At 36.8% G+C, this 70,063-nt stretch overlaps 6 protein-coding genes, 2 long non-coding RNA genes and 1 pseudogene across 13 annotated transcripts in view; 5 read left to right on the forward strand and 4 right to left on the reverse strand.

The window, feature by feature from the left end:
• Positions 1 to 5,601: 5,601 nt before the first annotated feature.
• LOC122081870 lies at positions 5,602 to 22,888 on the reverse strand (annotated as a pseudogene).
• On the forward strand, positions 12,485 to 13,302 carry LOC122081871. The gene is made up of 3 exons (XR_006141244.1): positions 12,485 to 12,592; positions 12,712 to 12,859; positions 13,011 to 13,302. It is a non-coding gene; the product is annotated as an uncharacterized LOC122081871 (long non-coding RNA).
• On the forward strand, positions 16,139 to 20,227 carry LOC122081869 (KAT8 regulatory NSL complex subunit 3). Its single transcript, XM_042649227.1, has 6 exons — positions 16,139 to 16,492; positions 16,772 to 16,833; positions 17,156 to 17,291; positions 17,426 to 17,498; positions 18,733 to 18,798; positions 19,388 to 20,227. Exons 1-6 carry the CDS (start codon positions 16,350 to 16,352, stop codon positions 19,598 to 19,600), a joined length of 693 nt encoding a protein of 230 aa, XP_042505161.1. The 5' UTR covers positions 16,139 to 16,349; the 3' UTR covers positions 19,601 to 20,227.
• Positions 22,889 to 24,105: 1,217 nt separating the features above from the next.
• LOC122081276 lies at positions 24,106 to 25,360 on the reverse strand. Its single transcript, XR_006141053.1, has 2 exons — positions 24,984 to 25,360; positions 24,106 to 24,287 (listed from the first exon to the last, which is right to left on the reverse strand). It is a non-coding gene; the product is annotated as an uncharacterized LOC122081276 (long non-coding RNA).
• Positions 25,361 to 25,658: 298 nt separating this feature from the next.
• Positions 25,659 to 32,567, forward strand: LOC122080987 (chitinase domain-containing protein 1). Its single transcript, XM_042647892.1, has 8 exons — positions 25,659 to 25,981; positions 26,127 to 26,200; positions 27,746 to 27,826; positions 27,907 to 27,991; positions 28,939 to 29,036; positions 30,087 to 30,169; positions 31,492 to 31,848; positions 32,157 to 32,567. Exons 1-8 carry the CDS (start codon positions 25,712 to 25,714, stop codon positions 32,408 to 32,410), a joined length of 1,302 nt encoding a protein of 433 aa, XP_042503826.1. The 5' UTR covers positions 25,659 to 25,711; the 3' UTR covers positions 32,411 to 32,567.
• A 1,489-nt stretch (positions 32,568 to 34,056) lies between these two features.
• LOC122081433 (histone H3-like centromeric protein HTR12) lies at positions 34,057 to 39,354 on the forward strand. 6 transcript variants are annotated; one of them, XM_042648578.1, is made up of 8 exons: positions 34,057 to 34,209; positions 34,338 to 34,375; positions 34,493 to 34,538; positions 34,613 to 34,740; positions 35,814 to 35,888; positions 36,229 to 36,304; positions 37,215 to 37,271; positions 37,765 to 38,024. In XM_042648578.1, exons 1-7 carry the CDS (start codon positions 34,086 to 34,088, stop codon positions 37,241 to 37,243), a joined length of 516 nt encoding a protein of 171 aa, XP_042504512.1. In that variant the 5' UTR covers positions 34,057 to 34,085; the 3' UTR covers positions 37,244 to 37,271; positions 37,765 to 38,024. The 6 variants fall into 6 exon arrangements, with proteins under 6 accessions (XP_042504512.1, XP_042504510.1, XP_042504511.1 ...); XM_042648576.1 differs by lacking the exon at positions 37,215 to 37,271 and adding an exon at positions 38,870 to 39,354 and having other exon boundaries at positions 34,058 to 34,209; positions 37,765 to 37,859; XM_042648577.1 differs by lacking the exon at positions 37,215 to 37,271 and adding an exon at positions 38,061 to 38,195 and having other exon boundaries at positions 34,058 to 34,209; positions 37,765 to 37,859.
• A 928-nt stretch (positions 39,355 to 40,282) lies between these two features.
• LOC122082796 (bidirectional sugar transporter SWEET3-like) lies at positions 40,283 to 43,266 on the reverse strand. The gene is made up of 7 exons (XM_042650571.1): positions 43,128 to 43,266; positions 42,992 to 43,028; positions 42,657 to 42,879; positions 41,957 to 42,118; positions 40,791 to 40,910; positions 40,457 to 40,655; positions 40,283 to 40,348 (listed from the first exon to the last, which is right to left on the reverse strand). The coding sequence occupies exons 1-6, from the start codon at positions 43,162 to 43,164 to the stop codon at positions 40,491 to 40,493; spliced, it is 744 nt and encodes a 247-aa protein (XP_042506505.1). The 5' UTR covers positions 43,165 to 43,266; the 3' UTR covers positions 40,283 to 40,348; positions 40,457 to 40,490.
• Positions 43,267 to 58,643: 15,377 nt separating this feature from the next.
• LOC122082792 (transcription factor TRY-like) lies at positions 58,644 to 60,189 on the forward strand. The gene is made up of 3 exons (XM_042650566.1): positions 58,644 to 58,992; positions 59,091 to 59,178; positions 59,861 to 60,189. The coding sequence occupies exons 1-3, from the start codon at positions 58,788 to 58,790 to the stop codon at positions 59,973 to 59,975; spliced, it is 408 nt and encodes a 135-aa protein (XP_042506500.1). The 5' UTR covers positions 58,644 to 58,787; the 3' UTR covers positions 59,976 to 60,189.
• A 6,497-nt stretch (positions 60,190 to 66,686) lies between these two features.
• Positions 66,687 to 70,063, reverse strand: part of LOC122081068 (probable WRKY transcription factor 53) — a 4,089-nt gene continuing 712 nt past the window's right edge. The window contains exons 1-3 of the mRNA XM_042648028.1: positions 69,685 to 70,063; positions 69,417 to 69,545; positions 66,687 to 68,104 (exon numbers count right to left, since the gene is read on the reverse strand). The exon at positions 69,685 to 70,063 is cut by the window's right edge and continues 712 nt beyond it. Of these exons, the coding sequence (XP_042503962.1) occupies positions 67,459 to 68,104; positions 69,417 to 69,545; positions 69,685 to 69,989 (1,080 nt within the window). The 5' untranslated portion in view covers positions 69,990 to 70,063 and the 3' untranslated portion in view covers positions 66,687 to 67,458. The remainder of the gene's footprint in view (positions 68,105 to 69,416; positions 69,546 to 69,684) is intronic.

Below are 70,063 nucleotides of genomic sequence, written 5' to 3' on the forward strand. Positions count from 1 at the left end.
CTCTGTTCTGATCTTATTTTGCTTCGGCGATAGCTGTTCCTGCTCCGGCGTTGCTGCTTCTGTGCTCCAGCGAAGATAGGTATGTTCGACTCTTCTTCTCTTCTTCTAAACTTCTTCTTCCTTGTCTCTGGTTTTGAGTCTATGAACTCTTCTTCTCTTCTTCTAACCTTCTTCTTCTTTGCCTCTGGCTTCTTCTCTTCTTCTCTTCTTCTCCTCTTCTAACCTTCTTCTTCCTTGACCCTACAGAGTCTAGTTTGTTCGACTCTTCAGAGTCTTCACCTCTTTTTTTTCCCCCCTTTTTCTACTACTAATCAGTAACCAGTCTCTTCTCTTCTTCTAATCTTCTTCTTCCTCTTCCTTATTTCACTCACACAGAACAGAAATCTTTCTCTGTTCTAATTTCCTTGGTTTTTATTTTTTATTTTTTTGGTAATGTTGTATACTTGTATTGTCTTTTTCATTGATGCAAATTTTCTAGCAGTCATGATTGTCAGATTGTGGTCTTCAATTACCAGATTTTCCATGATTAAGAACCATGTTCTGTATTGTGGATTGTATTAATCTTAAGCAAGGTAAGTCTATGTGCTAGAGGAAAAAGCCATTGTAATCTATGATATATGTTGGTTCATATAAATTTCTAGTTCTATTCTGTTGCAACATATTTTAACAATGTTTCCTGTGAATCTATGATATATGTTGGTTCATATGAATGTTTTTACAAATTTGTAATAATGTCTTGTTGGCTTGTGTGCATCTTTTTTCCCTCACTTGTCAATTCAATGTGGTCTTGTGCAATTATTGATGTAGGATGGATGGAATCATTTTCTGTTATTTCTCAGCAATGTCTTTATCTTTTGATTTGGATGGATTAAAATACTTGTCTATTGTCTACATTCTAATGACTACTATATTTTTTCTTAGAAAATTGGGGAAATAAAAAAGTAATATACTAAATAACTTTAGAAAATAGGAAAAATAAAAAATGACACATGGGCGATTTGACCGCCATGGCAACGCCATAATGGGCGATTCATCGCCAAATCGATTAGCCACCCCTCTACCGCCTTGGATCGATTTGACGCCGTGACAACTGTGCACGCCGTGTAAACTATGCCTGCGGCAGACTAATCCTTATTCTAACACTCCCCCTCAAGTTGGTGAATAGATGTCACATATGCCCAACTTGACTAAACTAGGATGGAATAGCTTTTTAACTAGTCCTTTAGTAAACACATCAGCTAGTTGATCACCAGACTTCACAAAAGAAACACAAATCATACTAGCATCCAACTTCTCTTTGATGAAGTGTATCAATCTCTATGTGTTTGGTTCGGTCATGCAGTACTGAATTATGAGTAATACTGATAGTAGTCTTGTTATCATAGTAAAACATCAAAGGAAGAGGAACAGGTACACCAATATCATCCAAAAGTATACGCAACCATAGTAACTCACAAATCCCCTGTGCCATGGCACGAAATTCTGTTTCAGCACTAGATCTAGCCACCACATTCTGCTTCTTGCTACGCTAAGTGACAAGATTTTCTCCTACAAAGGCACAATAACTAGAGATAGACTTTTTATCAGGTGAGCCAGAACAATCGGCATCTGTATAAGCTTCAACTCGGAGGTGATTATGAGGAGATAAGAGGATGCCTTTTCCTGGAGCTGACTTTAAGTATCGTAAGATACGCATAACAACTTCCATATGAGAGGAATAGGGATTCATGCATAAACTGGCTGACCAAACTTACAGCCACAGTAATGCTAGGTCGTGTATGTGAGATATATCAGTTTTCTTACCAGCCATTGGTAGTGGCCTTTGTCAACTGGTTCACCCTCCTTTTCCTTGAGTCGGCTACTGGCTTTCATGATTTTAAGTATCGGTATGTATCGTACCATATCGGTCGATACGTATTTGTATTGGCCCTTACTGATACGATACATGAAATTTTTAAACCCTTTTGTATCGATATGTATCCTACGATACATACCGATACACCATTGATGCACACTGATACGATACGATATGCACCGATACGTACCGATACGTACCGATACCCTATGAAAAAAATAAAATTAAGTGAAATGTACGTTTCGGTATGGATCGATACGTATTAGTACATATCAGTATGTATCGACCGATACATACCAATATGGTACGTTACGGTCATAATGGTCAAGTTGGGTTATTTTTTAGAAAAACACGATTTTTTTAGGGGTTTTTGTTGCAAAGTTGCTGTCAGTTATATTTCTCTCTAACTAAAGTGGAAATCAAGGTTGAGAACAAGGATTTTACATTTAGGACAGCTACAAACCTTGAATTCTTAGTGTAATACCCTCAATTTAGTGTTTGTGCATAATACATGTCATTAATAGCTTTTTTTAAACAAATTTTTTTATGCAAAAGTGATGCAGATTAATTACCAAAATAGACTTGTTTTATTAGGAATAAGCTTAGGGTTGGGTTCCATGCATATTGGGCCTTTGATCCTATGTGTTTTGAGTGTAATAGACCACTTTTATGGGTCTAAAAGGGAGGGTCTAAGATTGAATACGGGATTCAGTGATTTGTTTCCTTTTTCTTTAGTTTCCTTTTTAGATGGGGTTATTTAGTTTCTAATTTCAGTACCTAAATTAGTTTCTAATTTCAAGTCATTGTTAGTTTCTAATTTCTGTCTAGACTAGTTTCTATTTTCATTAGATTCTAATTTCAGTTTTTAGTAACTATTGTATTAGGAGAATATTTAGTTTCCTTTTTGAGGAACCTTCTATTTTGTAATTCCCTTCCCCATTAACATTATAAATAAAGAAGAGGAGGCTCCTAAAAGCCTAGAATGATTTTGATAAAAAATAATGGTTGTTGCTATTGTCTTCTTCATGAAGAGTTGTCTTGTGTTTGATCAAGGCTGATGGAATTGGTGTTTGATCCAATTGACTCTTTGCGGTGTGAAGCCCAAGAGGTTCTTTTCAAGTGTTTTTTTTTCTTCTTCTTATTGTTATTATTCTTCTTCAGCCATCTCAGGTAAGTAATCTGAATTTTTCTGCAGAAATTTCTGGGTTAAACTCTCTGTTTCCTATTCTGTCGACCTAGTCTATTTGGAGTTCTGGCCACCCGATGGCTTTGAGTTTCTGGTCGAGTGTTACCCTTGTTGTATGGAAGACTCGATCCAATTTTTAGAGTAATCTGACCAGGGGATTGTCTGATATATTAAATCTTTCAAATCTGGTCGATCTCTGTTCTAACTCACTTCTGTCCAGAATTCTGGTTCGATTGTTCCAGCTGTTGATGTATTAAAATTGGTAGCTGTTGTTCATGGTTCAGCCTCTGTTATTGGACTACTAAGCCTCTGTTTTTCCTGGTCTCTATTCAGCTACAGAAATTCTGAAACACTGAGATCGATGGACTGCTGATTTATTATTGTTTTTTGCTGATTTATTATTGCTGGTATATTGGGTTCTTGGTTGTTCTTTGGTTTACAAGATCCTGTTGTTTGGGTCTAGTTTGGCTTGTCAAACCTAGTCCTACATCAAGTGGTATCAGAGCATGGCTGGGAACAACACCCCCACCCTAGTTTCTCTTATAGAGATGCTACAGACTATGAGGACTGAGATGAAGGCTGAACAGCAAACCTTACGGACTGAATTGAAGGCTGAGTTGAAGGCTGAATTGGATGCCAGGTTGTTGAATGAAGAGACCCCACCCCAACAGCCTACTGGCAGTTCACGTACAACACCCGAAGTGGACACTCCAATGAATGTTGTTACTCAGTTGACTAATAGGAGAGCAAACCCTAATCTGAGAGCACCACAGAGGGTTCCGGTGGCACAACCTACTTTTGAAGAGCATGTAAGAGGATACTTTGAGACTGAGCGTCCCGTGCAACAGAGGTATTCTGGAGATTCACAGAAGGTCAAGCTCGATCTGAAGGAGTTTGATGGGAGATATGACCCCCAATTGTTCTATGATTGGGTAGTGGCACTAGACGACTATTTTGACTATTATGAGTTACCTGAGGAACGGAAGATGAAACTAGCTCGTGCTAAGCTAGTTGGGGCTGCTCGTGAGTGGTGGAGGACCTATGAGCTAGAGTTGGAAGACCGTGGTAGAGAACCTACTAGTTGGGAAGAGATGAAGCTTGAGTTATCAGATAAATACTTGCCACGCAACTTCAGAGCTCGCATACAAGACCAGCTAGACTCTCTTCGTCAAGGGTCTATGACTGTTGCCGAGTACATGAACAAGTTTGACGCACTTTGTTCTCGTACAGGCATAAGGGAGAATGAAAGGCAACTGTTATCTCGGTTTCGACTGGGATTGCGAGTGGAAATCAACAGGGGTATCGGAGTTGTTGAAGTGCACTCAGTGAGGGATTGTTTTGACAAGGCCCTACGAGCAGAGGAGCTTCTAGCACAACCAGTTAGAAGGTTTGGTTTCCAAGTTGGGGAGGTAAAGAACAATTTTTCAGCCACTAAACCTAACACTTCAACACCCCCAAGAGCCACAACTCCTCTATGTGAAGTGAAGATACCTCTATTCAAACCAAAAGAACTTGAAGTCAAGGTTCACATTGAAGAGATGGTTCTTGAAGCTTCAAAGACAGAAGGTCAAAAGATAAAAGATTCAACTGAAGAGTTCTACATTGAAGAGAGCATAATAGGCAAGACTAAAGATGTGGAAGATGAGGTAGTGATTGAAAGAACTCCACAACAAGTCTTTGAGACTCATGATGAGAAGGAAGAAATTGTTCCTCCAATCCTTGATGAGAAGGTTACCAACATTGACGACTCTATGCACACGACATTCACAGTTGGTATTGATTCAGAGGTTGAGCATATAGAGTTTGTTATGCCATCATGGTTCTTTGAAGAGAAAGCTCCACACCTTGAAGACTACCTTCCAAAAGTCTACAAGCAACCAGAATTTTGTTTGGGAATGGTTAAAGCTGCTACGCACATGTTGTTTCCTCCTTATCATTGCAAAATTCGAGGACGAATTTTTTCAAGATGGGGAGAGTTGATGCAGATTAATTACCAAAATAGGCTTGTTTTATTAGGAATAAGCTTAGGGTTGGGTTCCATACATATTGGGCCTTTGATCCTATGTGTTTTGAGGGTAATAGACCACTTTTATGGGTCTAAAAGGGAGGCTCTAAGATTGAATACGGGATTCAGTGATTTGTTTCCTTTTTCTTTAGTTTCCTTTTTAGATGGGGTTATTTAGTTTCTAATTTCAATACCTAAATTAGTTTCTAATTTCAAGTCATTGTTAGTTTCTAATTTCTGTCTAGACTAGTTTCTATTTTCATTAGATTCTAATTTCAGTTTTAGTAACTATTGTATTAGGAGAATATTTAGTTTCCTTTTTGAGGAACCTTCTATTTTGTAATTCCCTTCCCCATTAACATTATAAATAAAGAAGAGGAGGCTCCTAAAAGCCTAGAATGATTTTGATAAAAAATAATGGTTGTTGCTATTGTCTTCTTTATGAAGAGTTGTCTTGTGTTTGATCAAGGCTGAAGGAATTGGTGTTTGATCCAATTGACTCTTTGCGGCGTGAAGTCCAAGAGGTCTCTTCAAGTATTCTTTCTTTCTTTTCAAGTGTTTTTTTCTTCTTCTTATTGTTACTATTCTTCTTCAGCCATCTCAGGTAAGTAATCTGAATTTTTCTGCAGAAATTTCTGGGTTAAACTCTCTGTTTCCTATTCTGTCAACCTAGTCTATTTTGGAGTTCTGGCCACCCGATTGCTTTGAGATTTTGGTCGATTGTTAGGACCATTAAGAAGGGGACTCGATCCAATTTTGAGACAGATCAGACCTCTGGTTCAGTTGCTGTGTAGTGATCTGCAGTCCTGACCGATAATGGATTCTGCCCATAAATTCTTGTCTGATTTCTGATTCCTGTCGAGGTTGGTTGTTGCTTATATTTTCTCAAGGGATTAGACCTTCTAATCAGTATTTAGACTTGCTACTTGTTCCGTAAACATCTACTACTGAAGTTTCTGAAGTATTAGAATCGATGGTCAGGTTTCAGATCCTGCTGTCCAGAATTGAGTCTTGATTTGAGTTGTCTATTCTGGTGTGTTTTGGCTTTGATCATATTTTATTCATACTCTATTTCTGTTACTGGATATCCTATTTGTTAGTGCAAACTCTACTCTCAAAATTCCAGATTCTGAGTTTGATAATTCTGGGTTCTAAGGACTGTTGACTGATTATTCTGCATTGTTGTTGCTGTTTACTATTAGGTGGTTTTGGTTGTTCTTAGTTTAAAAGTTCCTGCAGTCTTGGGTCTAGTTTGACTTGTCAAACCTAGTCCTACATCAGCTTGTTAGTCAGGAGAGATCCTGAAAGAAGTAGAATATCATATAGGAGAATTATGTCTTTAATGTTTGAAGGTTACCTGGGTACTGAACCAAGGCCTGACATCCTGCATTCTTCTCAAACATGGCAATCTTTTGAACAGGTCCACATGCAGAAAACACCTGTCGAGAACGAATAAGTGTTCTATTTTGCACACGTTAATATGGAATATAGAACTACAAGTAGTAATTGCGAATACCATGTATAAAATATCGACGTTCACTGCACACTGCATCTTTTCAATAGTTGCAAGAAGAACATTACTCTCAGGTTCTTGTTTTTTCCCATTGAGGCCCACAATAAACTGCATTTTCGAAGCATATATGGACAGCCATTAAGGAGCATGCTGACAGGACAGGGATAGCGGCACATTTGATTCAACAAAATGAAAGGAAAATCAAATGTTTTACAAATTCAGAATAATAGTCAACGGCTTACAAAAGAAAGTTGGTGTATCCAACACAGAAGAAAGTTCCTAAATAGAAATGCTTGAATGATTGTGACCAGCCAATCGTAGACTATGATGGTTCCCGTCATGTGATTGGACTTATTTACTTGGTGGGAGATCTCTTTACGTGGGAAGCAGTAGAAGTTACATTCTGGATCCCCCGAATGTACACAACTACTATACAGCATGTGGATCATCCAATAATCTCAAGGGGAACCATAGATACCTTATAAAATGAATATGAATCCATGAATCTCCTTTTACCACCGACTTACCTGACCACTGCTATCTATGGCAGATGGAGCAACTGGAAGGAACGGATTAGTGTAGTCCCTGAGCAAAATAAAGAATATAATTTTGAATTTCATACTAAAGAAGTTTAAGGAGAGGTAGAACATTGCAATAGAAACTAATAAACTTTTCAAACAAGAACTGAAATAACTACTCAAGCATAAAAATAAAATGAAAGAACCTCTCGAAAAATAAATGCATCATTAGAAACAAATAAAGAAAGAGATATGGCAAAAATTAATACGGTACGGTGCCTGTAAGCTCTAAATCATCAAGGTATTAAGAAGACTTCACAGTGTCCATGACTAAAAGAATGACTTCAGACTAACCTACTGCGGTGACTCTGAAATTTCACATTCAAATCCGTATGCGCAGAAAAATTTATCCGGAAGGTACATGGGCCTACATGGTCAGGAAGCAAGTAACTGCAGTCACAGGCAAACAAAGGTAAATCGGTCAACAATCCATTGTGCAGGATGATTAAAAATATATATATATATATATTGGGTTTATAAAGTACATAGCTGAACACACCAGGTATGGAGGGTCAGGGAGCCTGGACCAAACATTTGCTGATCTAAACTATAGGGGATCCTCTACACTAAAACTGATCCACTGGGAATCATGTGATGCAGTTCTAAAAAACAAGAAGACCAGAAGCAAATCAGGCCATCAAACCTTCGTCATGACTCTCCAATATTTTGCATTCATTAGAGTGAACGAAAGAAGTATGTGCAGAGGAAAACAATCGCAGTTAACAAACACAAAAATACACACACACAGTTTGTTCAGATCATCTGTTAAGATCAACTCTAGTGTAACCAGAAAACAGGCCAATAGAGCTGGTATATGCAAATGGATTTTTCATTTGAGTTGAAACTAAGTTAAAAGTTGTCTTCAATTGCCAATCCCACCATTGCAAACATCAAAGTACAATGATCATGTCAAGCAAAAGCACTCCATGTGGCTGTTATCTTTGCGGGATTCAATTACATTAAACATAAATCACCTGGGGATGCTTCTCCCATCCAGTGCATTTTTTGCAGCAGAGGACGTTTCAGAATTGGAAAATTGAATTAGTGCCTGAAGATATGACATTACAGTAAAAATGTTGCGATGAGAGGGGTGGAGAAAATCAAATATAAGTAGATTAGGATTAAAATTAATAAAAAACCTGGAATCCAGCTGTCTTTTCAAAGGTAGCAATCTTATGTACAAATCCGAAAGCCGAAAAAACCTGCATCATCAAATTTTTTTTAGCTCTCTAAAAGGTTTTCAGAAACATGGTTTTGAAGCAAATATCTTGTAAGACCGAAAAAGAAATATTTACCCATAACCTTCTCCATAAGAAGGATAATTAGGAAAAGGTACAGATGGGGGAGTGGGAAGAAGACACAAATAACCAGAATCTCCAAGTCAGTGTATCTTAAATATGCAAATATTTAAATCCATGTATTTCTGTCATGAAGAATAGGATTAGAGAAGAAATAATCCGAAAAATAGTTAATAGGTAGTTGCAATAATATACTACTAATAGCACTACTAATGAACATCAATTCCAGTTGAGAACTGCCAACTGCTCTCCTATTTAGAAGGCCTTGTTCATGGTGATTAGCTCATAAGCCCCCATCAATCCATTACTACTCAGAAACTGTTACAGGCTTACAGGAGAACCTTGTGTCATCTTGTCTACAAGGTTAATGATATTAGGCTACAGTAATGAAATTGATCTGGATAGTTGTTACTTTTGGAGACACTATGAGAGGTAACTGGTCCATGAAATGTTAATGGTAAATTTCACGAAAAAGAAATGTATTCTAACTCAACACTATTAAATATATCCTTTTCCTGATTAACCAATGGGATTATTGAGAATAATAGAGAACATGAGTAATTGCCCAAAAAAGAAAGATATAAAACATAAGTACAAAGAGCAAGTGGATATAAAACGGGCAACAACAAGTACAGGATCATACAACTAAAAAGAAAAAACAGGGCTGACCAAAAGATAACAATAACATTTGAAAAATCACTATAGAAGTTATTGTCCTGCATATATAGACTCCCTCAATGCCCTGCTTCTAATCCACTCATTGGGCATAAAATTGCTACATCGACCAACAGCTTCATTAGAAATTCTTGGATCAACAGAGGTAACAAAATTTTGCCCCTAAAATCCTACTATGAAAATCCTCCAAGTGCTTCAAAATACCACCAGAAAAGTGAACCTTCAAAGGTCTCTCAACCATATTATCATCATGAGACCTCATTTAAGTCACTCACAAATGAATATTCTAAGTCTATAGAAATTTACAGATTTTATTGGAATTGGTTGTTTGAAAAGATCATTAAAAAATCCAAAAAGAAAAAGAGTTCCTTCAATTGTGATCAGGCCAGGATCCCAATTTTAACTGAGAGAAACCCGTCTAGAAATTAGACGTGTAAGCATCCCACTCCTTGTAAGACCATTTCCATAGAGTTGATCATTCTAGGAATTCATTGAAACAAGCTCAACCTATTAACATCAAAATATAACCATCCAGGGCAAAATCTATAAATATTTATACAACAGATAAATTTGTGTTGTAAATAATAAGTATTCAAGGTAGAAATGTGATCATTAGGAGATACAAGTTTCATGTCTCCATTTCAAACTTAATAATAGGAATCGGGAACAAGAAAAACATAGGAGAAAAGAAAGGAAAGCATCTGTAATTTCTCGGATGGTAAGGAGAGGAAGATGAGGAGGAAGAAAGGAGTAGGGATGAAAGAGGCAGTGATAAGCAAGGAAGAGAGTAGACAAACACACATGCGCTCTTTCTCCCGATGCAGTATGCTGCCACTGAAGATGTTGCCATGACATGGACCTGCTGATCCATTCAGATTCATGTCAAACAAAACCCTTCATGAAACACTATAATATCAAGCTAACCACATTAACTCAAATTTGCAGAGCTCCATAAAGGAATCAGGTTCTCAGGGAATAGTTTACCTCTTTCATCTATAAATGGAATAAATATATAATAATATGCTTACCAGGTGTAAAACATCAATGCTGACATCATGTGCCTCAACACCCTCGATGGTAACCAACAATACATTCCCAGCAACATCCCCACCAGTTCTGTTATTTACTATTTCTTGCCTGTTGGAATATTGTAGGTAGACAGTCTTTCCTCGTACCTGAGCTGGGTCTGAGGAAGTGGCATAGTATGAGATCATTGTGATTGCTTGATTCAAATCGGCCTAAACATAATCAAGAAACAATAGGAAGATGGTCAGTCAGTCAATCATTACAACATAATATGACCAGGTGACTACAATGTAGAAATCAATTTTCACTCACGAATTCAATAAAAGCCTGATTCCTATTTGGCCCAACATTGCACTTTGTGTTAACTACTTCGCCAAATGGCTTCCCCAGTTCGATCAATTCCTCCTCTGTGCATTCCCATGGCAAGTTTCTCAAATGAAGTACCTTAGAAGGTGGCTGCGAATAACGAAACTGTGGCTGACCGGATACAGACATTATTCCACCCAATAATCCAGAGCCAGGAAGTAGGAACAAACGACAAAAGAAGGCCTGGTGCCAAATATGTTCCCGATAGATCCACGCTACAATTATGCCCTTCAACCTAAACTAAAAATCTATAAATTAAATGCTAAGAAAGAAAAACAAAAAATCATAAAAGAGCAACCATACTTCTTTTCTCTTTCTTTTTGGTAGACCATCAGAAAAAGAATCATGATAAGCTGCTAAACAGAATAAAGTTTCCATTACAAAAGTTTCGATTCAAGAGTTTACGCAGGCTGGCTGTGGAAACCACATCCAACTCAAAATTATACATTCGAAAGCAATGAATCACCTCTTTTAATTAACTAAAATTCCCAAGTTAACCATATTCGCAATTTAATCTTCTCAAACAACATCCATTTGCACCCAAAACACAACAATAACTAAGAAATACTAGAATTAGGTAATTGATGCAGAAGAGTTCTCTATGCTCAAGTGTTTAAGCAAACATAATGGAGTTCATCTGACAGATATTTAACGAAACAGTATCTCGTAAATCATAATTTAATTTCTGCAAGTAATTCAAATCAGAGAATACAAGTATACGTCAACAGGATCATGCAATATCGCGTTCAAAACTGAATTCCTAAAGAGAATCAGAAGCAAAAACATATACAAAACATAGCATAATTAAGGTTCTGAAGATCACAAACGGCTATTGATAATCGAAGAAAACAGTTCATGGAACGTATACTCACTTAGGGCGCAAAGATCATTAACAAGAAAACCAGACTCGTCGGTGCTTTCACTTCTTTGGCTATGGATTCCAGGAATTAATTTCGATTTCGCTCCCACGTTCATTGACGGCAAAAGAGGTTAGCGTATGTTAGCGTAGAGCGGAAAACGGCGGCGAAAAATTAAACAATTTAGACTATTTCTCGGTTTCTGTATGTCATCCTTAACAATAGGGGCCGAAAGGTCATACCGTCATATTAATCTATACTAATCTTATCTCTGACGGAGGGTGTCGATTTGGTAGCCATGGAGATTTGGTGCCAAAACTGACAAAAGTTGTATCAATCTCGGTTCGGTGTGCCGGTGTGGTATCGGTTTTTAAGACAAAATTTTTTTGTTATATTGAATCTTATAGAGATACACATTGAATAAGAAATTATATTTATATCGAATAAAAATCGTGCTAATCCGATATCAATCGATATTGAAATATAGGAAATTTCTCAGTACAATATGGTTTCGGTATCTACTCTTGGTATGTTATACCATGTCTATCAATTGACACATTTATTTTGTCATTACAAATTATAAGATGAAGAATTTTTCCAATGTTGATTTGGTATGATTTTGATTTTAATTTCGGATTGATTTCACTATAATAGTCAATAAAATGGTATCAACCATAGGAGAGGGGTATAGCAATGGGTTGCAATAAAACGGTATGACTCATATGATAGGAGGACAAGAGGATAGGAAAATCATTTCATACGAGGAAAGAGAGACAAATATAGACAATAGTTGATACGACAATCTTAACTAAATGGGGGTGGCATCTATATATTAAATAATCGGCATGCCTCTTGCCCTCTGATTCGACTCCTCTCTTGAGCACTCATCGCCCAGGTCTTGCCCATAGTTACTTGGGCGAGTTGCGAGCATAATGAAAAAACTGATTTCAAAATGCATTCTTAACCTAAAATCGATTAAAAAAGCAACATATCAATTACAACCTCAGTGAATTAGAGCTGATGACATTGTCAAGGACTAAAAGGAAGAAACTACAACACTGTAGCAGTCTTGACATCATTTGCATATAAATAGCAAAAATATTACTTTATTAGAGTTCCCCCTATTATTAATCCACATTCCACAGAAGAAGAAGAGATGAGAAGCTGCAGAAGCGAGCTATATTTTGTGTTCATGAACTTTGATCCAGAATATGATCGTCTTCGATCCGATAGGTGATGTCTCCTTATATATTCTAGATTTTCCTTTCCATTGAGTGTTTCTTTCTTTCTATATCTCTGTTTACAGAAATTTTTAACGATAAAAGGTCTAATCCTCTTCTTCTATTAAACAGAACAGAGCAAGGGGCTTATGAGCTTGATATGTACCTAAGCAACAAGCATGATGAGCTGCTGGCGATCAGGCTTGGGCCAGGAACATATAAGAAGCGATTTTCTTTAGTCATTGTGGATGGGTTTGCAGTAGAGATCACTGATGACTAGGTAATGTTCATTGTTCGCTATAGTAATTTTATCTACTTCTTCTTCTTCTTCTTATTTGTTTTTGTTTTTGTTTCTGTTTCTGTTTCTGTTTCTGTTTCTTCTTCTTTTTTTTTTTTTTTTTTTTTTTTTTTTTTTTTTTTTTTTTAAATAGGCAAACACGCTTAGATCTGCAAAGGGAGTGAGGGTTGTAGAGAAGAACCAGGTGCTTTCATAGTGTAAGAGCTAGAGAAGGTCCTCTGTTTTAGTAAGTGCATTGGTGAAATTAATGTGATAATATGGTTTCTTTTAAGCCTACGCCATGTCTTATGACTCTGCTTTACATGGACGGTAGCATGTGTTTAGAATTCTCTCCCTCTCTTATGCCATGGGTGTGTTTATGTACAGACAAGCTCAATGGGCCTGTGATCATTGTTTTTAGAATACAACATAAGGGGGTTGGTCCATTGGTGACTTGTAATGGGTAAAGCTCCTCAAGAAGCGTCTTGTATGGGTTTCAATCCCCTTGGCATTACCCCTATTTATTCTTTGGGATCCCACCCTCTTTGAAGTGAAAATGAATAATGGGGGCTGTAGGAATTATTCTCAATCCAAATGATGTTCGGTGGAATTTTGGTAAATATTAATCTAAGAATCAAAATATTTTGGTTTCAACCAAAGAGCATGCAGAGTAGAATTTGGATCAGCTCCTCGAATGGCTCTTTATATACCCTTCATGTATGGTTTTCACAGTTTTGAGACAACGCATGTTTTTTTTTTCTTCCACAAATGTCCCTCTAGACAAAATTAATGTCAGCATGGAGGGGTATTAATGGAAGCAAATGGGCATGTCCTCGCTTTATGCCTAGGGATTTGATCATAGACGGGTCATGTTCACATACGAGAATATACGAGAACGACCCTAATCCATGGATTTAGACTTAATTTTCTCTCTTCATTAAATATATTCTAAATCCACGGATTAGAAACGTAGAGATTTGATCTAAAGCATATAAATTAAGGGGTCTTCAATGTTTTGGTTTTTTCATCGGAATAGATCATATTTTTATACTATTTCAGGCATTTTAATGGTTTTTTTCAACCATTTTGATGGTATATTTCAGCCCAATCATGATCCAAATTTCAATAAATCCGAAATCTTGAACCTTGGCCCTGAGTAGATGGAATTCACGTGGGGCCATTATCTAACTTATTAATTGACAACCGTTGATCCAGTCCTTCCAAGATTCCTCTCGGTAAGTATCAGAGTTGGGTAAATAATTTTGTGATAGCCGTAGTGTTATCACTAGATTATCCTATAAAAGGATTCCATGTTGGCCACAGACCAAAGTTGAATGGTCAAAGGGCGGCAGGTAAGCTGGGGCCTCAAGAAATTTTGCATAGACCCGGATCATATGGGCCTTCCAACTGCCAAGTGGATGCTAGGACCTTGGAAGCATTCATCAAAGCTGAAAGATACTTGAAATGGTTGTAAGTTATTCACAATAGCTTCATATAAAGACTGACATAGTTCGTATAAGCATTGTCTTCACATGCAACTTGCTTTGTGACCCTGTTGAGTTGTGTTTTGTTGTGTTTGTTTTCCTCCATGCTGACTGTTGTTATATTTTATAAATTAAAAAAAAAAAATGTTGTTCTATATGTTGGCCAAACCTTAATCACTTCAATTTAATAATTCTTATGAAAAAAGTTTTCCTTTATCGCCTGGTGAAAGAAGTGACCCCACATCGTAATCTCCCCCTCCCCCTATTATACGCATCAGTTGGTCGATTCATTTCTTATTAAAAAAATTATACTATTCTTCATAAATTGCTTACGTAAATACTATTTAGTTTTTTTTTTTTCACTAATGGTGATGTGACGATATGATTGTAAATTTTTGTTATCATTAATTCTCACCTCTTATTGTTCATAACCTTAAATATCCTTTAATAGTCAAAGTGGAGTTTTATATGGAATAGACGAAGAGATTTTATTGTCACCATGGATGAAAACAAATTGGGTCACGATGGATAAAGTTTTCCTTCCATAATGGTGAAAGGAAACACCCGTGAATCTAACATCTTCCTTCCTTTCATGTACGAAGTCGAAAATGCCCTTGACTATTCTCACATACCCATCCACACAACAACTAAGGCCATCGATGATGCAATTCCTCCTTTATCGTTGCTTGATAAAAACCTCTTCCAAGGAAGAATATTAAAGTAGTGACATAAATTCCCTATTTACTGAAATAAGCTTGAGTTACAACTTTCTATCATGTAAGTATCCGAAACACAATTACAAAAGTACTTCATATACTTAAGGAGCTCTCTCCACTTAATACCTCAAAAGTTTCGGATTAGTCAATCCACAACATATTGTCAAATAACACATACATTTGTTATTCTCTCTACGTTATCTGTCTATGTATAAAGCCAAATATGCTAAATTTCTATATGAGAGGAGTATTGAGATGTTGAGTGTTATAATCTCCCATCAATTTTTTTATGTTCAAATCCTCAATGCTTACATATTCTTGAGGAACTATCTCCGCTCAATGTTCATTAAAATTTTGAGTTGGACCTTTCAACGAAAAGTTTTGCAATAACAAAATAAGAGATTGAAAGTTCCACAAAACAAAGCGGTCTAAGCTTTGTGCTAGCTAGCTTCAAGGAGGAATGGTGCTTCATATATAACATGTGATTTCAAAATCAAGCATATCTTGTGATCTATAGCCTTCAATGATCGGAGAAAACTGCCGGGGCTGGATTCATCATTTTTGACGAAACCTTTTCCTTCATATTAGCTGTTGCTTCGCCCATTTCCTGGTCGTTGTCGGAGATTATAAAAGGTCTTGTTGGTTTGGTTTTGTTTTGAGGTTTTATGAAAATGGTCAAGTCTCAAAGACTATAACCTATTAAAATCAATAAGAGTAGAAAAAAAATTGAATAAAAATTCGATCCAAATTAGGTTGAAACGAAAACCAACTTTTGGGTTAATGGTTTCGTCCATTATTATTATTATTTATTTTTTTGGGGCCTCACAAGTTGTTTTCACTCTAAAGAGGGTGGGAACCCCAAGGAAGTCAGAGTGTTATCAAGAGATTCAAACCTCGGTAAGATACTTTATAAGACGCTTCAATCATTATGAGTCAACAATGGACCAATCCAATGGGTATGGTTTTATCGATTTGACCTACTATCACCTTTAGCAAAAACAAAAAATCCCTATCAACGGCTTGAAACTGGTTCAACCCGACCAAAACCGGGCTGAATTTCTTTTTCACAATCACATGCGATGTCAATTTCAGTCCGGTTTCGGCACGGTGGTTTCACGCGCTCTGTTACGTGGCGAGACGACGAGACGAGTTGTACGTGCAAAACCAGTGCTCCCTATTCCCCAGTCCGTTTCAGCCGTCTCTCGCAAAATTGGCGCGAAATCTCTCTTCCCCTCTCTCTGTCGGTTCTCTAGGGTTTCGATAAAGCAGAAGTATCTTTCAGGAGTTTTGGTCATGGTTTCTCCTCCTCATTTGAAGCGTCGTCGTAAGGAACAGAATGAAGCTGAATCAGCCGGCGCTTCTATTCAGAAGATCTCACCTCTCGTTGTTCTTGCTCATGGCGCTGGAGCTCCTTCCACTTCAGATTGGATGCTGAGGTCTTCTCTCTCTTCAGTGGTTTCGGATGGTTTTTTCCTTTTCATTCCACTAATTGGTTTCTCTTTCTTATATTAATTTGGTTATTTAGTTACTTTTCTAGCTACGGATTTGCATTCTGTGTGCAGGAATCGGAGAAATTTGAACTTTTGTACTTAGCATCCTAACAATTTCAAACGCTTTTTCTTTGCGGTTTCATTTATAAGTGAAAATCTACTTAAGTGTGTTGCAGTTATGCATTTGATGATATATGTCAACCTAAAAGTCTGGAATTTATGTAGATGGAAGGAAATGCTTGGCAAGTCATTGGACGCTGTTGAAGTAGTTACATTTGATTATCCTTGTAAGTTTACGCCCCAATAGATGTTGCTTGGTTTCTTCCTTTAGATAGTCTAAAGCTATCGTGATTAGATCTCTAAACTCTGTATAATATTTCCTTTGAGTTTTCTGACAATTTTAGCCTAACATAACAACCATATATGATTATCTTGAGTTTCATTATCCAAGGAATTCAAGTATAGAATTCAACTAATAATTTGTTGTCATTACCTTCCCAGTAAGGGTTTCTGTGATCTTGTTCTTTCGTATTAGCTTAAAGCTTACAAGGTATTTGCTAAGTTGCTATGAGAATTTTTGCCTTACTGGGGTAAGCTGTGCTGTTCCAGACATCTCTGGAGGGAAACGGAGAGCACCTCCCAAGGCGGAGAAGTTGGTCGAGTTCCACTCTGAAGTTATCAAAACGGCAGTTGCAAAATTTCCCGGGCACCCATTGATTTTGGCAGGGAAGTCCATGGGTTCAAGGTATTAATATCACACAGGATGCCCTGCTCAAGAACATGCCTGTCAAAATATTTTCTCAAAATATGCTGGCTATTTTGTGTCATTTGGTTTGGGTTGTTGTTGCTTAAGTTCTATATCCCCTTACTATGATGCAGAGTGAGCTGTCTGGTGGCAGGTCAGGAAGACATTGATGCTTCTGCAATAGTTTGCTTAGGCTACCCACTAAAGGTTTGTTGCGATTAACTATGTTACCTCATATTCCAGGTTATGCATCCTTGATAAGTCGATTGTTTCCTTAGAAAGTTTGCATGCTTCGGTTAGAAGTATGTTCCTTCTGAATTCTTCAATAAAATCTTAGAACTCAATCTAATGAGCTTTCACCATTAGCAATATACATTTTCTATAGGGATTGTCTGAATGACACCTCTATAGGTATGTTTAGAACTTGACGTCTTCATTTTATTGTCCCCTCTCTTATTTTGGGGAATAAGACAAAAGGCAAAAAAGTGAGATTACAAATCTATTGGTACCTTAGGGGGTGTCAATTTGAAAATCCATTTTCTATATGCAGTGAAAATGTTATTTGAATTCAAAAATATCTCAAAAGAAAATAATATACAGGTAGCAGGTGTGAGACCTGTGATACAATTGGAGGATGATGTTCAGTTTTATTTGAGTTTTCTGCATTTTTTTTTTTCTTGAATGTTACTAATTTAGTGTTTCAATGCTGTAGAACTAGAAATATTGATGTTAGGGAACTATATTATTACATAATACATCTGCAAATATATAAACAATTCATTTTATTGTGGCTAAATTATGATATTACCTCTGCACTTTATAAGCATTTCATTATAATGCGGTTATCATTATTTACATGTTTGTTTATATTTTCACCATGAATAGATCTATGAAATATGAATGTAATTGGAGTTACATGTGATAACAAATATTTGAACGCTGGAAAGGAATCAATTGAGAATGGCCATGAATATCAGTGTTATATCAACATGTGGAGTTTCTACCGAGTTGGCAAGGGACTTTCCCCTGAGGAAGTGTATGGTTTTGAGTTCGACTCCTCTTACCTCCTTGGGGCCACTCACACGGGGTGTTTAGTGCTCTTCACTGCTTTTAGTGAAAGTTGAATGGTTCTCATTCAACCCTGGAATACCCAGTCCATGCGATTATGGGGTCGGTATGGGCCAGCAGGACTAGTCAGGCTGAAGGCTTGGATACTCGATAAAGGAAAAAAAAAAAAAAAACCTTAAACCTTAGGCAAATAAATGAATGTAATCACAATCTATGAGTTACTACTTTACTATGTGGTCTGGCAGAAGACACTTTGAGTCAGTAAGAAGAATGAAGAAATTAGCCAGTATACATTTTCATTAACCAATATGCAATTGAGGTGCTGCTTAATCTTTTTGGTTTGCTGCGTTTCTTATCTCACTGTTTTGCCCAGGGTATGAATGGTGCAGTTCGAGATGAGACACTACTTCAGCTTAAAACTCCTGTGATTTTTGTACAGGTAAGAACATTTATTTCCATAATTTTTCTGGCATTCTGCCATCCTGGGTATGTTAGTATTATTTAGCTGCTTTAGTGGATCACCAATCGGATTTTGAGATGATTGCACTTGCAGAATTGCTGATGGGTTCTACACATATTCTGTTTGATACATTAGACCTAGGATGCCTCCTATGTGATCCTCCAATGACAATGAAATGCATCCCCTATTCTGGTTTGTTCTAATGAACTGTTTAGAAAGACAAATTTGGTCAAGATAAAAAAAATAAAAAAGGAATGATCTTCTTTCTGTTAGTTACACCTTTTGAATTTCAGATTCAGAGAATTAGGAAAATGCCATGTCAGAGCACTGTAAAGTTAAGTTCCCCTTGACGGTTCACAAAATTTTGCCATGTGGCAGTGTGATGTGGTAAGGTGCCCATTGGATAGACAATAGACGGTGCTGGATAAGCTCAAACACAACAAGGGAGCCAATTTTTTTTTTTTTTTTCCTTTTAAAATAGAAACAAGTATCATTTACATATTTGGCTGTTTATTTAGCTATGGTTTTCCTGTTCTACTGTTCTTAAATGTTTTCTCATCCTCCAAAGGGTAGCAAAGATGGGCTGTGTCCACTGGACAAACTCGCTGCCGTTCGTGAGAAGATGAAATTTGCCAATGAATTGCATGTGATTGATGGAGGGGATCATTCCTTCAAGATCGCTAAAAAACACCTACAGTTGAACGGATTGACCCAAGATGAAGCTGAGGATCAAGCTATTAAGGCAGTAGCAGAGTTTGTTCACAGAACTTTGGGCGCCTGAGGTGGATGAGAATGATACTTTTTGGGAAATATGGCGTCCTGCGTTGTGCCTAATCTGTCCAAACCAGATGTGTGCTTAGCGTATTTGGCTCTGTTTCTTGTTCAGTTTCTTAGTGTGTATTGTAATGTTAAAGTTAAGTTTCCTTGATTCGGGGTTTTATATAAGAAACGTAAATCTTTATCTGTAATCTCTTGAAACTACTCCCTAATCGTGGACCAGGGTTTAAATATACTAAACCGAATGGTCCTTGTCGACTCCAATTTACGTAGAAGGATCAGATCAGAATGGCCAAGCAATCCGACTGATCGATCCTGATTCTTGAAACCTTGTTTTGGACCCTAGTTACCGTACAAATTTGGATCAAAATTGACCACGCCCGATTCTTGAAATACCATGTGGACCGTAACATTTCAACTCAGTGGGTTGCAGATTCATGGATCAAGGTGTCGGCATGTATGGGCTGATATGTATCAGTATCGCTCGGACAAGAGAGGAGATTGAATCACCTAAGAGTGGACTAGTATATTTGTAATGAGGATCTTCTCAAGAACAATATGAAAGATGAGGACAAACGACTATAACTATATTATACATCAATAATAAAGTAGCAGATCATTTTATCGTGGATATAGATAATTTTATTGAATGATATAATTCTTATCTCATCTCATTGTAAACTTAAATAATCTTATTGAATATTTTAAATCTTTGTGTTTGCGTTATGTGATTCTTTATTTACGATTTAAATTATTTTCTACATCGTTTTAGGCTCTTTTTTATATTGCCTATGTCATTGCCAAATTTGTCGACATTTACTCAATATCAACCTACACAAATGGAATTCTCCAATGTCGGCACAAGGTTATTAGATTACATCAATATCATGCTGGTATATAAGCTATTAATCAGTGGCATCAACGATACATGGCCTTTTATATGAGTTTAAACTCACTACACTGTACAATTACTTAATTGTATATGTAAACATCCAACATTTATCTCACTTTTTACCATTACAATTGCATAGAAGAATATATTTGAAAACAAAAAAGACAAATGTTAAATCCTCATCTACAACCATGTGATTGTAGATTCAACAGTTTCAAATTCATTTTACACCTACATGCTCCACGTTGACGATGTTTCCTTATACCCTTTCATTAACCCATGTGCTGACGTATGCGGCCGTACCTTCACGAGCAGGTAAGGTTTGGAAAAAAATCGTCTGCAATTCCGATCTCGTACAATTCCGTGCAATACCACCTTCAGGCGGTGACACGTGTATTGATACCAATACAATGATCCAGATCTGATACAACTAATAAAACATTAAATCAATGAAGAGGCTTTCTTTTGCCTTATTTCTAAATTCCATTTGATCTTGGATGAATATCGCCCAACACCAAACTTATACATACGTTCGGATCCCCACTGAGATTCCTTGCACGTACGCTTCAGGTGCCAAGTTATCACCATTAATTAGGTGAGAAATGGTATTTATGGAGGTTTTTTTTTTTCTGGGGTAAAGAAAAAGAAGAAAAAATAAAAAGTATTGCCGTGTTGTACTTATAAACTTATAGAGCGGATCATGGTCACATACGCTTTTGGTCCATAGATTTAAGATCTATTAAATAAAAAAGAAAAAAAATAGGTGTTATATCAACGGGCTAGGGGGCTAGGGGCGTTCATGTAGTGAATACGTGAATCTTCACTCACTATAGACTTAAAAATAGATTCTCGTACCAGTCACGTACGTACATGAACCTGAGCCGTTCTGATAACCTGAACCACTCACCCACGTTTAAGCCAACATTGATACCTTTGTTAATTAATTTGTAGTCTTGTACTTTTTTTTGGTAGAAATTTTGTAGTCTCGTACACCAAAGATTATTGAACAAACAAACAATATCAATGAGACAATGTAAACGAGAACATCTTATGATAGCATTTCAAGCCTTAACGCCACTAACTAGGACATCCTTGTAAGGAGTAGGAACTGGGACATCCTTGGAAGGAGTTGGAACTATAATTGGTTTTTCTTCCTCTCTTTGCTTTTCCATTTTCTTCCTCCTCTGTTCTTCCAGTATGAGAGGTACTTGACCTTCCCTCTCCCTCAGTAGTCGTTCGTATGCTCCACCTCTCAGTTTCTCTAGCCTCATCCCACCTGGTTGCTGCATCTTAAACACTTTCACCAGATTCAAAAGTCCCCCAATTAAGAAAAGCAAGCTCCCAATTATCCCCATCCAAACCCAGTTCTTCCCCTGCCAAAGATAATCAAGAAAATCTCTGATCTAATTATCATCTAATCAAACAGATTCTTGTGCCAGTAATTCTGAGTTTAGAGTTCAGTTCTTACCAGTAGCATCAATCCATGGTGGATTTCTCCTGATCGGTCACGTAAGTTTAGAATTGCGCCAACCGTGAACAACAAGCTCCCCATCAAGAACGGAATTTGAATGCTCACTTGTAGAATCTGAACATGACCATCAGCCCTCTCGTAAATCTGGCATAAGTTGTGTATTGATCCGATGAGCCATAAAACAGGGCCTGCAACAAGCATGCTTAGAGAATGCTTCTCCCATCCGTAATAACCAATTCGTTTCTCTTCCTGCAATTCAAATAAGAACGCTCATATGGCTTGATTCCATTTATCAAATGATCGGCAATGGTGTAAAATTACGTACCTGAATGAAGATGAGAAGAATGGCTACGAAGGTAAGGATCGATCCAAAGGCCTGCACGATTGGGACTGCGAACTCCACAAGAGCGAGCTGCGCGTCAAATCCAAGCAACGACAAGCGATAATCGATGCCAGCGAAATGCGCTAACAGATCGTGAAGATTAATTAGGGTTAACAACATTAAAGCTATGATGAGAACAACGAGGCCCGATTTGGCTTCCATGGAGAGCTGAGATACAAATCCAGCGAGCAAGAGAATCGAAGCGAAGACGTAGAGACCGGCATTTATGTATTCCAACCTATTACGAGACAACCAGGGACCGTATAATCGGATCTCTCTTGCCGATGCGAGCTTCACCATTTCAGAAAATCTCCGCAACTACGGATGCCGATTAGTGATCAGTACGGTAGTCTTCTCCAAATACACAGATTCAGACACTCTCCTGAGTCTGAAATTGGTTAGAATCGACTGAAATTGAAATGAAGAACTTGAAAGATCGAGATCTTAAGAACGGAAGCAGAGAAAATCGATTCTGTAAAAGCGACAAAAATGTAGGATTGCTTCTGCTGCTGCTACTAGTTGTGTATTAGTTCTATCGATGCGTGTGAGTGGCAGTTGGAAGGAGATACGTGTCGTGGTGCATGGGGTTCCCCAAAGTTTTTGCTTCCAAAGTGTTGCGAGAATTGCATTACGTGTCACCTAATTCTTCGCGCACTTCTTGGTTTCTGGATTAGTTGATGTATAGTTGGGCTGTTCTGTTCTAATGTGGACTTCAGGCCCAGCCCAAGTTTTACTGAACCAAAATTTTTAAAGTTTAGATATTTACAAGGACATTGGTGAGAGAACTCTTACTGCAGTTTCTCGCTTGAGCTTGGATCATACCACAGGTTAGAAATTGGCTCGGTGGGTGACTTGAGACGGAGGCTCTGATGACTAAGTTAGTATCCAGACAAAGAATAAAAGAGAGAATAGGCAAAGATCTGAGTATCTTACCTTAAAAATTCGTTAAATCTCCCTTATATATTGATTGGTGACTCCTCTCATTGGTTGGTTGGTTGTTTTTCTTGTTGATGTGGACTCGCGAGCCATTGGTGTATCGATCACCATTTGAGCTAAGGTGTCAGATCATATAATGGCTAACCATGATGGTAACAGTTAACCCAATCATGATTACCCTAGGGTGGGAAAATCACCTAACCTGAACTTAGTCAAGTTTGTTTTCTTTAGTTGAGTATAAGCCATGGTGAAGGATGAATTCTTTCACAAATGGATATCGTTGTGATTGAGTGTCAGGAATGGTGAATGGTAATTCGGACTTTCAATATGTAAGAGCAAAATAATGATGATCTTAGATTTATGGGTGAACCTTTTATCGGGGTTAAAGAAAACTTTCTCTGAAGAGCAATGTTAGTTTTTGTCATTTGATAAAGTGGAATTAGGTTTTAGGTATTGATATCGTATTGGCTAATAAAATTGTACTTTCAATAAGGTGCAATTTTGTACTAAGAAATTTGTTGCACGAATAACACAGTACATACTTTTTTATTTTTAGTATTTTTTCATCAGACTTGTTATACGGTTTTCCTCAAGCCACGACGAAGAAGGAATTCTTTCACTGATGATCATATTGGCCTCAGATGTGGATGTTTCATTTACCGCGGGTGAAGAAAAATTTTCTCCATCTTAATAGGGATTATGTAATGCAATGGGTGAACGGTCAAGGATAGGGAATGGAATCAGCTAACCCAACTTAGCAAAGAATAGGAAATGCCAAAGCTTAAACGATCGAGCTTGGCAAACCTCGAACTAGACCACACACGCACATACACAACTTTATTTCATTGGTTTTATTCATTTAAAGCATAAGTAGTACAATAGAAGGGTGTCACATTTATTCTTAGAAGGTAAGCTTCATCATTAGAGCAATTTCATTGCTAATATCCCATTATTTGCTAGAGATCATCTAGTAGAGTAATGCTTCTTCAATCCCTTAATTCCTCTTAATCCTGCCAAAAGAAAAGGAAGAAAATGATTCAAAATCAGGATATATATGAACTACGCTAACACATGTGCATGCCAGTGGCATGGCTTCAAACCATGAAACTTGACAGTACTTTAAAGAGGGTAGCCCCCAGTTTCTGATCTTAAATGCTATAGTACAAGTTACATATAGGTAAGGGTGTCGAAAATTGGCTTGCACCAGTAGGCCCGACTAGAACCGACCAGTTAAAGCCCAGAATTAGATCACTGGTTAGTAAACAGTCAAGTGCCAAGCCTATTTCGATTCTTATTTTGGTGTTCATGGTGCTTGGTTGTAGTTCGATGGGCACCTGACTATGACCAACCATTTATAATCCGATTAACTTGTTATAATTTAAACAACTTATTTTTATAGCTTAACATATTTAAATATATTCATTATACCCAATGAGTCCTATTAATTTGATATCGATTATGAATCAATAATCGACTGATCAACTATAAACATATCCATGCCTAGTCTATGATGACCTATAATTAACTAAAACGAAGGTGTTTCATGTGGGGGGAGTGTGACAAGGTCCAAGGCCACACTCCCCCATAGAAACCATTTTCCCTCCACTAAATAATGTGATAATGGTGTGAAAATTAAAGTTGATGATACCAATTAGGCCTGACTGAAACTTATCAGGACTGATTGATTGACTCGCCTATGTATATACCTTCTATTTGCAGTGACCCTCGTCCTCGCTCTTGCTCTCGCTGCTGCTACTGTTGCTGCTGTCACCATTGTGCTCAGCCTTTTCGTCTTGACAAAGTTAAGAAGGCCAGCCCCAAGACCATGGTGCTTAGTGTGGGAGGCTTTCATGCATAGCCAACCTGTGACTCATGGGCTTGGGGTTTGCCAACATGATATGTTTGGGTTTGGCTGTGATGCTCTTCATGCTTGTGTTCTGTCCATCCCTTCCAAACCTCCTTGATCTTGTTGTAGTAGATTGCTCCCCACATTTGGCTTGGGCATCATGAGAAACTTGGTTAAAGGGTTTTTGGCATTGCATTGAAGCCATGGCAAGTGACAAGTTAACTCACAATGACAAAGAAATGGCTTATGGTTGTCTATGTATGGCGAAAGGTTTTATGTATGGCTTAAGGTTGTCTATGTATATGGTGGTGTCTTCAGCTGTAGAGGTAAAAAGGCTGTTGGGTTTGGTCCATCTTTCGGTGTTGATCGGATCGATTCGATTCGATTCGATTTAGGTTTCTAGTGATTCCATAAGCCCCAAGTCAAAACCAAAACTTCACCAAAAAAAAAAAAAGAGTCAAAACAAACCGATTTTATTGTTTTAAGTCCAAAATGCCCTTGACATTGTTCAATAGTCCGATCCGACCAGAACCCCGTGGATTAAGAAATCCGGTGAACGGAAGAGTTGTGGAATCAGTGAATGTACAGATGGGGAGGAGACGAGACCGACGAGTTCAAGTCGATCCCAATCGCGATCGTCAACAGTCGGAATCGGTAGCTCTAGAAGATCGAAGGAGCAGCGGCGTTTTCTCTGATCGCCGGCTAATCGTTATCTTCTTCTCCTCCGTCGTCTTGCTTCCCATCTTTTCCCTAATAGTTTACCGTATTAAAGAGGCTCCGCAGGCAGCCGATAAGCTCCTCTCTGTATACGACAGAAGCCTTGTCAATCCTAATGTGAACTACCAAGAAATCCTCGCCGTAAGTACTAATTCTTTCTTCGTCTTGCTCATCCATCTCTTTCTTCCCTGTTTTTTCCTTATATCAGAGTTGCAGTGCCTTTTTTTTGTTGCTTCTTAAGAATGTGGGATTTCAGATTTATTGTTTTTGCTTCCAAGGAATTCAGGAACATTCGAAGGTTTTGGAAAATACAAGCCATCGACACTATACTTATCCAGTACTGGCTTATATCACCCCCTGGTATGCTTCGCTATAATATCAATTCTTCTTTTTCGTAGTAAGGTAATCGTTTTAGCTTATTCACGGGACCTTACAAACGATACAAACACAAATGGTTCTGATTGGAGCGAATTTATCTCATTTCAAATAGTGTGTGGAAATTGCTAGCGAATTGACATGGAAGAAACACTAAATCATAATTGTCAAGGCGCCTTGGGGAACCCAATTCTTTGGAAGAGCAACTAGGCGACAAGGCGCAAGGGTACCCTAGGTGTGTATTATTTACATTGTGTTAGTATGAACACAGAATTCATATCAATGCAATATGATATAAGGATGCTTATTCCTACCAAAAAAAGAAGATATAAGTATGCTAATAATGATTTAATATGAGAAAACCTACTTATAATAAACAAATGATTTAATATAAGCATACCAATAAAAAACAAAGCAATAACTATTAATCGATGAGAAGTGTCAAAAAACTCATATAATATAACCATATAAGTTTATTCAATATTTGTTCCTCTGTGAATTGGCATACACAATAACACCGGAAAATGACAGTTTAAGAATAGTAGAGGTAATCATCTATAACCATTAATTGACGTGAAGTGTCAAAAAACTCATAATGTAAGTATGTAACTATATAAGCATATTCAAAATTTGTTCCTCTGTGAATTGGCATACACAATAACAGCGGAAATTGACAGTTTAAGAGTACTAGAGGGAATAATCTATAACCATTAATTGACTTGAAGTGTCAAAAAACTCATAATGTAACTATATAAGCATATTCAAAATTTGTTCCTCTGTGAATTGGCATACACAATAACACCAGAAAATAACAGTTTAAGAGGGGGGAAAACATACAGTTTAAGAATGGTAGAGGTAATCATCTATATACTAAAGAATTTATATATTGCAATTGATAATGTTAGCATGTTCAATGATGCCAGTTATGCCATCAACGCCTTGGATCTGATTTATATCTTGATATCTTGTTTGCTAATATAAAAACTGTTGTTGACCAAAATCTTATCTCTATCAGTTCAATATTTGCTGAGATATCTGAGTTCCTAATTTTTAGGATCTTGTGTTGCTAATTCTGTAACAGTTCTGGTTCTTGAGATCCAGCCGTTGGATCGAGTCATCCTTTTGAAGAGTTGTTCCTGCTATTTTATCAACTTCATATCAGAAATTCACGTTCATCTGAGTTACTGATATGTTGGTATTAATTAGTTTTGAATTCTGGTTATTGTCAAATCACCGTGATCCTGGTTAATTTGAGTTTCCGAAACCTAATCCTTTAGGCTTCTAGAAACCCATCACCCTTCTTATGGTTATGGTGTATATTATTGGATTACTGTCAATGCCGATGAGTGGTTTACCTTGGCCTCTGTTTGGGTGCCATGTCTCTGTGTGTAGTTGTTGGTATTATATAATACTCATTGCACAGAATTACTCTTCCATTGTTCATTTACCTTTGAAAATTAATGGGGTTTCCTTTGTCAAATTGACATGATGAATGCAATTCTGATATCCTTGTTCAATTGCTCACTGTAGGAACTCCAGAGGCTATGAACTGGCAAAGAGATTCATCTCTAAGATCACACATGTATCACCTGTTTGGTATGATCTGAAAAGGTATGGTCAAAGTTGTAATGCAGTCTTGCCCTCTGGCTGCTCTCATTTTAATATCCTGTTTGTGGTTTCTCCAATTCCAGTGAAGGGACAAAATTAGTTCTTGATGGACGGCACAATGCTGATAAAGGATGGATTTCTGATCTTAGAATGAATGGGCATGCTCTGGTATGGTTATTAACTTGACTCATTCTCCTTTAAAATGCATAATATCAAAGGCATGGAGTGGTTTTTTTTTTTAATTATTTAAATTAAGAATAAATTGACATTGTTCAGCAAAAGGTATGTGATGAGAAGAGGGATTCAAATCATGGATAGTAAAATAAACTGTTTAAAATTGCTACAGTGTACCTTTAGTTCTTTACCATTAAAATTGCTAAAGCGTATTACAAATCAAGTTAAAAGCATGACAAAATTTAAGATTAAGCATATCAATGATTGTTAAAATTAATTAGCAACTGAGAAATATGTAAGTCCTTGTAACTTGAGTTCTAAAGACTCTTCCAAATTACATAGTTTCCAGTTAGAGTCCAGAGAATTCCAAGGCTCTGTGTTGAGGCTAGCTGGTAAACATTTGAAGCATGTATCACTGAATAATTATTTTTCTTTTGTTTTGCATCTCCCTTAGATCCTGGATTAGGTGGGTCTCCTGAGGAAGAAGCATGTTCATTTCCCTGTTCAAGCAAGTTGGGATAAGGTTTTGGTTGTTGTTTGTTGTTGTTTATTTCCCTGTTACATCATTGCAGAATGTGGATTACCACCACTGGAGTACCTAGTTTTTTGGTTGGTGACTTATGCTGCATCACTTACACCCTTAGAATTCTATAGCGATGATGGTAGTTTTCCTGTGGGAAAGAAGCAGAGGTGTTTTTTTTAAGGGTGTGTTACTGTGTTGTCATGGTGATTACATTGGCTTGCTAAATAATTTTTGCTGTTTGTATATTTCAAAACATGTCTATGATTGGATCTCAGGTGGTTAGAAATTAGAATTTTGTTTAGCAAGTTGTCACAGCAGTTAATTTTGCTTTCATAAAAATGCTCATTTAAATTTTTTGTGTTCATAGTGGATCATACAGTTTTTAAAGGTTGGTAACTTGGTATTGCCTTATTAATAGGTGTTACCTAGAGTTGTTCTTGAAGCATTTCCCAAGGAGTTTCTTAGAAAGAAAAAGCAAAAGGATAAAGCAATTGATCTCATAGTAAGAGAGTGCAGGTAAGATATCTACCTTCACTTCTATTCTGCTAGGTCATCCTTTACCTCACAAAGAATGCTAATCCTAGTAATGAAAACATCCAAGGGAGTAGATGTGCTTGGCAAATCTTCATACATGGGGCCCTTTTTGCTTTTAGTCATAATCCTTTTATTTCATTTATGGTAAAATATGTATACAGAGAAGCATGCAAGAGGATGTCATGAGTATAGCTAGTTAAAACATATAAAATAGGTTTACCAGGCTTGTTCCCTGCTTTGGTGGCATGTTCTTCCCCTTTCTTCCGCTCCCCACCTTTACGGTTTTGTTGTTTCGAAGAAGTTCTTGCTGGCTGTCTGGGGACAGTTGTTGGCAAGGCCTGCTGGGCTTGCTTCTCATGAGATTGGGTGAGGGAATCGGAAAGGGGCTCATAAACCGAGCAGGCGGGCTTTTGGGCGCACGGAAAGAATACATGTTTCAAATGCCTTCATGTATTTTTCCATATTAAAGCCATTTTTCATATCTTGCAAAAACATAATGCAAAAAACGGCTCAATTTCAGCGTCTCCTTTAAATGCATATAATGTACGTGCTCTTTTTTTGAATTATAAAAACATTATTTTTTTAGGACCAAGTTCTCGGAAGTCCTTGCGTCCACAAAGATTTGGTTCAATCTCTCTAAGTTCTGGTCCATTCAACCTGAAATTTATATTATGTATTTTCTAAGTACACCTATCATGCATCTGGTAAACTTATATTTTTGTATTTTCTAAAATTACATTTGGCTCTTCCCAAACTTCTTTTCATCCCAGGTACTGTTTTTTATTTGTCAAAAAAGACCAGAATTGGTCTGACTTCACAAAATAACTCCTGCTTCGTCTTGTTTGGGAATTTTATCAATTAATGTTATGCAGTTTGGAATTGGATGCATGTTATTAAGCAGTATCATAGCCATGCATGAGCATTCAAGGTAGGTTTCCATTTTCCAAGATTCAATATGTTGAAAGTTTTGTATGTGATGTTTATATATTTGTCAAGAACATTTTTTTATGTTCACCGACTTCTTGTATACAGGGATATGGGATACGATGGAATCGTCCTAGAGTCATGGTCGAGGTGGGCAGCTTATGGTGTCTTGCATGATCCTGACTTGCGAAGTACGTTATACAAATTTCCCTTGAATCTGCTCTCTGAATCTTATTGGGGCATAACCTTTTACTATTTTGAAATAATGAGAAGTCATAAAAACTTTTGGTATGCTGCTACTTTAAAATATTAAGACAATTAATTTTCATTCATAATTTTGCTTTTGAGTTGACACTGAATCTAGTACACCCTGATTGACTTTTTTTCCAACTAGAGTAACGTTAAAGAGGAATATTTCCTAGTTCCGTGTACAACATTGTTGAAGGAATCAAGGAATAACTTTCGAAGAAATGCTGAGGAATTTCTGGTCATTCAATTTTATTGAGAAATTGCCATGGACAATTCTCTTTCTATGGTTTTGTCATGAAACCTGCAATATATATATATATATATATATATTTGGGGGGGAAAAATCACATCAAACGCAGGGCGCTTGAAGCAATTGTGACAAATGAAAAGATGATCAAAAGAAAGGGGTGTGGATCAAGTTACCTGGTGCATAGTAGTGCCATAGGCTATTGAAAAATGGAATTATATTTATGCACTGAAATTGTCTCTGTTTCCCTTTGTTAATCAAATAATTGGAGTTCCTCCTTTCTTTAGAGGCTAGGAAGCCTGATCACATCACCTGTGTATATTGCCTAATGCTAAAAGCTTGTGTGCGCTGCTTCTTTTATTGTTTTCTCTTAGCTAGAAGGGTTCTATTTGGGACTAATATTAATTGTAATTTGGCTATGTTGGCTACTTGATGGGTTTACCTCATTTGGTATTTGCATAGATGCTTCAAGAACCATTAAGAATTCAAAATTTTATGAACAACTATTTTATTTACTTAACTAGAAACATTATTAAAGCTTTGACATTGAGAAAAAAATTGAAATAGGGGCAAAGTGATTGTAATGCTATATAGAAATTAGAATTTATGGTCTATGATATTGCCTTGCTATTCATTTTCACTTTGGTATATATTAGTATGTTTTGAGATTGAGAAAAGTGTGAAAAGGATGGAAAAATGATTGAAAGCTATATTTATTTGATTTTTTTTTTTTTTTACCAGCAGCATAACATCATTTAGAAGATTTGAATGTTGGAACTATTGTCTTTTTAGGCGTTAGCACTCCAATATATACAATCACATCTTCTCTCTCTCTCTCTCTCTCATAAATGTGCACAATGAGCCTTCTCATCTTTGTAGTGGAGAAAAGTTACTATCTGTTATGGTGCATAGAGATCGTGGGCAGATTAATTGTGCGATTGATTTATTGAGTTTCAGCTTCATTCACTACTGTCCTATTACTGCATCAACTTAATTTACTCTTTGTTTGTACACCAGCCCAGGCACTGCAGTTCATCAAACAACTTGGGGATGCCTTGCATGCAGTGAACTCAGAGAGGAACCCTGAGCATTATCTACAATTGGTTTATGTTATAGGTCCACCACATTTAAGGAACCTCCAGTCACATGATTTTGGACCAGAAGATCTGCAAGCCTTGAGCAGTGCTGTGGATGGTTTCTCACTTATGACATATGACTTCTCTGGTCCTCAAAACCCTGGACCTAATGCTCCTCTCAAATGGATGCAGTCTACCCTACAGCTGCTGCTTCATTCTACCAGGAGTGATCCAAGCATGGCTCGTAAGATGCTCCTTGGCATCAATTTCTATGGGAACGATTTCATGCTTTCAGAAGGTATGCAGTGATAGTGTATATTGTATGTGGGGGTGGGCGTTTTTTTCTCCCTTCTCTTTGGGAGCGGTGGGGGTGAATGCTTCATTTTACTTTCCAAGGGAGATGTAGATTAGACATTAGTTATTAATGATTCTACAGAGACTGTCCCATTCAATGCTCTATAGAGATTGTCTAGTTACCCACATCTGCAGAAAATAGGGACATGATACTGGTGGCTCATGTCTGCTTATGTTTAAAATTTGGCACCCTTCCTCCTTTGCAGCTTTTTAAGTGAGGCTTATTTAATATCCAACTGGGATGTTTTGCAGGCTCTGGTGGTGGAGCTATCACCAGCAAGGAATACCTATCTTTGTTGGAGAAGCACAAGCCTGTGTTGCAGTGGGAGGAAAACAGTGCAGAGCATTTGTTTGTCTACTTCGATAACAAGCGAGTCAAGCATGCAGTGTTCTACCCTTCATTGATGTCTATCTCAAAGCGCCTGGAAGAAGCTCGAACATGGGGGGTTGGCATCTCTATTTGGGAAATAGGGCAAGGTTTGGATTATTTTTTTGATCTTCTCTGAACTCAATTCTTCTTGTTTTTTCATTTTCAAACATTGTAACATAAATTTTGTTTATGTAGCTTCAGTTCTTAGGTGACCTGATCTGTTAGAAAGGAAACTTTTGTTGATTAACTGTTGCTGTCAATGTTATAAAGATTGCAATTTTATTCAATCAAAACTGATGCAATGATCACCTTCTTAAGTTCTCTAGGTATGCTTCCTATATTAACCACAAATCAATATAAAGTATAAGGAAAGCTGGTTTTGTTGATGGAGTCCATGGTATTTCATGGAATCATGGTGAAGAAGATGATCATTGGTTTAGCTCAATGATGGACTGACTTTTCTTCTTTAACCTGATGCTGGACAAGGAATTGTGGGATCTCATCAGAGCTGCTACACTCACCTGCTGGTTTGCAGTTTCATTTACATCTAAATGAAATAACACAAAGTATAGTTTGGAAACAGTAAGATTGCTGATGAAAGAACAGGAAAAATTCTTGCAAACCGGGAATTAATCAGCTCATGACATTCTCAAACTTCAACCTACAGGTCGCAATTGTCAGTAAGATTGCTCCAACAGCTCCTAGAACAAGAGTGTAAATGTATAGCTTTCCAGGCAGCTTTCCATTCTTTCTGCCTGCATTGCCAGTTGCAAATATGCATCTGTGGATCTGAGACTGCTATGAGATTCATGGCTGTTATGGGGAAGGAGATGTTGGAGGTTTGAAATCTGGATTCTGCATTCATAAAGATAAAAGACCACATCAATTTACTTTATAACATGAACAACTAGTTTGTCTATGTAGCAGGTAATGGGCTTATGTTTAAGAAGCTGGACATGGTAGCTTAAGCTATCATATTAGATGCAAATGGAAGTACTATATGAAACTGCAATTTATTTACTATTTCATTCTCCACCTATAGATGGAGTTTGTGTAAAGATTAGTTTTTCCCACCTTAATCTCATCAACAAGCTCTTTGGAAGCAACCTTGGTGTTCTAAAACTCATCAACCTGTTGCAGTGTTTCCTTCCGATTTTGTCAATGTAAAGTAGGTGAGGGTGAGCTTGGCGCAACGATAAGGTTTTTCTATTGGTAGTGGTCATGGGTTTGAGTTTTGGAAACAGTCTATCTAAAGTGGAGGTAAAGCTGCATTCATTTTGATACTCCCACACCCCATAATGGCAGGAGCTTTGTGCATTGGGTACACCCTTTTTTTTTTTGTTCATAATTCGACAATGCTGAATTTCAAGTCGTATAAAGTTGAAGTTCATTATCTTCTCTTTTATCCAGACAAAAGATTGATTAGAAAATTCATCAAATAGAGAAATATGGATTTGTTTATTCAGTCGTGTAAAAAGGATTGAAAGATAGCAAATTCGACATCGTGAGATTAAATTTTCAAAAAATTGTAATTTCCTTCTCCACTTTTTTTTTTGTCTCAGGAGATCATTTCCACTTAAAACGACATTTGAACCGAATTACCAATACCGTATACAAAACCGAATAAACGAATCGAGCCGGTTTCGATTTACCCTCTCATGAGTCATGAGTCATGACGCAGAGCCAAACGTGCGCACCCTTACTTCAGACACTGTAAAGGGTAAATGTGTAATTATGACTATTCGCTGCCTACGCCCTACAGCGAGCGGGAGATTATTATTTTGAAATTTAGTTGAACTGAAAACACCGAAATGAGTCAAATCACTGTTTCTCTCGTAACCAAAAAAGAATCAGTCTCTCTTTCTCTCTCTCCTCGCCTCGCTTCCATGGCGAGGGTTAAACACAGAGCCGCACGAAAATCTGCACGATTATCAGGTCTGCTCTCTCTCTCTCTCTCTCTCTCTCTGTGTTCGTTCGGTCGGAAGTCCATCTTAATTTCTGTGGTTTTTTTCAATCATGGAAACCTAATTTCATTTGTTACTTTATTTTCAATTTTCTAATAGGAGCTGGAGCAACATCGGCATCTCCTGGCCCGAGTTCGGTACTTTTCTCTGGTTTCATTTATAAATTTCTCTAATTGATCTTCTTCCCTGCTCCATCTTTATTCTGGAATTGATTCCTGAAGTCTTTTAAATTTGTTACAAAAATTAACATATAGGCTTCTGGTAGACGCGCTACAGGAAATGCAACCGACGCACCCGAAAGTAAGTCCTTTGCTGCCTCGGACTCTGTAATTGGTTGTTTCTCTCTCTGAAATCATGAAATATTGATGCCTCAGGTTCTACGGCAAGACAGAGGCAGCGTAAACCTTACCGCCACCGCCCAGGAACGGTGGCTCTTCGGGAGATTCGCCAATTCCAAAAAAGTTTTAAACTGCTGATACCGGCGGCACCTTTCATTAGAACTGTGAGTTACTAAGCTCACATTGATCTTAAGGGTTTGTTAGTTTCGAATAGAAATGTTCGTTTATTGGATTGAACAAAAACTGCAACTTTGCCCTGAAGATATGCGTTCTACACATACAACTTAGCTCGCCAAATTCTTAGCATGCTCAGTGAAAGCCAAAATTTTTCTGAGTTCATTAACGTGGACAGCGTTCATGGACATTGACCCAGACAGTCCAACTGTTGATTTTAGCCATGGAGTTGGCTATAAAACCGAACACCATACTGTTCTTACTATTTCTGTCCATATGATTGAAGCAGTGTTACTCTCTGTAACCTGCTCTAATGAGCTCTCCTAAGTAGATTTTTGGGATCATCTAAAGAGTATATATGGTACATGTTTGGTTCATGGCCGGTCCAGAAGATGTTCTAGTGTGTGAAAGTGAAACAGACTGGATAGATCTCCTTGACAGTTTGTTTTTGGCACCCACTCACTTTTCCTTTTGTACGACACTTTTTCAGATGGTAGGATAGGTTTCATAGAAACAACGTAACCATTCCTTTGTTGTGCCCAACATTTATACATCTCAAGTTGACTATATATATTTTATTATTTATTTATTTATTTTTTTTGGGGGGGGGGTTGGGGAGTGTGTGGGACTAAACTAGGAAAAACATGTGAAAATAAAAAACTAGGGATGGATGGTCAGGCCAGATAACCAACTCAAGAAAAATGTTACTCAACATATTTGCATTTGTCCAAATTTAGGTTTACTTTCATCAGTTTCAGTGTTTAAATGGATCTTAAATCAAGGTTTACTTTAATTTTTTGGTGTTATTGTGCTTGTTTTTTGGTGATGATGTGCTTTGTAGTAAGCTTTGAATAGAGCTGATTTGAGAAAAAAGGATCCATGTAGCAGCCCCTTTTGGTTGGGAAGATACGGCTGAGTTGAGTTTGAGTATGCTTTGTGTAGTAAGACATTTTTATTTGCTATTAGTTGATTGAGCTGGTTGATTATTTGGATTAGGTAATTAAGCTTGTAGAAAATGAGTTATTAAAACTGATTCTAATGAGTAGCTTCATTTTTTTCTTAGGTAAGGGAGATTAGTACATTCTATGCTCCAGGGGTAACTCGCTGGGCAGCTGAAGCTTTGGTAGCTCTTCAAGAGGTACAAAAACTATTAGTTTATACTTTATACCCATGCAGTCCAAGCACACTGAAATGCCTCTAGACCATGTCTTTTTAGAAACTCATTTTATCCCCTTTCTCCAAGGGGAGCCATCCTCTATCTCCTCGTGTATTAAATTCATTCATCGTTTAAATGTACATTTGAAATGTCATTATACTAAGTCAAGTGAAATTGTCTATGAAATCTATCTGTGTTGGTGTGACTCACCAAAGAATTTCCTGGAGAAGCAGGAACGGCCTCGTACTAACTATGCCAAACCAGTACATCTTATGGATCTTTATAAATATATATTGCATTTACTGGGTGACCCTCTTTGTAGGCGGCAGAAGATTATTTGGTTCATCTATTTGAAGATGCAATGCTTTGTGCAATCCACGCGAAGCGTGTTACTCTAAGTAAGTTGGTGTTCTTAAGTGAATTGGAGTTTTGTTCTTTTCATTTAGGGTTCTGTTTACATCCTAGGTTTCTTGTGAATATTCGTGATAGTTAGAGCTGGTGACAGGTTTTTGAGTTAATTGATTCCTTTTCTATTGATTAGATCATTTCATTCAACACTATTTATTGAAAACAACAATTTGGTTTGATAATCATTTTCTTAAAACTTTTACTTGGTAAACCATGCATGGGTCGGGAATAAAAGATTGCAGTCTTTAGATTTCAGTGCTGAACATCCTGTATGCATGAAACTCTTAACAAGCTTGCTTCCTACGGTTTTGTTCTTGTTCTTTGCATGATCAATGTCATTATGTCAAGGAAGTGATTCTTGGTTGTCGGTATATGGAGGCTCTTGTTGAACCTTTAAATGTGAATTGGCAAATTCCCCATTGTTTTGTTAAGACAGAGGCATTGATTTCCTAATCAAAGTTTGTGTAGGATTGGCTGCTAGATCAGAACTGTGCTTTGAGTGGCATGGATATAATATGAAAGGATAGAGTCTAGAGGTGGGAAATGTGTAGACTTGACAAAAAGGAGAGTTTGGGCATGATTCCAGAGTGGGTTGCATTATCTGTTATGCACTTATGGTTTGGGAGGAAATTACTAGCACTTTCATGAAGTTAATGACATTGAACATTTCAAATTTTAGCTTTAATATGGTTCTGGGATTTGCATGGAATACTTGGAATATCTTGTTGAGGTTTGAATCTGTCACCACTTTTTTTGCACTAGTTTTTCTGCTTTGCTATCAAATCATTGGAGAAGACAAATATAATGAAAAGACAAAGTCACCTGTTTCCTGGTTTCAAGGGTTCTGAGGAGGCTTAGCTCCCTTCCAATTTACCTCTCTAATAGCTGATTTTCTGGCAGATGGTGTTTGGCAGGAGCTAGGCAAATGAAGCTCACTTCTTTGTTTCTCCTGGAATGGTTGATGCATAATCTCCTCCACCTCTTTCCTTCATTTTTAACCATATGGCTTTTGCTAGTTGCAATTGCAAACAATTTTCATAGAATTTTTCTGTGATGTTCTAATTATCAGTTGTCACCAAATAATAAAGTTGGGAAAGCTGATGCATAAGGTATAAAATGGGGAAGCCCTCAAGCACATTGTATAATGCTTGAATCTGCATTGAGAAACTTAAATAATGTTAAAAAAACTAGGAGTTACGACTTATAATACAAGTGTATATATCATTAGTCTTATGGACTTTTCAATATCATGCTTTATGTATTCAATTATTTTCCTTGCTAAATAAGCTAGTACGACCCTAGTTGTACTGGGATGTAGCTGTTACTGACCTTTGTTTTCACCATTGACCTTCACCTATCCCCCTGAAAGTTCAGTTATTTGATAAGTTATTTTTCGGTACTTGGTTCCATTGTAAACTAACTTGTCTTTGTTTCTCTGTTTTTGCTCCAGTGCAAAAGGACTGGGTACTAGCACGAAGGATAGGAGGGAAAGGGAGGCCTCGGTGAGAAGGGTGCAATACTTATTGGCATTACCATCTGTGGATGGTAAATGTTTCATATATTTGTCTGTTTGATATCCTTTTTATCTTAGTGCAATCATATGACAAAATTTACCAACCAGTAATCAATCTTAAAGTGCTTTGTTGGTTCTGTAGCATCTTTGGAGATTTACTGGATGGTGATGAAGTAATCTGAGTCTTCTTTGATTCATATCTAGCCTGAGATTCTTTTTTTTGTTTTGGGTAGGGGTGGGTGTTGGGTGTTGGCTGACTTGGATGTTGTAGATGGGGGTCATTCAATGGGAGATAACAGTGTAACCATTAGACCTCTAATCAAATGGATGTTTCTTAGTTCCAATTAATAGACCACATGTTTGATGTATATCCTGAAGTCAAAGGGCAAATTTACCAACCTTCTACTGTTATTAACCTCCAATACAATAATACCAACCTCCTAATTAATATTTTAAGCAAGGGAAAAATTCATTTGAATTGTCTGGAACTGGTAAGCCTACCAAAGCAGCCCATTTTCATTGTGCCATGTTGAATGATGATGTGGTAATTTTGACTGTTAGATAGGTACATGGTTTGGCTTAGCTTTGTGTTAAATTTCAAATATTAATTCGCTCAATTTACTTACTGTGTATTAGCATGCATCCCCATGTGTGTCTACCCACAAATTGAAATTTTACGTGTGAGCAAGGGACCTTGGGTTTACCTGTCGGCCCCATCTGATATGTAGTGTGGCAGATATTTGGGCTGCTCTAATAAACTTATCAAGCCAGGTCGCTCTGTTACCCTTAGAATATTGTTTCCATTGGTTGTAGTTACAGTACTTGTCCGAAACCTTTGGGGAAGAAGGGTATTATTAGTTGGTGGATCTAGGGGTAGCCCAGGGCCATTGGGCTGGGCTGAGTTAGCTGAAACTTTGTTTCTTTCTTCTTCTTCTTATTCTCTCTCTCTTTTTTTTTTTTTTTTTCGGGCTGGAATCATGCATGGGGCTAAGTTTCGGTTGGGTTTTTGCTCTACCTGCTGACAATCTTAAGGCTATGCCAGGCAAAGATGGGCCAAGTCTTGACAGGTAGGGCCAGTGCGGCAAATATTCATCCGATTGTCCAATTGTACAGCTCTAGTTGACAGAAGGTTGAGATTTTTTTGCTGAAATGTGAAATATTGGCTTCGCTATCTCCTTGGAACTCTGCTTTTGTATTGCATGAAAACAGCATAGAGATATTTGTCCTGGTTGTGGTTAGACATAGTTGGGGATGAGTGGGGAGAAAAAGAACCAGAATTGATTCTGTACTGGAAGGTTCTCAAACTGGTGGTGAAGATGAGGTCAAGGTGGATATGGAACCTGTTGCTACCTCTAAATGGTTCCTGTGCTCAGATATTCTTCCACTAGTATGGTAGGTTGCAAGTAAGTTTGAAGTCTTGTTACACAAGTATGGATTCCTATGCTCAGATATATGTCATGGATATTTATTATTTGGTTCGAGGTTGTTTTGTTTGATTCATTTAATTATTTGATTCAGTTTGATTAATAATGCATTCAAATTTTTTGATCCATTGAATGTTATATTTTGATGGTATATTATGTGGAGAACAATCTTGGTATTAGGGTTCTTGTTGATGAATCAATGTTGGGATAAAGTGAAGATTTGAATAAGTTCTAAATGGATGTCATTGGAATTACATTATCAAAAGTAGAACCTGATACTTAACAAACTTGGTGCAGTGAAGAAAGAGAAGAGAAATATTAGAAATATTTTGAGTTCTTCTGGGATGCAAGTAGCAATACTAGAACCTAGCAAACTAGAATCTTGTAATTTTTTGTTCTTTGTACCCTATGGCTGTGGGTTTCACTCTCAGCTGGAGGGAGTTCAGTCAGGCCAAAAATTTTCTGTTTCTGTTTTCTATTCTGTACAACCAAACGGGTCCTGGGCCAGGATCAGGGGAGCGGGGGGCCATCCAATGAATTACCTATTCTACCATTGCATGGTCAACCAAAACCACCACCCAAGTAGCCCATGTACTTTCGGATTAGCCTATTTTGTGCAGGCAGGTTGAAAGCTTAGCAACTTCAGAATCTTTGATATGCATTTTCAGAATAGATTCTTGGTTTAAAATGGAATTTGATACCGATATGATCCAGCCGTCTAACTGATTTGATACTGATACTTGGAACCTTGCTGGAGTGACTTCTTCATATCATTTCCTTTCAATATTTGTAGAATTTCTTTGATGATTTTGTTCTTCCAAGGCTAAAGCCAAAACTTATGCAAACAAGGTAGTACCAACAGTAAAGCTCCATTCAACCAAACCAACATTGGGTTTATGGTTTTTTTCCTTATTGACTTAAAACCACGTCAATATGGTGAACATATGTGATATAGTTCATTCTTTCTTCAGTACAAACAAGCTATACCCCCAAATCAGTTAAAAGTAGAACCCCCCCCCCCCCCCCCCCCAACACTTGTTTTCCCCCCTTATATTATCTCGTTTCTTACTAATTGAGACTGCCGGCATCACTTTCACCTGTCATAGCCACCAAAAAAAGAAGAGAGACCCCACTTTAGTCTTCGTTGGATAGAAGCAACAAAAAGTAGAGTAAAGAGACTGGTTTATGATACTAAAATAATAAACCTTTGAAAGGAAAGCAAGATCTAACTATTCGTAGTTAAATCTTGCCATTGGTGCCATTGATCATAGTTAGGGGTTTGTGTTCCACTCCATTGGTTTCTATGTCCATCTTGCTTGGTTCTTCTATGATTCCTTTCTTACGGTAGATGCAGTATAGTATCAGCTGGAAAATGCCCAATGGGCTCCCTAAGAGATTTGGACACTGCCCACCAAGTAAAAATAATAGACTTGTCAAATAATTTGTTAGAGAAATGTTAAACCTTAGGGCTGAGAGGGTTTAGGATTTACAAAAAGAAAGAAGAAAATGTGTGAAATACTATATGGTTTGTATGCAGACCGCTAGGAAAAGATCATGACTTAGTAGACCATATGCCATCCAAAGTGAACTAGCCAGGAATGAGAAGAGGGATAGGTAGAACGGCATGTATTCCACGCTCTTCGTCTTTATCACTCGTTTCTGTAAAAAAAAAAACAAAGGCTTTAGGTGAATCGAAAACTTATAAATTCTCATAAAATAAGTAAAATTGACATACTTGTTTGGGGTATGTTTTTGTTCACCCCACGGTCTACCGTCATAATTACCTGTACGAATGTATATTGGAGGCTTGAAATATCCTTCACTGTTCTCAAACGGGGCTTGAGGGTGCTTGGATGGGACTTCAGGCCTTCAGGGGGCAATTTCAACCCTATACTAGGGGGAGGTAATTAAGATCCTTGGATTCTTCTATGGGTGGAGGAAAACTTTCCCTAAAAGCTATAAACCAAGTTTCCTATCACTTATGGTGAAATAATTCTTCTTTCACATAGGTCATCAACACTGTCATATTGCATTAGAAAGGAGGTAATTTCAATTTTTTAGATAATGGATTGGAATTTAACGATGACGTAAGACTCCAATCATGGGGTCACATCATTGGTATAGTAGAAATTCCTACTTCTATAAAGGTGAAAGAAAACTTAGTCCTAAAATATTTAACGGTCACTATCTCTTTCTATTTATATATTTATGAAAAGTTAATAAATCATCATATAATAATCTGAAAATTGCAATAAAAAAGAAAAAGGGGAGAATTGTGAAGATTTGAAATTTTTTCTACTAGTAATTTTTATCCAATACATGAAGAGAATCAATTCGGTTGTTGTGGTCGAACTCTATTATGAATTTTTTACCACATTCTCAATAGGAACCTCTTATGTCTTCCTTCTCTGAGCTCAAGTTATAAAAGATGGAACCGAGAAAAAGGTATCAACAACAATTGGTTTTATAATGGGACAACTCATGATGTTCATGTCGATCTATTATGCTATGTGCCTTTAAATCTAACATTGGATAAACCTCATACAAGAACTGTCATAGTTCTACCGTATCTTTTCTTTCATTTCTTTTGGAACAATCACAAACACTTTCGTGATGCATATGGGGTTGGATGGTAGTAGCCAAATCAGTTTCGTTAGCTTGAATGGAAAATTAACTAAAAAAAAAAAGAGAGAAAGAGCACTAACCACAACAACAAGTGGAGAGCCGTACATGACAACAGAGGCCACCAGTCCTACACTGCCAACGAAGACCTTGCGCTGTCGATGGCTGTGCAATGCGAATGTTGAAACAAATGTGGTGGTGAAGATTGCTATTATCACAGGTAGCGCTACCAGAGCAACCAACTTCTGCACTTTCATAACCATTCTATTTATTTATTATTTTCTTCTCATATTAGTCCCTATCTTCTATGTATTACTATTACAACAATGAATTCACTGAGAGAGAGAGAGAGAGAGAGAGAATCATGCATGGGAAGTACGTAACATGGGTGAACAATGAGTGCAAAATGCTATGTCATTTTGAGATGTTGTGAGTTACTTCATATACTTAAGAACTCTTTTTCACTTGTTGCCTCAAGGTTTTGGGTTGAATCTTTAAATGATATTTTCACGGAGACCGGATCCTCTCCCCATGTGGTGACCTCTCCATATGGGTAAGAGCCGTCCATGCCATCTCTCCCTCTGACCACAAGTTAGAGGGGGAGAGAATATCCGATGGACAGCTCTCACTCATGTGGGAGAGGGTAACTCCTCTTCTCATATGGGGAGCTGATACGGAGTTTCTTTCATAAGTTAAACTATGAAGAGCCTTTGCAAATGGATTATATGAAGTATATGATAACTAGAAAGGAACTGATGAAATTTAAATTAAAAAATTACTTGCCTTGCCTTTTGAGGAAGCAAACCAGAAGTATATGACTATAAAGGTGCACTCCATGAGAATCCCAAGGCCATTAATGGTGACAAGAGGGAAATTTTCCCACCCATTGCTCACCACAGGCAAACCATACCATGTATAGAGGAAACAGTTAAACAAAGCAAGAATATAAGGAACACATGAGAACTCCTCAGTATTCTTCTTCTTTATGACCCTTTTGATAGTTAATCTGTTGAAACAAACAACAAAAAGTTAAGAACCTCATTTACAATATCAATTGGGTTTCTCTTTCTTTCAATATAAGAGAAAGAAAGTACAGTAAAGCCTCCTTGTGTTCTTACATTGGTGCAGCATATAGTAGCAAAGAAGCTGCGTTCCCTGTAACAAGTAACCATGCATTATAAACTTCTATATTTGGCCTCAACAAAATGGCTAGAGCTGTAAAGTAAAGAAAGAAAACTAGAAGGCAAGGTATACCCATTACTCCAACAGCCATGCGCAAGGTAAATCCCATTGTTTTCCTCCCAAGAACTAGAGGAGTCTTAGACTGGGAGAGAGAAGGGAGAAAGGACTTAACTAATGAAGAGAATGTCTCTGTCTGTTAAGACAACTCCTGAAGGGACCCATATAAATAATGCTAAGGGTTGGCTATGTACGATGAGATAGCTGTGAAGGGGAGGGTAGGTGCTGTCTATTCTCCCAATAAACTTGTGAAGGAAATCATTCACTTTAATTCAATGACTCGTGCTTGATTTTTTTTTTTTTTTGATAATTTACTAAACGCAAAAGGTTTTATGAACGGTCCATGTCAATAAATATCTATGGGTGATCCATCTTGTTGTGTCTAGTGGATGGATCATGTCGCAAATTTTGATAATTTGATATTTAGAGAATGTTCTATATCTCTTATTAGTTGTTTTGCACCATCTTGGTAGTCTAAGCACTGTCATGCACACCTTAGGTAGTCTTGGATTTACGATAGCTTAATTTTGTCACTTTGGGTAATTCCAATTGAGTTGAAAGAGCAATGGATCTATTACGTACCATTTGTTTATACTATATAGTAGGTCTGGTGAAGGTTGATATTGTAGAGAGATGGATAGAGTTTAAAGGGATTTGGACAAGTGATAAAATAAAGCTTTCAAAAACCTGGACAACCAATGGGGGTGCATGACAAAACTTAGATCGTCGGAAGGTGCATCACAAAGGTATATGATTGAATTTGAATACAAATTTTAACAAGTGACCAATCCAAATCACTCTTTAGATATTCAACGGCTAGAAATTATTACATCACCAACCCACATAGCAGAACTAAATGTTCTATCACCCAAGATATAATAAAAACCCTTTTCTCATTTAATAAAACACCCAATCTACACCCAAAGTTTGTAGGGGATAGTGTTTCCCTTTTTTTATTTTTATTTTTTTTAAATAAAAGACATGTCAGAATGAGATGGGAAAAAGGCACAAAACATAAGGAATTTTAGCCTGCAAATTTTGGTTCTTTGGTAAGTGGAACATGTCACAGCCTCTGAGGACTTCCACTAATCCTAATTCCTTACCACTTGTGATACATCTCTTAGCCAAATGGTGGCATGTCCTTTAATTTATTCTCTTCCTTAAAAATGATAGAGATGCCTGGTGGACTAGAGCAGAAGAAGCATTTCCCATCCTGAGAATAAAAATATACCCAACTTAGGACTCCAAATGCTCATTTGTGTGGTGTAAAATTTAACAGAAAGTCAAAAAACAGCAAAAAAGAGTGAGAAAATTCTTTTTTTTTTTGGTTAAATGTGAGAAAAATCTATTAGCAAATCCCAACTCTCCTCAAATGGGTATTTCCCTCAGGTGCTTTAGTATTCATTTAAGGCAAAGAACAAACAAAAAGAACAGTAAAAAAGCATGAAATTTGTTTTTCTTTTCTTTTCTTTCCTTCCATGGTGGGGATTGGGGTCTCATTTGCTTGGAATTAGAAAATAATTTTGTCTTCTTCTGCTTTGCTAAGGCTTTCCATATTCATTATCTCCATTGCTTCCCTTTACCCTAAAAAAATTCTATATGCATTGGTTCCAACCATTTTGGGTTCCTATGCCTTATTCGATTATCCAATTAAAGATGAGAATACTATTTCAATCTGTGACGCGTGATGATAATATAATATGATACTGTGTGTGATGGGTCTGTCTGTGACTGTGAGTAGTGGCTCAATCACTCTTTAGTCTTTACTGATTCTAACTTGGATCCACGTAATTTGTTCATTCTTCATAATCCATCAATCTTACCAGCTGGATCCACTCTTTGATGAAGTCAGAATCAATAAATCTCTTACCAGTTACCAATCAGATCTCTGTAGAATGGATCTCTCTACACAATTTCCTGGGTTTGGAGATCTCTCTCTCTCTCCAAACATTCTCTAGAGAGAGTCATAAAGGTGACAGTGACATTAACGAAGGATATATACATTCACTGCAACACTACTACTACAACTGTAATATTATGGTAATCCATGGGATGATGAACAGAGTAAGTTCCTCTTGATAAGTTCTCTTTCATGCAACAGTATCTGCTTCCCTTTCTGATATATTGTTCTTCAGCTTTATGATGTGTTTTTTTTTTTTTTTTTTTTTTTTGGTAGCCTTTATGATGTGTTATAAGTCCATTGGTCAGTACGTTAGCACCTTTTTTCTTCTTTTCTATTGGTTACAATTTGTCTCATTTGCAGATTTTGTGAAAGTTTGGCAAATATTTATTTGTTTGTCTTAAAAAAAAAAAAAAGTTTGGCAAAGGCCCACCTGACCGGCCCACTCCTCATTCAAAAAGGTCTGATCCACATGCTTTGGTTCCATGAATACCAATGTTTCAAATCGTGCCTCTGTCAAGTTAAAGGAAGAGTCGTTGGAGAGGATTCCAATTCGATTTCAAATGTCTAAGTTGATATTTGATCGACATTGTATTGATATAACAATTTGTCGTAAGGGTAAAATCATTCAAAACTTGATATATATATATATATATATATATATATATATTTGATAAAGTCCGATATGGCCAATCCATATCAGTGTTGGCATCGGCCAAGATTGATATCGATCCCATATCAATATTTAAAACCATGATTAACACAATCAATGAATTCGGGTGTGCATAAATTACAATGACAATTTGATCACATAGATATAAAGAGATTGAACTTGTTAAGGATTGATGTTTTGTATTATGTGATTTGTGTTCTGCATCCTAAAGGGTTGTTAAAATTGACAGTGATGGGGTCATTAGGGTTAAGGGGGAATTCTTTGTAAATATAGAGGTAAGAAGAAGGGGACTGGTAACCTATTCTCCATTGTTAATGAAGTCGCTCTCATCTCACCATGGATGTAGGTTGTAGGCGCACACTTTGTTGAACCACCTATGTCATTGTTTTATGGTTCTTTGATTATTCTCTCGTTTGTTACGTTTGTTTTTTGCATCATGGAAAAGTTTCGTTTTGCACAAGACTAAGTTTTTTGTCACTCTAATCCTTCACCGTGGGGACCAATAGTGTCAAGTTAACCAAAGGTATTTTCAGCCTTGTCGATATGATGTGGAATTGTGATGATGACCCAAGTGTCCAATCACAAGGTCAGCTCACCTGTGGGGAAGGAATTATTCTTTTTCTACATGTGAAGGAAAACTTAATTCCGTTAAGGAGGTTTAATGCACAACCCAGATAGTAAGGCCTTCTTATTTGATTCTGCATAACTTACGCCACACAGAAGGATGGTGTGGCAAGTCTTAGTGCGCATTGGATAGATAGGACACATTCCCTAATGGTCATGTGTCAAATTTTAGATCTAAATTCAATCATAAATTTCATGAATTAGCATTTCTCATTGTATTGACAATTATATATTTAGTGTCAATCATTTTTTTTTTTTAAATTTGACTTTCAAATATATTTTCAAAATTTTTTTTTTTTTTGGAGGAAAACTTTGTTAAAGCTGGAATTTAACAGATGAGCAGGGATCCTTACTCCTACCCTATAAAAAAATTCCCCTTCTAATATACCACATGAATACCTTGTTATATGTAGATCAACTACGGGACCATAGTCATTAACGATGAATTACACCAGCAAACAAGAGTGGCCATTTTTAATCAGAAGAAAAAAAGAAAAAAGAAAAAGGAAGAAGAAAGAAGAATAGAAAAGAACCCCATATTTATCTTAATGGTCAAGTTTCAGGACAAGAAAGAGAAATGCCTTAGCATGTGAATTTAAAAATGACAACAAATTATAAAAAAACGCCATTAAGTTCTATTCAAGTAGAATAGTAATAATAATAAAAAAAAATTACAGGCCTAACAATGTCAACATAGAAAGAAAAGCAAGCATCAGATCAAAAGTAGCCATTACTTGAATTTCTACCATAATGCATGCATCTTGACTATGTGTTATTTTTTTTTCCTTGAGTATATTAACTACATGTATGCGTATAGTTAGGTGACAAGAAACAACATTTGTCCTCTTTGTTTCTATAGGTGTCGTCTGTCAATTCATTCTTAATGCTAACAAGTGAAATAAATGTCATCATCTAATCATGCACGTTTGTTCTTCTTATTTTAGCTTCTCTTTCAAGTTGTCAATTGGGCGACTAGAACAAAAGTTTTAACCAATAAATAGATAGTTCATATTTCTATTAGAAGGAGAGATAATGTCAGTGGAGGACCCACATTGTCAAGATGTAAGAGAACGAGAGAAATCATCCACACACTTTGTCATTTTGTACTAGAGGAACCCTTTCTCTCTCATATATAATTTTCATGAAAATTATGTGTATTTCATAATAAAAATACTATAAATAAAATGGAAAAAAAGGAGCCGCAATTCACACCAAATAAACCAGCCATTGTGGGATCAAACCTCATTAAAAATTAGGTCTGAATTTTAGGGACCTCGAACAACTCATTAAAGCAAGAGGCCACATGACATAATTTAATGGGAAATTTTCATCACGCTCTTATGCTTATCCTCTATTTACTATTTACTCAAATCCTTGAGTCCCAACTCAAATTTTAAATTATTATTATTTTTTAAAACTTGATCTATTATCTCTCTCGCCTATATTAGTTTTAAGGAGAAAAGAACTTTGCCTACTTATACATCTCTATGTGTAGACATAGATGGTTGTGAAAAGATGGCATTACCCCCCACTAGATGCCTTTGTGCCATTTCTCATTAACCTATCCATTTCCATGGTAACCAACCAAACAAACAAGCTTTTCTTCACGTTTTAATCTCTAAGTTACCTCTCCCTCCTTTTTCTCTCAGTCCCTTCCAGTGCCACATTACCCCGTAGTCTCTTTTTCTCTCTAAGTTTCTCCCCACCCTCTGCCACGCTAACACCACTCAGCCCGTCCCACCTTCAAACATTATCTTTTTCTTTTGCCCTCTTTGTTGCAAGGACTCAAATCCTATGCCGTGAGCAATGAATGATATTGAAGATCGAATGATTAAAAGGATCCCAACATATGCACTCCAGCCATTAAATCCTCATTGCCCATTTACTGTCTCCCTGCAGATGATATTTGTGCCTATTCCAACACCAACGACAGATGATATTGATATAAATATTATCACCATGCCTTTAGGTTTATCCAATCCATGACGACCGAGATTGAGCTCGAGATCGAGGTAGTGAGTTGAGGACAGCCTCCGAGATTTCGTGGGTGCCCTCCCCTTTCAATGCCAGACGAGCACTACCGAACGTTCGTGACTTCTGGCTCTGGGTTTAACCAAATCCTCCTTTCTCTCCCCCCCCCCCCCCCCCCCTCCCGCCTCCCGCCTCCCGCCTCCCGCCTCCCGCCTCCCGGTTGGTTATGCCTTGTGACATGGATTCAATATCAAGGGTTATCTATATTTTTTTAATCCTCTCTCTCTCTCTCTCTCTCTCTCTCTCTTATCCTGAAAGTCTAACCAAGGAAATAGTTTTTTTTTGGTAGGAAAAATAGTTAGGTTGATAATGGAGGATAAGTGGAATTAAATCTCTTTTATTTTATTTTATGAGGGTGAGGAGAATGGAGGAGTTGGTGAGGAGGGTTTTTGGAAAAAATCCTCTCCTGTGGGTGCAGCAGAGCGGTGAGCATTTAATGGTCAGAACGATATCGAGGCACATGTCGATGTTGTCTCAGCCATCAAATGCTCACTGCACCACCACACCCGTGGCAGACAATTATCATTCAAGTTAAAATCCATCTTGGGATATAGTGTGTAGAACTCCGATAAATCCACACCACAATCAAGATTCAAATTATATTGCTCTTAACTATTGTTTTAGAAATCGAATTTGAATCGGTTGATTTAAATTGGAATCGATCATGATTCATCTAACAAAATTCTGGCTGATTCTAGCCACTTTGGATTAGAATTGGCACACAATTTTTATTTTTTTTACTTAGGAGCCTAGGAGGGTTATGGGTCCCATCCTGATGCATGGTCTCTAACCTCTATCATATTCATGGGTTGATATCGACTCATTATCAGGTCATGACCCAAGTCTTCTAGTTTTCTCTTTTTTTTTTTTTTTTTACCAGTGTGGATTCCCTACTAACAAGGCTGTGTGTTCATGTTGGTGTGGTGTGGGAGATTTCTACCACACATGCAGCATAGAGAATTCTCCTCAAAAAGGAAAACGAAACCATTTTAATACGGAAGTCTCATTATTAGGTCATGACCTAACATATTATATAAAAAGAGTCTCACGCTATCCGCCGTTTAACGTAATGCTTAATAGAACGTAGGTGTCTTATTGATCACATGGTTTTTTGTGGACGTGCATGGTAACATGAAAAGCATTAAAAAATTGTAGACATATCGACAACAAGATCCCTTGCTCATGTATTACATACAAATTATTGAAAAATCATCGAATATCAAAAGGCTGTATTAGTATGCAAGGGAGAGTGTGTGGTAGAATTTGACAAGTAACCAATCAAGATCATTTCCTTTGATATCTATCACACGACACAAGTAAATGTATAACCCAAACTCTTTCTGAAACTTGTGGATCCCACAAAACCTTGGGGGTTAGGTAGACACTTAAAATTTCTCCCTTTTGTTTCACTTTTCTTCTAACTAAATAGTGACCAAGTGAGTCTATTGCCATGTTTGGTTGGTTATCCATAAAAGTATTTTATTTTTTATTTTTTCACTTTGAGAAGGGGAAACTTTATTAAAAAGATAGAAACGAAAAACTATATCAGCTACTTTTAAACTGAGTTTTTAAATCCTTGCCTTAAGGCTAACATTAACCAAAGTGAAAATATTTACATTTTAATATCCAAATTAAAAGTAAATAAATCCCATGCAACTCTCCCATTCCTTGATTTATACCTCCACCAAACTTTGATAATTAGCTTAAATGGGGAAGGTTTTAGCACCTAATTGTTTGGCTTATTGTAAATCCTTTGAATAATCCCCTTGCCTCTGTTTATTGTACGCTCCTTGCATATTTATAAGCCAAAGAAGCAACCACAAAATTCTTACCAAAAGCAATAATTGATGCTTATCCAACCTCAACAGATGATTCATTAGGGTAACTACCATCACATATTACAATATAAGAGTTCGAAAGGAGTAACTCATGGAACTCCGGTAGGATCATTAACATAAAAATGTACTTCATATAACTTTTTTTGTTTTTTCTAATGTCTTCTTCTATTTTACGGTAAGGGTGTCAATCGGCTCGGTTTTGATTATTCAGTTCAGTTCCTAGTGATGATAAGGTAGATCAAAATCGAACAGAGAATCGACTCGATTCCATATTTAAATATTCAAGCCAATTCAATTTGGATTCAATTCGGTTTTGATATGTAGTTTTAATTCGGTTTTTTACCTCAGTTTTAATTCGATTATGAAAACGATTCCACTTTTGGATCATGACTGTGATGGACCAAAGAGCATAATGTGCTCAAATTATGGGCTTTATGGTCACTGCTAACTCCAAAATTGTCTTAGTATGTAAATATGTGATGATAAATTGCAAAAAACACTTACCACCTAAAAAAATCTCTCTTAATGATACTAAGTTTTTTTTTTTTAAAGAACGATTCGGTTCTATTTTGGTTCGAACCAATGGTTCTTACACACTAAATCGAAATCGAGCCGAACCAAGGATCACACTCACATACTCAAACCGAATTTGAATCGAATAAATTCGATTTGGTTCGGTCTGATTAATTTGGAACGGTTTCAGATTCGATATTCGGTTTTGATTTAAAATAAGAAACAACAAAAAACTTATTGCCAAAAAGAAAACGATGCTTGGTCGCATGGCTCTTGCACTCAGACATGAGAACATGTGAAATTATTATCTTGATCCTCTTGAAATTAAAAAATCTCTTCGATGTTAATGCTCCTACTCACGTTTTCATTAGCCCTCACACTAGTATAGACACATACAAACTAGTACAGACCCACACAATTAGGCAACGATTTCTTACCCAAACTTATTTTATAAGAAACAGGAAAAATAAAGCTACTTAGTCGTGTAGCCCCTATGCCCAAACATAAGGGCACACAAAATTACCACCCCACCCTTATGGAATAAAAAATCCTTTTTCATATTTATGCCCATACATGTACTCTTATTGGCTCTATGTTAGCGCAAGAGCTACACAACTAGGTAGCAATCTCTTGCTCGAAGAAAATTATTGTTTTGATTTTTTTACATTAAAACAAACGAAGGGATGAAAAACCCGAGAGAGAAAATATTTATTTTCTAATATTAAAAAGGAAAATGATCATTGAGATCCCCTTTTCTCGGGGTTTGTATGAGGAAATTATAATTTCCCGATTCTCAGGAAGCAAACGCGGCCCCCAAGAAAGGCCAGAAGAAAACGAGATGTTTGCATGGGAGCCTACCAGCAATTTCTTATCTTCCTAATAAAATACCAAACAAGTAAAGACAGCAGGGCAGTGGAAATATCCAGAAACTACATCAGTAGTTAACCCATACTTTATTACTAATTAAAAATGTTTAACTTAAAGAAAACTTTGTTTGTCACATGCTAAGATTATTGGTTAGTTAGTTTTACCTTATTAATTAAGCCCCTTTTTCTTTTAATAAAAGTCAACTAATGCGACGACGCATGAGACAAAATTACACTTAAATCCCACCAACCAAACAACTAAATATTAAGTAAGAAGTAAGTAGTTAAACAAACGCTTTTACCCAAAAAAATAAAGGTAGTTAACTAACGATTTTACCCAGTTTCATTTTCTACTTTTCCTTCTACCCAAAAAAAAAAATCTATTTTTTCTCAAGTGCCACGTTGGATTTCTTACCCAAATAGGGAGGTGGGTAATCCCAATAAATCTAATTGATTCCCACGTGTCAACAGTAGCGGCTTCTGTTTGGTATCTTCTGTTTTCAAATTTCAAGTAAATTATCTTATAATTTTTTTTTTAATGAGGATTCCAGTAAATCGATTATTATTATTTTATTTTTTTAGTAAATCGATTATCCATTTTATTTTTTAAATGGAGATTTTTCCATGCCACATCAATCATGGTGTGGAAAATTGTAAGCCACATTCGAGAGGGGAGAGGGGAGAGGGGTTTCTTTGGACCGGGATCTTCTATCACCCGATATTGTGTGTAGCCTAGATCCAAGGGTTGTGAGCATCTTGGGTTGTGCATCCATGCCTTGGGCTGCATGTTTGAAGGCTTGCAAATCTTAGACCTACACTACTCTGTAGCATGCATTATAGAGGAGCCTGATTCGGGGTCCTCACATATATCAATGGGTTGATTTTGAAGGATTATAAAAAGCTTGAAGGTCTGCTAGTTTGAGGCTTAGAGGAATTAGCTTACCTTGCATGTGATACTTTTTAGTTCTTGGGCCTTGGGGAAATGGCCCGGCACCATAGCAAAGGTTAGGGGCATTATCCCTTGAGGATATTTTTTTGTGGGTATTTTGATAAAGTGTACCAAATATTGTTGCAATGAATTGTAACGAGTTCATTCTCTATACTACTTAGAGAGGCATGAGCAAACAAGCAATTATAACCCTATTTTTCATTGATAGTGAAGTAGATCTCGTCTCACAATGGGCATAAGCAAATCACAAAAATACTTACATTGTGTGATTGTTTATTTGCCACTTACATTCATTTCTACATCATTTTAGGTTTTTGTTTCTATAAACCGAATGTAATCTCAAACCAAACAACCAAACTGAATGCAATACGACAAAAATTAGAAGAATAATGGTCAAATTTGAACTGAAGACCTGAACTAAAAATGGTTTGGTTACGATTTCAAGAATAAACCAAATGCAATATGGTTCGTTCTTGATTTCTAAGTTGGCCTTCTCGAACCAACCCAAAACCAAACTGAATGGTCAGAACTGAACAGAACTGAACCAGTTGACATTCTTATCAAACACAATGTGCGGTAGCAATGAACTTAGACAAGAAACATTAATTAATTCAATGATGGTTTCAATGACTAAATTACAATAGTCTCAATGCAACAATACTTTCGAGGATTGAATTTTCCTTCACCATGATTCACTTGAAGGTTTTAACATTTGATAGGACTCTTAGGCTGCGTTTGGTAACGTAGAAATGACGTTTCGTGTCAAAAACGGAAATTTCAGTTTCTGTGTCAAAATATCGTTTTTTTTTTGTTTTGAACGAAACTGGAACGACGGAACTAATTTTTGTCGCTCTGTAAATTCTCATTTTTTTCTTCTTCCTTTTTTTTTTTTTTCACTTTTTGTTCAAAAAAAAATAAATAAATAAATAAACCACACCATAAATGTACCAAACGCTTTATTCCTTTTTTTCGTTCTCATAGAAAGATAAAACTCCAGAATATTTTTTTAGAATGTTACCAAATGCAGACTTAGAATAGTGAAAAAGACATTTTGAATCTTCATAAACAAAAGATTCATTGATGGGAAGAAAGAGAAGAGAATACAACACTTCCAAACCAGTCAGGGCATGAAGAAAAGGAAATATAAGAACTTTTGGCCTACTATCCCTGACCCAAATGGACACACTTACAAATTTTGGATGCAAATAGGGGCCCATATTAGCAAACAATTTTTGAGTACAAGCAGGGTCTTTTTCTGTGTATAGAGGAAAAGTAAAACACGGATGGATCACATTACTGTGCATTACAAGACAAATTTTTTTTGCAAGAAAATGGATTTGCACATTCTCATGATGTATAGCTTTGTCCATATCTTCCAATAATCTGCATTTTTATCATTAATCTGTGTTTCAGGGGTTCACAAGTTTGATTCTTCTCTCTTCTCTTCATTTTGTGTCTAAAGGTCTTTTACTTTATTGATATGAATCTTGAGAGAATCTAATTATAAATTGGCTAATAGGAAATTAAGAACATATAAATTTACATTAAATCTTTTTTTGCAATCGGCAAGAATCAGACTATCAGCCCTCACATGACTGATATGAGCCTTCATTTCAGATTTAAATCCAATTATATACCTTTTTTATGTATTATTATTATTATTTTTTAGGTACAATTATTGTGTACGATCATGTATGAACACGGCTGCTTCAGCCATTCATCTCGTAAGAAACAAATAGTCGTGCACAAAACTTTTGCCTATTTTTATAACTTTCAAAAATCTTACTTGACCCTTTTTTTTTAGAGGTGGGGGGACTTGTTGGTGTGTGAACAAGGGCCTTCGTGATTCTTTAAGATTTTACTTTAGCAAAACCTAAAATCGAGAAGATATTGGTGCCAAACTCGGTTTTCTTATTTAGCTTTTCTCCCACCATTAACATTCATTAATGCTAATTTTGAAATAAAGTTTTCTATACATGAGAAACCCATGTGCCACAAATAGAGAGGTACACAATGACCACCATGCCCTTATATGTACCAATATCAATATCATGTGTTACCTTGATTTGATGATTTAAGCCAATGCTCTTGCCCCAAATAAAAAATGAACGAACTGTTCTTGATCCAGGTTGTTGACACTGTATGGACTACAAACAGTTTCATTCTCTTTAGTGAACTATCTCAATTCATGGCCCACCCAGATCATAGATTCACCGTCTACTATACTGAGCACGGTAGGATATACACCGATACAATACCCTATGCCAGTGAAAGCCAGTAAAACATGGTATTGTGTGGGTTTATTGGATCCGAATCTACGAGGTTAAAATCCCAATATTGTAACGTAGATAAACAGAGGAGCCAAAGACAGAGGGAAGGGTGCAGATGGAAGAGTAGGGTTTAAAAAATCAGATTCAGATAAGAATCAACCATGTAGATCACTGATCACGATTCTGACTGATCGAACCAGCTGATTCGTACTGCTTTGATCGGTTTAGGGTATAATCTGGCTGTTCGGATTGATCCAGACAACCCCTACTAAATTTCTAGGGTTAGGGTAGAATCTAACTGATTTTGATGGATTTCTTGCCTATTCTCTGATTTGGATCATAATCAAAACGGGATCATTCAGGACTGATTTGGATCTCGATTCCTCTCTTTAAAACATGTGGACGAGCCTGAATGGTAGGAGTGTCAAAAGCTAACCTGCACCATAAGGCTTAATAGAAACGTATTCATACCTTAGCCTATAAAACCCAATTACGTAAACGATAAGTAACTATGTGAGACCTTGAATTGATAAATATTATTAAATTGAATCAAATCCGACCAGTTGACCCCGGTCGAGACCGGCATGAACCATGGCATATTGGCAATCATAGAATTGAACAAATGGAGACAACCCTTAACCTCAATACTCCAATCATGGAATTGGTGAAAAAGGAATTACAAATTTCAAGCCAAGCAGAAAGCTCCAGAGTGGATGTTGGTTTGTACATATCTCTATATACACACACTTCCACATCATTGCTATGGTGATTACTATCCCCGAGTGACTGACACTGATGTGATCCGAATATTTGATAAAGGGTAAATGGCCAAAGGCAAACCCCCACAAATTCTTTTTTCCTGGTCCCCACTCCCCACTGCCCACTGCCCACTGCCCACTCCCCATTCCTCAATGTTACCATTTCATTTTTTTTTTTTTTTTAAATAGTAATATGCATACCACATCAATATGAGGGTTTAGAGAATGATATCATGATTATCCACTTGGAATCTATGGGGAATCCATATGATCAAAATAATAGAAAGATTATCAATGTAGGTTCCACAACTCTCTATGTGAGAAGACATATGTTGGAATCTGTGTTGGAAAGGTTACTATTTCTTTAGCTTTTTATTATTTTTTATTTTTTTTAGTTTTTTTTTTTTTTTTCGATTTTTTTCACCTATGTGAGAATATTTCAGGCTTCATACAATTGGGTCGGAAGGAATAATGACACCCGACCTAATGGTTAGAAAATTTTTTCCTTTTAAGGGGCAATACTGCTTAAGAGTTTTTTTATTACAGACAAGATAATCTTTCTTTGATTAAATTATAATCTAGACACTTAAGTTATTTTTTACCATTTTTTTTCCACCTACCAAATATAGGAGTGAGAAACTTTTAGTTAAGGAGTTTTGATGGTTGTATGAGATTTCTAAAATGATGTGAAAGATATTTCGAACTTCATACAATAGGGTCCGAAGGAATAATGTCACCTGGGCCAATGGTTAGGTTTTGTGCTCACCCACGATGAAGAAAAACTTTCGTCTTTCAAGAGATTATGTATAAGAGGTTTTGATACTAGGCAAGGGAATCTTTCATTGATTGAATTGGAATTTTGACATTAAATTAATTTTGTTTAAAAAGGATTGTCCATTGCTTATATAAAAATAATAATTTTTATTAAAAATATGAGAAAATTAATATTAGAATTCAGGTATAGATAATAGGGGAATTTGTATTCTATCCTAGATGGCCTATGTTAAGGCACCATGTGTCTATCTCTCTTCTTCCTTTATGAAATGACATATTTACCCCTATTAAGGGAGTAGATAGATAGATAAGGAACATTGGTGTAGACCATGCTCCTAGATAAAGAAAGATCAGGTGATGCTGATTTCGATTTAAATCAAACGCGGGTTGGGTGCTAAGATTGGTGGAATTCCCTTTTGCTAAATATAAGACTAGGAAAGAAATCTAGTGGTGTTTTCTGTTTTCATCATATACAAAAAAAAGAGGGTATACCCGGTGCACGAGGCTCTCACATGTGTGAGGTCTAGGAAGACGAGAACTATGCAGTTTGACATGTGTTTTCTATTGACATGCCTCGATGTTGTCTCAGCCATCCGATGCTCGTCACATCGTTGCACTCGCGGCAAAGGATGTTTTCATGTTTCTTTTGACATAAACTGAATCAGTTCAAATGAAGCTCCTCGCATGATTTGCTATCTCAGCCATAGACATAGCAAACGGGTGGGAATGGATGAGCTTTCTTCATGTGTTCTATGATGGAAGCCTGTACTGTTGGACCTAGATGAGAGAATTGATCGAAAAAAGGATGTAGTGATGATAGAGGAAATCTTTACCCCCAAAAAATATGATATGGATATGACAAATGGGCCAAGGCTTTCAACGACTGTTATTTGACTGATTCATTCAATAAAAGAGGTTCATGTTTTGTTTGTCATTCTACAATTTCAATTCAATATAAGAGGTTCATATTTTGTTTGAAGAGAGAGTGTCAGTACGAACCACGAACGTTTTCAACGATGTTATTTGATGGATTTCTTATAAGACGTTCACATTTTGTTTGAGGAGAGAGAATATTAGTATGAATCCTACGATTTGTGGTGTGAAAGAGAAAAAATAAAGGTGTCAATTAGGAATCAGAAAACAAAAATTGATCATGTAAAATCAAATCGGATTGAAACAAATTGATTCAATTTTGATTTTGAAAATTGAAATTTCATCCAATTAGGTTCGGTTTTAAGCTAAGAAAGTCGATTTGAATTGAATTGAATGAAGTATAACCCATATAAATCAAACTTGAAGTTAAACCTTAAAATGCTAAAACACGAGTTTTCAGATTTTGATTATCGACTTTGCTTACTTCTACTCGTTTCCTCCTTCATTTATTGTTTTTTCAAGGCCAGCATGAGACACTCCCAAGTCTCGCATGAATCGAAAAGGTAAACTAAGCAAAACCATATAAGTCAAACTGAATTACTGAGACTATATACAAACTGATCAATGAAACTAAATAAGTTCACATCTTCTATGGTTCTGCATTGCTATTCCTTTTTTTTTTTTTTGTTAACCAAGGTGTCTGGGTCAGCTTATAAGCATCTCGACTAATCCTCGTGTGCGCCTAATCCACACAATCCTCAGTTCACCCTAATCATCTGGATAACCCACGGGTGAATACAGAATAAATAAGAAAACACACACACACTCACACAATGCGTACGACAGGGTTCGATCCCACGATCTCCTCCCTTGGGTGTCAACTCCACAATTCGAAACTACCACTATTAGGCTATCCTAATGTTCGTATTTTGAATTTCTACTCATTTCTTCTTTAGTACTTTGTTTCTTCAATGCTAAACCTAACAAAATTGAATATCTAAAACTATATACAAACCGAATGTAATCGAATAGAAGCTAAAAAAATTCGAACTAGTTCAAAAATATTATTGTATCATGAACCAAACCAATTGACATCCTTATCTCTGTTTCAACTCATTTTAAGAATGTTGTCACTAAATTCAAAATTAGATCTTTTACTCTATTTTTTAAAATTTACCCAAGTAGTTAAGTTGTTTTAAAAACAGGGAAGTCAGATTACAAATTTCCATCTGATACCTTTTCTAGGTGTCAAACAGAACAATCGAATAATATATTATAGAAAATGACGACAACTACAAGTCAACCCAACAAAAAAATTAAGTTCCTGTTTGGTAATACCTGTCGTTCCATACTTTTCTAAAGTTGCTTGAAAACCTTCCCCTCTTCCCCCCAAAAACCCTCATTGGGTTTAACAAACAAAAGATGGTCTGTCGCAACTGCTTCTCCCTCTCTCTCTCTCTCTCTCTCTCTCTCTCGTGTGTCTCTGGCATCACCAACCAACCCCCTCCCCTCAGGTTTTGCCAGTTTAGGAAAACTGTTAAGGCCAATCCTTTTAAATCACAAAGCCCAACTTGACCAAGAGACCATAAAAGGAATAATCACTCACATGACTCCATATTCCCTCCTTACAAATACCTACTACACCTTCGTATTTTTCTTCCCAGATTATACTCATCTGGTTCCACTCTTCTCTCTCTCTGAAAATTCTCTTCACTTCCCTTTCACTTCATCATCCTGTGTTTTCTTGTTGCAGAAACCCATGGACAAACGTCGCCGAAAGCAAGCCAAGACTGTCAAATATGACCCTGAAGGTCAGTTTCTCTTGTTTTCTTCATCTGCTCTTGCTTTCTGGGGCTAATCCTTTAATGGGTTTTTCATGTTTCTTTTTTTTCTTTCTGGTTTGAGACAGAGGTGAGTAGCATTGAGTGGGAGTTCATAAACATGACAGAACAAGAAGAAGATCTCATCTATAGGATGTATAGACTCGTCGGAGACAAGTAAGGCCAACTACGGATTGAATAACTTTACTGTTAGTCCTTCCTTTTCTTCTAAGAAATGGATATTGTTTTTTTTTTGAGAGAGAGAGAGAGAGAGAACCATTAGAAGTAGATGTTATGAGTTGTGAACCATTAGAAGTCAAGGACAGTAGCTTGCAAGGGAGGATGTGGAGATGGGACATGGAGGGAATAAGGGAGTACTAGTTGGTGTCAGCTAGTTTTGTGTTGCTTGGACAATGCTTGGAGCCTTGTGTTAATGCATGTTTGGAACACAAGGGCTGTTTCAGAGGCGAGGTTTAGGAGCTCACCTACCAAAGTTCTTGGCTTTAGAGCAAAATCTATAACACCTTAATTTAGTTCTTGGCTTTAGAGCTAAATCCTTGAGGGTCATGGTTCGTATTATAGTTAGAAAATCTAGAATCTTTAACACCTTTAGATTCCATCCTTGAGGGTCATGGTTATATTTTAGTTAGAAAACCCAGAGAGAGAGAGAGAGAGAGAGAGAGAGATTAATGTCAGGGAACATCATGGGCTTCATGGCAAATGTTCCCTGACATTAATCTCTCTCTCTCTCTCTCTCTCTCTCTCTCTCTCTCTCTCTCTTGTTTAAGTTAATTAGTTGTTTAAACTTTAATGTTTGAGGTTACTGGGTATTAATTTTTAATGTTTGATTTGGGTGAAGGTGGCATTTGATAGCAGGGCGACTTCCAGGACGGAAAGCAGAAGAAATAGAGAGGTTTTGGATAATGAGACACGGTGAAGGTTTCTCCGGCAGAAGAAAAGGGCGTGAGAGTTGAGAATCGGAGTTCAACAATTCTAGTTTCTTGTTCCATCTTCTTTTCCTTCATTTTTTTTTTTCCATTTTTCTTTTTTTTTTTTTTTTTTAGAATTTTATCTTTCTTTAATGTTTTAGGGTTTTTTGTTTTTAGTTTCTGCCACTGAATTGACTGTATATCTTATTTGCTTGGTCTTTCTGACCCTTAATAAGGATGGATATTCCCAATCACAAAACTCTCTCTCTATATATATATAAATAAAGAATGAAAATTATAAACAAATAATCACACAATATAAAAATTTACGTGATTCAATAAATTTGTCTAAATCTTTTCAGTATCAATCGATAATAGAATTACTTACAAAAACCATCATTATTTTATATATAAAAAAAAAAACACTATTACATATTTATAATGAAACCTCCAAAAACATGGCAAACATTACTAAAATACCCATTGATACCTTACTACATGGATTTAGGATTTGTCGATACTGATTCGGATTGGATGGAAAATTGTGTATCAATCTTTTTTTTCTTTGTTTTCCTTTTTTAATAAAATAATATATTTTTTTAATATTAACCTTTAAAACAATGCGAATAATTAATTCAAATAAATCAAATATCAGTATCAATCTCAATTCAAATGATACCAATGCTTGAAATCATGCCCTACAACCTTTTTAAAAGTCCTTTTAGTTCAGATCACAGACAAAGTTCAGATCACAGACAAGCGACAGAATACAATACACCATACCCACAACATATATATGGGCTTTGGTTTGTCAAATCAATCCAAAGGAAGCTTTGTGCTGGGTTAAAAAAACTCATTCATATGCTCTCATTCCAAGAAAATTCTGACTAAAGCTATAGTACTAAACTGCTTGATGATGAGTAGATGATCAGTGTCATGTGAGTGTCACTACCCCACACCCCAGCCCAACGCCCACCCAGCCCAACCTTGACAGGGTATGAAGACTGACATTTTATCCTGCAAAGCTGTCCTCTTTATGCGAGGAAGATTTTTTTATTTTTTATTTTTATTTTTTTAAATTAGATAATAGAATGCCAGAAGCTAACAGGTGATCAAAGTGATCACTCACCAACTAGTTACTACCCAATCTGATCTTCTTCTAAAAAAATCAAAATAAAAAAAATAAAAAAAATTACATTGCCATCCCCTTAACTTTCATCCTTATTTAATATCATTCTTGGACATTTTAAAATATTAAAGACACTTCTTAAAAATTCAAAAATTTTTAAATTAATCCCCGGCTTTAGCCTACTGTGTTAAATAATAGAATCTCTGTTAGTTTTTTTATAAAATACCCAAAATACCCCTAACTATTGTGAGATGATAATATTACTCTCGCTTTCATTTCTTCTAAACTCACTCTCTCACCCATTTGACTAAGAAATACCCAAATTGAGAAGACAAACCTACAATTACTGTGAGCACCTTTCCCATCCGGTGACTTGTCCGACCAAGGTATTTCAGTTGAAAAAATATATATAAAAATATGGGAGAGGGATAGATATGCCGTCGATATCAAGTATGCTAGTGGATATCACCAATAGGAACACATGATGAAGTATTATTCAGAAAGGATATGAGGATCATTTTAAAAAAAGAAAAAAGAAAGATAGACACAATGGATACTAACGTACTTGATAACGACAGCATACTTAACTTTTTCCCATAAAATATATAGCTTCAATGTATTTATTGATGAACGATTCATCATCATTATCTATTGTCATGCCAATTTGATGGGATTATACTCCACCACACGCTGTTCGAGATTTAAAATCTATTAGAAAATGCAGATAAGGACCAAATTTTGCTTCGAAAAGCGGAAAATTGAACTAAGTAACCAAAATAATGAGATTAAAAGATCACACGAACCTCTAAGAATCTCAACACATTTATCAGGAATTCTCAATTTGAAGGAGTTGCAGGTCTCCTAGAACAATTACATTCGAGATGGAGAGAGAGAGATACTATAATAATTTTGTTATTTTTATTACTGTTATTATTGTATGATTTATATCAGTAGATGATTACAGGCTTTGCTTCTTACAAACCCTCGAAAAAAAAGGGGTTTTGCGGTGGGAGGTGTGAATCAAAAGGTTACATGATAATAAGAAAATTTGATTCTCCGGATGAAAAAAAAAAAGAAAAAACTAAAAATTTTATGGTTTTTCTCTGAGGACGGAAGCTAAACCGGTGACAATTTTGCCGCCTCCACTGCAACTCTTTTGTTTGATTGCCGGCGGCTTCCATTCCGACACCACAACTCTAATTTTGTATTCGTCGTCGCAGATACCGCTAGGAAAAGAACAGTCCTCGCCGATTTCTATCACCGACGACGGCAAGGTCTTTTCCCCAAAAATCAGCTCAAATTAGTTTGAGAAATTCTTTGTTGTAATCACACTCGGCTTTTTCTCTGTTACTGTCTCAGTTTTTGCTTCTGTTGGTTTGCCTACTGATGTTCTAGTGTGTCGGCGGGAAGTGCATCCTTTTCTTGTCTCACAATCGCACGTTGGTGAGTTTAGAAGAAGGGAAAGGGAGGGTAATACCCTCTCACAATAGTGGGGGTGTTTTGGGTATTTTATAAAAAAACTAACCAAGGTTCTATTACTTGATAGGGTGTAGAGACTGATTTGAAAGGTTTTTAATTTTCAAGTGGTGTCTTTAGCATTTTTAAAAGTTCAAGAGCTGCTATTAAATAAAGACCAAAGTTCAATGGTAGTAATTAGGGATGTCAATTCCTAAATCGAATCGATAAAACTGGTTGGATCAAACCAATAACAACCCAGACCAAACCGAACCAAAGTCTTATTGGTTCAAATTGAACCGCATCGAAAACCGGATGAACCTGAAACCAAACTGAAATCGGCTCAAAACCCAGATTGAAACCGAAACCAAATCGGTAAGAAACCAAAACACTCCAAAATTCATTAAAAAAATCAAAATTTACATAATTTTGTATACATTTGTATGGAAAGTCGAATCCAAACTAGACCAAAAACCAAAACCAACCCGGTTACAAATCGATTTAAGAAACCAAAGTTCAACAGTTCATCATTTGGTTGTTTCCTAATGGCTCCATACCAGTTTAAAAAATTGATCCAAACCGAAATGAACCTGATAAATCCAAATCGGTACCAATCCGAACCCAAACCGCACCAAAGCTGACACCGGATCGAAACCGATAAATCCTTAATGGGTTGGTTTCGGTCACTTCCAAAGTCAGACCGAAACTGGTGGAACCAGACCGAAACCACACCAACCCGGACCGTTGACACCCCTAGTAGTAATGTAATTTTCTTAATAAAATAATAAAAAATAAAATCTGTAAGAGGTGGGTGAAGGGGAGAGAGGGTGGGGGGTAAAAGACGAAGGGTGAAGTTTCATGGTACATACAAAGAAAGTAAATCAGGGGATGTGTAAAGGACTGAAAGACTTGTCCCTGCAGCCCCTAGAGAATATAGGTTTATAGACTCATAATCTGAGTATGGATCAGTCTCCATCAATTTTGGGATCGGTCTTCATCAATTCTAAATAATCTTGGAATGGTTAGGTATCGGTCTAATTCAACCAAAGGAGGGTTAGATTGGTTCTTATAAATTTTGATTTCGATCCACAAAAATTGATCCCAAAACCCTAGAAGTGGTCCAATGGATTTGAAACCCAATGATACGGTCCCATAAACCTTAGAATTGATTGCTTAGGGATGCTAAATTGATTATGATATGAATCAACAAATTCAATCGATGTTGAATTTAATTTAATAAATGAAGAATCTCTAAAGTAATGACTCCCAATTCCAACTGATTATGTATTACTTCATATATGTGTTAACCATGTTGACAACAATAAATAACATTATAGTCAAGTCATATTGTTCAACAAGACTTTTGACATGTTATTATATCATGATGTATGAATTTGGAATTGATCTTAAATGATAGGTAGTGGAAAATATAACGGTTTATGGAATATATGCATTGATGTTGGATTATAATTGTTTGAATATTAAATCCAAGTGTGTAGGTAATAATAAATCCTCAATTTATATGACTATTTGGTCTTTTTTTTTTTTTTTTTTTTTTTTTTTTAATCTACACATTTTAAACTTGTACCATCCAATTTTCTTTTTCCTTTTTTTTTTTGAAAATTTATTTAACTATAATGTTCATAGTTTTTACTATTTAACCTGAAACGTTAAACTCTCTCTCTTTCTGTTGTTTTCGTTTTGCTAACTAGGGATTGAAAAACTTACGTTGATAGCATTCTACCCCATGCGCCACCATTTACTAAAGCAATTTATTTGTTACAAAAAAAATTCTCACACAGCCGTGAGAAAGAATATCTTTAACAGATGGGTACATCTAGTTATTTTTCCACATGAAAAAGTGAAACAGCAAATCTAACAATTGCATCTCTAGAAAATGATTTGAATAGGACAAGTCAAATTAAAAACAATTTATATGAAACGTGAAATTTTAATTTTAAATTCAAAGTAGGGGAACACCTACACACACCTGCATATGGCTAGAGTTGTTCCTCAAACCACTAGGCGACAACTTCAACAGTTCAACTAGTCGATCACTACTAGATATATCTTGGATTTCAATATTTTGTTTTGCCACTTGACGAAGTTTGCTTACCTGAAACTTTAGATATAAGTAACCGATCATAGGATGTGTACTTATCCACAAAATTTCAGCCCAATTTAACCCTCCGTGTGGCAGATCTAGGTACCTTTTACATAAAAATAGGTCCATAATTAGTAACCTTGATACTTGATAGTTTCTTATCTTATTTATTCCATAGTTAATCTTTGATTTTTAAGGTTGGAAAGCTAAACACCTACTAATTAAAAATCTAATCTACCATTACCTCAGAAATTAACCTTGCTAATCCTTAAAGAGTCGGCCCAGTCCCGTAAAGTTGATTCTTATAAAGTCGGTCCAGGACATTGGGACGGGCCTAATCTTAAAACCTCAGGCCCAGCCCATATGTCTGAAGCGCAGGCACACGTGTGAACATTTCATGTGAGGCTCCCCCACTGTGGGGTATGGAGGGGTTTGTTAGATCTTTTTTAGGGTTTCATATCAGACTCTCATTGATTTTCATATAGACAACTAAAAAAGATATTGATACAAACATAGATGCTAAAGAGGATCAATGGACGTCACTCCCAATGTCCCTTGGCTATGGATCTTCTTATATTTTTATCCATGTTTCACGAAAAGGCTATTTTCCAATTCAGATCTATGACCACTATGTCCCAATGGAACAATCTTTCAAGAATATCTCTGAAGTTTAAAACTCACACGATTGAAAAATGAGCTGATTGAAAGAAAAATAGCTTTGTTGACCAAATTAGGGATGCTGATCAACAAATTCCTTATTTGTTAGTGTCATAATCCATCAAACTTTTTTCAAACATTAAAAAATAATAGAATTTATCATTGACATTTATTAAAATATTAAAAAATAATAGAATTTATTAACCGAACCTCTGGTTTCACCCTGAAACTAAACCGATTTGTTTCAATTTTTAATGGCCGGTATTGATTTCGATTCTAAATTTGATCTCTCTCTCTCTCTCCTTATATGCCTCGATGTTACAAGTAGTTGGGTTCTCCGGCAAATTTTTTATTTTATCTACATCGAACCCCAAGATGAACCAGAAACAATCACAACTTTTTCATGCCAAGACGTATAGGCAGAAGAGTTTAATGGGAGGATTGTAGGGGTTTATATGACCGTTTGAATCCTAAAACGGTTCAGTTTTCCTGCACCCAAGATGAGAGGATAAAGAAGAGAGAATCTCTTTGCCTTATTTTTTCCTTCATCATTGCTATATGATTGGACTTTGGGGTCGTGGTTAACTTCCAATCCAGTCAAACCATTGAGTCTAGAACTCTAGATGAGGGTGTGGGTGTGGGTGATATTTTGGATTATTTCCTTCACCAATGTGATGGTAGGCAATGATTGATTCCGGGTTCATTATTAATTCCACAAGTGTGAATGAAGAGATTTTCTCTGGATAGAGAAAAATTAGGTCAAGTCTTTTCTAGGAAGAAATAAATAAATAAAAATAATAATAATACATGTTAGAATCAAGTTTTCCTTTACATCGTGAAGAGGATCTCTTTGTCTATCAGTTTTGCTGATTGGATGAGACTACTCAAATAACAATGGCAAGGAAATTTCAACAAAGGAAGAGTAATATCGTGATCTATAAGGATGAAGAGAATTTTCATATAATATGATAGGGAGAGGGTTTCCAATGATGCTTGAGTACTGATTTAGGCATTTGGGAAACCCTGTTATGAATCATGAAGTAGGGTTTGTTTGTTAAGAGAGAGTGGATGGGGCCACGTTATTGTGTCTTGGTGTATGAAATTTTCCACATGCAAGCATACGTCAATACGTCATGCAGAAATTTTAACTTTTAACGAAAGTACCCAAATTCTTCCCACCAATGGTTATGATAAGATCTCTTCACCATAAAGATCCGACCCTTTAATTAGCATGGGAAAAAGTTATTGTCAATCTCATACAATAGAACAATAGAACCTATAATAGAAGGTGTGAGTGATGACAAAAAAATTAAATCATAAAGTCACATCACCTCTAACAAAGGGATTCTTCCTTGTCCATGGGTGAAGAAACTTAATCCATAACCAGAGCATCATAAATGAGAAGGGTGAATGATGCAAGAAGAGGCAAACAATATCATTTACATAGCTATCAACAAAGAGGATATTTACATATCCCCTAGAACAGTTACATTAATAAAGATCAGCCACCCACACTAAGTAATAACTGGTAAGAGAAAAAAAAAAGATTGGTGGAGCATATCAACCCCACTAATAGGAGAGAAATAATTGGTTAAGAACCACCCCCCTTTATACACCACAACACCAAATCATTTGGTGACTGAAAAGATTGCATTTTTATTTGTCTTTAATGGGTCAAAGAAAATTACATCCCAAGTATCCAACTCAGGGATTTGTACCCATATTATTAGATAACCTTCTCAACTAATACAAATTAAGAAACAAACACAATACTATTCATTGAGTCAGGAACAATCTAAACTTCTTCACAGCACTGAGGTTAGAAAGAAATTGCAATGGCAATTAGGATGAAGAGAACTGCAGAAAAATTCATTAACTAAAAGGATTGAAACAAGTGGAGAACAGGTTAAGAATCTCTACCCTCCATTTTCAGGTTATAGCTCTCAAAAAATTAAAAAAAGAAAAAAAGAAATCTCTTGGGGGAATAGAGGAAGCTTCAATAACACAAGCACATGCCTAATGCTATTAGGCCGAGAAACTTGGAAGGATCAATGGGTGAGAGCAGATCAGGTTCTCGTACAGGATGATCCATGCAGATGGAATCCACCAAAGGAAAAATCCTGTGATGGATTCTATCTGTGGCTAATTCACAATCCCAAGTGCACTAAATGAGGATTTCAGTTTCATGAAGGGAAGAAGTCAGGGCTATTGAATGGAAAATATGGGTCGAATTCTATTGGGAAATCCAAATCCACAGTAGGAGAATTGGTTGCTGATGTAGCAGCTGAGAGGATCTCATTGAGATCACATTCAGAGGTGTTCAAATTCTGAGATCCACAACCTCCAAAGCTGTTAACCTGTCCCGGTGACACCGGGAAATAGTTTGATTCGGCTGTCACTAGGGGTATAAAGGAAGGAGAGAAGCTGCCCATGTAATCATGGTCCACTGTGGGTGGGGAGAAGATGTGGTTTTCAGACTTTGAGCATCCAATAGAAGGGAAGGAGAAGGAGGAGGAGCTCATGAGCTGCTTCTCTCCAGTGTCCAAGTCCTTGGTTCTCACTTTCAGACCAGTTTTGAAGTTCAAGAGTATATCTTGTGCTTTCTGTTCTTCTTGTTGATTTTTCTGTTTCTGTAGGACATGGTCTTGCTTAGGCCCTTTCTTCGAGTTCGACAACGACCCCATTGCCGGAATTATATAGGTTGCCTGGATGCAGGTGTGTCTTCCCCGGTAGGTGACTTCGAAGATCGATGGGTCTTCATCTGATCTTTGCACTTGCTTTGTAGCCGAACAATCTTGAACATTACGATGGGTACATCTGTAATAGGCTCTGCAAGTTCAAAACAAAACCATCTCTGACCTAGTTAGGAAATGAGCAAGAAACCAATATACTAAAAGTGTACGAAGCAAAAATTGGAAATGAGAATAAAAAAAATGTACGAACTGAAAACTTATCCACGATGCAGAAGACAATGTAACAAAAGAAAGAATAATCAAACAACCACAGTGCAAAGACATATGAGTTTGGATCAGGATATCGAACAAGAACCATTCTCGTATGGTGCCTGATCCACACTTGGGAATCCACTCAATCTCTCTTCTTACAACGGGCTGAGAGATTGAGTGGATTCCAAGTGTGGATCAAGCATTGTACGAGAATGGTTCTCATATGAGGACTTGATCCTCACTCAAGATATATGTGGTTCAACAAAGTGCCTACGTCCTTGGCAGATGAGACTGGTTTCCCTCTTCTAGTCAGGGGGATCAAATAGTGTTACAAGCTCTCTTCCTCTTGCCTTTCTATTTGCAAACAATTCCATCTAAACATTATGACCCATCGATGCCTCTTCCAAGCCTCAAGCCCTATGGTTTATAATGACCATTTGGAGGTGCCACAAGTGTGGGGGACACTGCCCTTCCCTAACGGTTCGATCAGGTAGGTGGAGGGACTCCCAAGTGTACAAGGGAGGCTGTAGGCCAATTAGTAATCAATGTGGTACTAAACTCCAAACACTCCCCCGCATGTGTGGTATTATGTACTGTGGATACGATAAATACCTGCTCTAATACCATGTAGAGTTTTCATCCCAAAAGTTTGAACCGGTAAATGGAGGAACTCCCGGTGTATGAAGGTTTGTAGGCTAATTAGTAGTCGATTGGGGGAGTAAACTTCCAACAAGATATGAATCTCAACAAAAGGTCTCAAACCATCCTAATGCAAAAGTCAGCTTGAGTGCTACAGTAAGAATGTGGATTTAGGATCAGCTAGCTGAGGCTTTCCATGAGCCCTACTTAGAAGTTCAAGCTTGCCTCATGATTTGGTAGAATAATATAATTATTGAGAATTTGTGGATAATGACATGAGCTATTGTTGTTGGGCTTATACAAAGCTTTATAATTTCTTGGATGAGAAATTGAGAATCTAACAGAAAGCATTTATGATTTGAGTGGTGGGAGGCTTCTGTGAACTTTTGAGGTGGACCAATAAGTGTCACTTTTTAGTTGCTAAAGCCCTTTCCCAATTAAGGCTTTCCTTTTTCCCATTTCTGCAGCTTTCGTCGTTCATGGGCTCATGGCTAGGGTTTAATTCAGATAGAATAGAAGAGGAAGAAGGAGATTACTATTCCATGTCTCACTCTTACCTTGGATATTTAGCTCCAAGGATGTCCTTCTGGCCATATTTCCTCCAACTGTAGCCATCATCAAGAGGTCCTTCAAGCCCAGTCCCTGAACTAACGCGTACTTGTTCTGTCCATCTGGGCATCATCTTTCTGCAACACATGATTTCATGAATCAATCCCAGAAACAAGGCACTTACTTGAGTTCGATCCTCCCATGAAATTTGAATATGGAGATGAAAAAATCAGTATTAGTAGCAGGAGGAACAGCTAAATGCTTATAAAATGTTACCTTTTCTTATAAATGTCTCTGCGATCGGAGTCCTCACTGAGGGGACTTCCACCATCAGAGCAAGGAGAGTCCGACATGCCGGCGGTGGCTCCTCCAGAACGAACCTCCCCATCTGAACCACCGCCCCGTTTCAGCATGGACAGTGCCGTATCGTAGGAAGTTAGTATCTTCTCCACAAACATATTTCGCATCTCATCATCCGAAGACGACGGATCAAGATGCATCTGAAGCTGCTTCACCAGATCCTTCCCCTGCATTAGCTCATTCAGCAAAGTTGTCTGCTCCAAATCTCCAACGTTCTCCATTTGTCCCCCCTTTTCTGAATTTTTAATGGATCGTACCGGTGGGATCAATGGTTGGACTCAGAGAACAGAGAGTA

The sequence above is a fragment of the Macadamia integrifolia genome, chromosome 6 (assembly GCF_013358625.1).
Source record: "Macadamia integrifolia cultivar HAES 741 chromosome 6, SCU_Mint_v3, whole genome shotgun sequence".
In the NCBI taxonomy this organism is placed as follows: domain Eukaryota; kingdom Viridiplantae; phylum Streptophyta; class Magnoliopsida; order Proteales; family Proteaceae; genus Macadamia; species Macadamia integrifolia.

Excerpts from the sequence above, each read along its gene's own strand:
- LOC122081433 (XM_042648576.1), top strand. The coding sequence starts at position 34,086 with ATGAGTCAAATCACTGTTTCTCTCGTAACCAAAAAAGAATCAGTCTCT. Across the intron at positions 34,210-34,337 it reads AAAATCTGCACGATTATCAG|GAGCTGGAGCAACATCGGCA; the intron begins GTCTGCTCTCTC and ends ATTTTCTAATAG. Across the intron at positions 34,376-34,492 it reads CATCTCCTGGCCCGAGTTCG|GCTTCTGGTAGACGCGCTAC; the intron begins GTACTTTTCTCT and ends ATTAACATATAG.
- LOC122081869 (XM_042649227.1), top strand. The coding sequence starts at position 16,350 with ATGGTTTCTCCTCCTCATTTGAAGCGTCGTCGTAAGGAACAGAATGAA. Across the intron at positions 16,834-17,155 it reads AGTTACATTTGATTATCCTT|ACATCTCTGGAGGGAAACGG; the intron begins GTAAGTTTACGC and ends GTGCTGTTCCAG. Across the intron at positions 18,799-19,387 it reads CTCCTGTGATTTTTGTACAG|GGTAGCAAAGATGGGCTGTG; the intron begins GTAAGAACATTT and ends CATCCTCCAAAG.
- LOC122080987 (XM_042647892.1), top strand. The coding sequence starts at position 25,712 with ATGGGGAGGAGACGAGACCGACGAGTTCAAGTCGATCCCAATCGCGAT. Across the intron at positions 27,827-27,906 it reads GTTTGGTATGATCTGAAAAG|TGAAGGGACAAAATTAGTTC; the intron begins GTATGGTCAAAG and ends CTCCAATTCCAG. Across the intron at positions 29,037-30,086 it reads CTCATAGTAAGAGAGTGCAG|GGATATGGGATACGATGGAA; the intron begins GTAAGATATCTA and ends TCTTGTATACAG.
- LOC122082796 (XM_042650571.1), bottom strand. The coding sequence starts at position 43,164 with ATGGGATTTACCTTGCGCATGGCTGTTGGAGTAATGG. Across the intron at positions 42,880-42,991 it reads CTACTATATGCTGCACCAAT|ATTAACTATCAAAAGGGTCA; the intron begins GTAAGAACACAA and ends TTGTTTCAACAG. Across the intron at positions 42,119-42,656 it reads TTGCTTCCTCAAAAGGCAAG|AAGTTGGTTGCTCTGGTAGC; the intron begins GCAAGTAATTTT and ends ATGAAAGTGCAG.
- LOC122082792 (XM_042650566.1), top strand. The coding sequence starts at position 58,788 with ATGACTCCATATTCCCTCCTTACAAATACCTACTACACCTTCGTATTT. Across the intron at positions 58,993-59,090 it reads TGTCAAATATGACCCTGAAG|AGGTGAGTAGCATTGAGTGG; the intron begins GTCAGTTTCTCT and ends GGTTTGAGACAG. Across the intron at positions 59,179-59,860 it reads TATAGACTCGTCGGAGACAA|GTGGCATTTGATAGCAGGGC; the intron begins GTAAGGCCAACT and ends ATTTGGGTGAAG.